Genomic DNA, 72,089 nt, shown 5'->3' on the forward strand with positions numbered 1-72,089 from the left:
ACTCAAAAGTAAGTCTGAAGGCTCCCCTGAGCTTTGTTCTTTTAATAATTTATGTAGTGTCTATAATCATTCAGGAGCCCTAATGCTGTTGAGTCTCACTAAACACTCAAAGGAGGGGAAGGTTGTTTAAAAAGAGCAGGTATTGACAAAGGGGGGGAGGTATTTAAACTTAGATGGAAACGCTGTGGTACATCTTTCTCGGCAAACAGTAAGGAGGTAGGTGCAGAGTCTTTCAGATCCCATTCTCTGCTGCCCAACTTAGAGACTGGTCTATATTCCTAAAATAAATGTCTAACTCCCATGGCACTGCCAGTCACAGTTTTAATACTGTGGTATTAAAATGCTTTGAGAAAAAGAGTCCATCTTCTATAATGTCTAAACATAAGCCATTCATAAAGCTGCTATCATTTGCTCTTGAGTTTAAAGTGACAAACAGCTACTAATAGTATACCCATCTTCCAAGGAAGAAACATGATCGCTTCACCATGACACTGATCCTCATTTAATGTTTGGCTGTTAGATTGAGATGTTCTTGACTTACACATAAACACACTGTTCTTGGAAAGGTCTTCCTCTGTCCCCAACAAATTTACCACATGATGGGAACTTTTATTTAGTTAGGGAGCAAAAAGGAACATACAAACAAATGAGTAACTTAAAGCAGCTATGTGACTAAAAATTGTTTCATAATCTTCAATTGGTGAAATAGTTGCCTAGCTGATGTTATGGCTGTGCAATACGATGTTCCACAGGATTCTGTGTAAACTTACTGACAGCTGTTACTGTTAAACCTAAAACTTGGAGTGTAATGATGAGCTTCCTCTGGTGTTTCCAACCTGTTGCTCTTGTAAGGCTGATGAGCTGCCAGATGACTTGGTTGGTTGTGGTGCATAAGGATGCCATATCTTCCTGGTCCTTAGCCCTTTGAAAACATGCTTCTGAGAATCAGTAACTCTGCCATGTGTTTTGGAAGGTCGTCATGCACAAGTGTAAAGGCATGTCTTAGACACTTGCTTGTATTTGTCATGTCCCTTACTCAATCAAAGGATGCTTAATAAGGATTTGACTCATGCCTGGTGTCTGTAATGAGTCAAAATGCTTGTCAGTTTCTCTGTGTTCCTAAGCAACTCTACAGTATTGTCTGATGCATATGCTTGAAGGAGGAAATGTGCAGCAAATAAGGAAATTGGTTTGTTTCAGGTATCCAGGTGTGTTAAGTAGCAATGATTTAGTAAGAAAAGGAACTCTGCTCTCTGTATAGATATGTGATTTTTTTTATGTTTGTTTTATTAGTTTCTCAGCCAGCCGGACAATGAAAATGCCTTTTTTCACAAATGACCTATTACTGACTCACTTGATCTCTTTCATAATTAACCACCTGGGAAATTTGATGGACTGTGCTCTGATTCAGGAGACACAAAGGGCTCTGGCAGTACACCTGAAAGTGTCTGGATGCCATTGGAATTAATAAATGACAAACCCAGACAGTTAACTGAGGAAATCAGTTAGAAGACCTGAGCTGGAAAAATAATGAGCATGACTACCTGTGGAAACATTAAAACATAGTTGTGGCAGGTACACCTGCCCTCATAGAGACCAAAACTTTTTGACTGAGAGAAAAAAAGCCAAAAAACTAGAAGCCGTGGTTTGGGGGTTGAGCCACCCAGCCTGCATGATGACTGTGGTGATACACACGCTTCTGCTGGTGACAACTGTCACGTACACACTTTGGTCGAAGGAGAAGGCCCTCAGCCAGTGAAACACCTCAGTCAGAAGAAACTTCTTGACCTTTGACTATATATGATGGCAGGTCAGACTTGACTAGGGTTTAAACAGGGCCCTGCAGGAGAGCAAACTGAGTCGGTCTTCCTCGGAGCAGCGGGTCTGCAGTCAGGCACTCTCCCCTTGGGTTGGGATGCTGCCCAAGGTAACTCCTCAAGGTTGAGAGCCCTCATCTTTTAGGTGACTGATGTGCTCATTTGGGGTCATCATTTCTAAAGCTTAAGAATTCTTAAGTCGGTTGTGCAATATTAATTTCCTCTCACATCATTGAACCTGTGATTTACTAATGTTGGAGTTCTAAACAATTTTGATTGAAGAATAAATTCCATGGTGTTTAACACCGGTTTAATTTGATTGTGTGAGTTTCGGTGACAATAGCCTGGGAGCAAAGTTCTCTTTGTGAGTACAGTGAGGATTAGTTATAACCACAGTAAGGTCAATATCTAACAGAAGAGAGTTTTAAATGCCATTTCACAGCCCTGAGTTACCCCTTAATCTACTGTAAACACTTCAGCAGAATGTGCTTCAGCCTTTGAATTGCCCATTGTAGTAGTAATTTAGTGATGGACAAAGAGAAACAGGGTTGCGGGGTTTTTTTTGTTTTTTGCTAGATTGAATTAAATATAGAGACCATTTCTGCTTGAAAGGGCACATCAGCACAAAACAGAACCAAGGACCAGATTTCTGACTCCTAAAAAATTGAATTCAGTGGAAGAAGCAAGTCTTGGCATCTTGTGGGATGCAAAATAGCAGAGTATCAGCAGCCTGTGATTTAAATGAAATGAAAATAGAAATGTAAAACTGTTAAAGATGGCAGTACTGAAATAAATGCAAGAATCAACACCTACAATGGCAACCCAAAACACTGTGGCTTGACTGTTTATTTGTGTAGATACAAAGCTGTACCATTTTTAAAAAAAAGTGTTGATTATTGAAATGACTAGAGTCACAGCTTTCTGAAGATGTGTCTCACTCTTGCCTTTTGTACTAGATAGTAAGATGTAGATGACACTTTTTTTTTTTTTTTTTTATAATGCCAATTTCATTTCAGTGGATGTTTCTCTCCTGTAAGCTCGTGGTCAGTATCATAGCAATGTTGGAAGTTGGGTTTCTCATGTGAATGTTACTTTGGCTCAAGCCCTTTAAGTAAGATAGCTGTATCTTCACTAAACCTCTTTGTAGTCCTAGCTTTTTTCTCCCTGTATCAACAACCAGCTCACAGCATTCATTCCCAAGTAGCAATAAGCCTGGTTGTCACAAGCTGAGGTTTATTCATTATGGAGAGAAAATGAAAAATACATAGGATAATTATATCTACTCTCACACTTGAGTACAAGCATGCAGGGTAGACTGTTGTTTAATTAGTCCTGACCCAGGCAGGTTAAGTCTTGTACTTAACTGACCGTATGGGCACCTGAGAGGGTTGTAGGGTGAAGCGCCTCCCTTTCTGCAGGCATTTCACAGTGCGGTTACCCATGGCCCGTGCCAAGCGATGGCATTTCCAGAGCCCCCCTCCTCCTTCCAAGTTCCTGTTGCAATGCTTCTAATGCTAAATGACTACCATTGCAGGGTGATGCTATTTTTAATCCATACACAGGTGACAACATTTCTAAATTATATTACCGTGACTGTGGAGCAAGTTCTTAATTGGTTTGCTTTTTCAGTTGTTGTGCATGTATTATATTTTTAAAATATGTATAGGGGCTTGTGTGCTTATCAGAGAATTTTATATATAAAATATACAGTGCCTTCATCTTTTTCATTTTTATTCCAGTTAACATTCCATATCTCAAAGGATTTAACCGAACACAAGCCTGATATTTGCAATGTCATATACTGTAGTTAGGAAGTAACCATCTCTGTATAAGACCAGCGTGAGTACCAGCATAAGATGACCTTCCCTAATCATAGACCAGGGCCGTGTTTGCTAAGTGAACCACCAAGGCTGTGTTGCTCATGAAAAATGTGTAAATCCAAGGAAAGAGTTAGAGTCACTGACTGTGTAATAGACAAATTTACTTACCTAACTGGACTCAAGACACCTTAGCTGCCCACTGCTTTACTTGCTAAGCTACTTTAAAGTGTAGCTGCACCTGAATTGTTTTCTTACGCTCCTCCATACCCTCAGCCAGCCAGCCTCACCATGATTTGGTTTGCTATTAGGGAAGAATCAACAGTTTTAAAATGCTTTGTTTGGGAGTTTTGTTTTGGTTTTGAGGTTGTCTTGATAGGGCTGAGTGCTGTTGATGGTAAGTCACTTTTAACCTGCTCTTCCTGGTTCATGTATTTTCAGGTTCTTCCTACAGCTCCTTCTGATGATACAATAATGAAATCAATTTAAATGGAGGCAACATGACCTAAAGGATAAACTGAAGCCACGGTTCAGTATGGGGCCCTGCTCAAAGCAGAACTTTTCCACTCTTTCAGCTTAATTTTCCCACTGCAGCCATAGGTATCTCAGTCCCTTTATCCAGTGTCTGAAAGGTGTCATTAAATGTTAGCCAGGCATATGTAGAGACGTGTATTTGGGCTTCTCTTTATTGGTTGATTTTATTTTCAGATTTCATTGACAGTGGTCTTTACACATAGTTAACGTATTTTGTTTTCTGAAACCATTTTGGTGGTGATGTTCATCAGCTTGCTGGTGTATTCTTTTGTGAGAAGGGTGTTAGAAGCACAAGGTGTTTGCTGAGCTACTGCACAGCAAACATGTAGTGGAGAAATGCTCCCAACAGCTCAGACCTTTCATCTTTGGAGACCTACAGTGCCCCTCTCTAATATTTTTGCCTGATTGGTGATTTTGCAATATAGCGAGACAGGATGAAGTCCCACTGTGAATCTTCACTTACAATCTTGGTGATTTTACAGCCCAGATCTGAGGAAAAGAAAAGCAATTTAATTCACTGTTCCTCATTCCTGTTTATCTACTCTTTACCATAATGTACATTCACATTTATATTGTTTAAAACCTATCCAACCTGCCTCATTTGCTGATGAGGATTTTCCTTGAGCAGAGCGCATTTTTACTGTAAATTTGATTGAAGTTTACTTTAGTAGGTCAGTGAGAAGTTGGGCACATGATGAGTATGTCCTGAGTTCCCAAGGGAGCCTGTGAAACAGTTAGTGCACAGGACCATTTCACTTTGATAATGCTTCTGGGAGACCAGGTCAGACTAGGTTTAAACAGGATTAGGCTAAAGTAGATTTTCCTTAGTTGTATTTTAAGTAGCATGGGATTTATGAGGGGAAAGTAGGTTTATGACCCTGGAAAAATCTTGATCCCTTTCATTCTGGTTACAGTCTTCAGAGTGAGACTGAGCTGGTTCCTTTGATGGCTACACTGGACTCATCTCATGGATAATATCCATACGGATTTGTGTATTTCTAGAAGATCACCTTGTGACTGACCTTGTAGGACCAAAGACTTGGATGTTTTGCTGCCAGTTCAGTCACCGCCACAGCTCGTGGAGAGTTCACCAAGTACCAGATTTAGCACAAGGAGGGTGCAGGGATAGTCAGAAGAGGTGAGACCACCACACACAGATTTGCAGGGGCTGCTGAGGAATTGCAGTTTCAGTCCCAGTGGTGAGACAAATTGGCTGGTAGCTTCCAGCATGTAGCAGTGCTGCAAAGTTTGGCATTTGCCATCGTGGCTTCAAGGTTTGCTAGCTGAGTCCAAGCCCTTAACCTGCAGGTTGCAGAAATGGGTTTACATTTGATTTAAGGTGATATTTTTGCTGATACTAGTAATTTAGTCTCTTACATGTAAGCACCTGGCAATAAATAAAGGACCAACAGTGGGAATAGTTCACTGGCTCCTCAGCAACATTTTCTAAGCCAGAGTTTGGAAATCATAGTATGTTAGGAAATGGCCTTGAGGTACAAGTTAATTTACTCAGCATTTCACGTAAGCAGAGTTTGTTGTGTTTAACGGTTTGTCATCTGTTGAAGGTGAATCACAGGTCAGCACAGAGTCATTTCTCAGTGTCAACCAGCCTTCAGTAGAGGCATTTAACAGTCATCTGCAAATAGCTGCTGGAGACCAAAGGTTACACCAGTGAATAATAACATTAGGACTTTTACAGTCCTCTTCCTCTTTGTTTCCCAGAGCCCTTCATGATGGTGGGTAAAGGTTGCTGTCCCCAATGCACAGAGGCGAGGACAAAGCGTGAAAGGGGGTCAGCAAGGACACAGCTCTGTGGTCTTGGCTCCAGCTGAGCCACATTACCAGCCTACTGCCACCAGCTGCTTGACTCTCCTACAGCCCTAGTTTTTCACATCCTCCACCCCACCATATGCAATTGCTTCCTGATTTGTTTTCGTGCAAGTGATCCAAGTTAAAAAGCCACACTTTAAAGAGCAAGACCACAGATCACAGAGAGGGTGAGTGAGTTACGCTGCCAGAAGCAGAAGTACAACATCTAGGGATGCTCCAAGTGCAGACCAAACCCATGCTGCAGTGAGAGGAGCACATCATCCGTGTCCTAAGCTGCCCCTGGCTGTGTAAAGCAGAAGTGGCAGTGACAGTGCCAGGTTCCAGACCCAGCTGTCCTTGCTTCTTCCAGGGTGCCTCTACCACATCCCTGCTTCCCCCAGGCTCTGGGGTGGCAAGAGCTTCTCCCCTCCTGCAGGGCAGGGAGGACCAGGGGAGGCGTAGCAGCCCTTCGGCTAGGGCCTGAGCAGGCACTACACAAGCCACACCTCCATTGTGTTGTGCTAGCTGGCAAAAACAAATGAAGACTAGAGGTAATGGTTCCTATTTTTACCTTACAGCAAACACTGCCCCAAAATATCCATGTACTTCAGTATGCTTCTATGGAGGCTAAAATCCACCCACCACCACACTTTGTCCTCGAGCAGGCTATTAAAAATCTTCAGTTGCTAGCACTTCAGCTCAGGAAGCAACGGCGTCACACCCACGCCAAACAATAAAAGCAGCAATAGGCAAGAATACCCGTACTCTGTTACACTTCTGCTCACCGACCTCAGAAACACCCTTACTCCGTAACTAACTCCTGCAGCAGCTTCGGCTGGCCTTTGCTTTCCTCTTTCATTCCATCCCCCTCTTTTCCTGGTAGCAGTTTTACAGTCTGAAGGAAACACGTCTGTGATTTTCTTAAAACAGTTCACATAATTTGAAAAGCTGCTGGGGGGGGCGGTATTTTTTAACTAACCATGGTAAAAGGTTATGGCAAGAACATATCTTTGCAGGGCTTATTAGTACAGGAGAAAGAAAGTTAATATATGCACAGCCTGCTTCTGCGTATAAGTAGTATGCCATTTTGGGCTACAAATAAAGGGCTATTTTTAAAAAAGCTGACACAAAAATGTCACTATTGACTACAAGTCCTAAGCAGTCAGGGTACCTTCCACTTTTTTTCTGCCAACTATGCCTTTTTTCAGGGCATGTTTTACTAGCATCAGTTAAGTTGCTGACTTCTGTTTATTTTTTTTAACCAAATACAATTTAGTTAGGTGGAGTACGGGCAAAGGGATTGTATAAAATCCATGTGTTTTCCCAAACCTGGTCATTGTGGTTTTCTTAAAGTCTGTTGTTCAAACACACCTCGTTGGTGCGCAGCTCTGTTCTAGATGAGAGCTGGATCTGAAAATCCCTGCCTTTCACTCTTCCACCCAAGTTGTCCAAGTGCTGTGTGTAGAGAAGTGAAGCCTTGTGTCTTTCAGAGATCAGGGTCATGCTTTTATCTTTTTAAAACCTTTTGTGTATCTAGGGTTACAGCCACGAGCATAGTGTATAGCTTTTTTGTTTCCTACTTCAAGGAAAGAGCCGTTCTCAGCCCACAAAGCTAGTAACAGAACACCGCTCAGGAGGCTGATTCAGCTTAAAATAAGCTGTAGCTAACCACAGTCTTCCCCATGCCTCAGCTCCCTGCTGACACGTCCGAAAGTGATTGCTGGGTAGGTCTTGGCACTTCACAAAATCTGCGGGAAAGGATGGCCAGGACAGCCCTGACACTGACATCCCCACGCAAGCAGGAGTCCCAGCTGCTATGCCTCCCCACGGCCCGGTTTGGGCTGCCCATGCCCCTCCAGCAGTCCCACGCTGGCTGGCAGGGCTGTGGTCCTAGCCGTACCCGCGGCGGTGGCACCCCCAGCCCGTCCTCTCCTGGCAATGCCTCCTCCAGCTGTGGGAAGCCTCTCCCTTCAGTGACTCAGCATCTGAATAATAGCCTTTTTTTTTTTCCTCCCCCCTCTGTCTTGACAAGGAATTTCAATATAAGAAAATTGCATTTAGAAGGAAACGAAAATAGAAGAAACTAACTGGCATCTTAAGGTTCCCCTTTCCCAAGGCTACAGACTAAGGACAGATCTACCCCATTTGTTTAGTTGAAGAAATCATCAGGCGTAGCAGTGAGTCCCAGATCAAGGTTTCAGGGCCAAGTAAATATTTTGGACAGGCTTGTTTGTTTTGTCTGCGCTGATAGTGCCAAGCTCCAGCACCATGAAATCGGGCTGCTTTGACCGTATCCTGCTGAGCACCAGAGCTCAGAGGGACTTCAAGTAGCCCAAAATGGTATCCAAAGGGCAGAGTTATTCACTGCCCCTCAGGGGCTGTCTATGACACACCACCACTGTGATGCTGGATGTGGAATTTCAGGGGTGCATGGGTCGGCTACGAGGCCCTGCCTTAACCAACTCAGCCCCTGCCAGGTGCACTGCGAAGGGAGCAAGAACCTACTGCCTTTGCTGGTCCACAGGGTGTTGGGGCACGTGGCTAAAAGATGGAGAAAATGCTTGAAGTCAGCCAGAAGGAGCTGAGCCTGCATGGTGGCGGGACAGCATCCCCTCCACCAGCGTTGCCCCAGCACAAGCAGTCTCATAACACCCACACTCACTGCAAGTGCCAAGGAAGATCGAATTTCCCCAGGGGATGCTGACCTCGCTTTTACCTGTGCTCAGAGGCAAGGCACAAACGCACCGCCAAAGCCCACGCAAAGCCTTGCAAGCTGCCACGTGGATCGCTCCAGCCAGGGAGTGTTGTGTCTCTGGTCCTTTTTTTGTTTTTCAAAATGATGTTCTTCCTTTAAAAGCAATGAAGATAGAATTTCCACAATATGCGAATGTCCTTCACAGGGCCTCTGCATGGTTTTTGCCCATATCTGACCTGACTTGTGAGATTTTACAACAAAGGTTTTCCTGGCTGCCCATGCAAACTCTGAGAGGAACACCACAAAAAAAAAAACAAAAAAGGAAAATGCAAAGGAAATTATTTCTTGTCAGGGAAGGGGGGGAGTAGGGGTTTTTTCCAGTCTGTTTTATAATGTTATGGAAGTTTGCAACCAGGAATTTTATGTCATGTTAAGTGATCTGACACGCAAGCAGCAATAAATAGGAGCATTTTTTCTATTTTTATGATGATACGATAAAGTGTTAAAATAGGAGTCTCAAAGTCCAGTGTACAAATATTTTAACCTCTGGTGTCATGTTCACCTTATTTTAGTATTGAAAAGGCCACTAAAGTTGATCACCCTCTGCGCAGTAAATGATCCAAGGGAAATGCAGAGGGGAGCATGGAAGCTATTTATGCCCGTGAGAGACACCACACAAATCATTCTCATACTTAAGTTTGTCTGATTATTAGTACGCATTTGTGTGGGCAGCAGAGGAATAGGCTTGTTAAATACTGCTTTGCAATCCGTTAGCTCAGCCCCCATATTTTGGTGTTAAACATGTAGAGATTTAGTGAACTTACTTAGTGAGTCACCATCTCAGCAAATGCAAAAGACAGTTCAGTGCATTTAGCACTGATATCACATATACAATTCACACTCCAGAACACTTCTCTAAATAACAGAACCACCTAAAGCAATTATTTAGGCGATATTAGTAACTAGGGTGCAGTGTTCCTTGCTGAACAGGCAAGAGTCCCCTTTATAAGCATCTTCTCATGCTGTTGAGGCTGGAAGGAGTTGGTAAAATTATGCCTGCAGAAAGGTTTAACTCTCACAATGTAGCACAAACACTACAGAGGGGAGCAATATGATGTAATGTTTCACTGCCTGTCAGAGCAGGTTGCTTACACCTTTGCAAGCAGTCAGCGCTGGCTTTCTTTTCTCCAGAGAGGGGCAGAGCTGGCAGGTGAATCCTCGAGGCCAAGGGAGATGCACATCATTAAATCCCCTCTCTTGGCAGAGAAGCAGCAGTGCCCAGCTGGTCTCTCCTGGGCTTTGCCAAAGACTGAAGCAGCAATTGGGCCATGATGATTTTCTTACCCTCTAGTGTAAAAGGATGAGTAAGTCTTATTAAAGGACTGTTGTGGTTATTACAAAGTCCTTGGTAACATTACAAATATTCTTGGTAATGTCTAGGACCTTGGTCTTGTAACCTTCTACAAAAGAAGGCCAACTGAAATCTTCACGGTCTTTTCTTCTATGAGAATATTTGGGTCGCATGGTAATCTTGGGTTTCAAAAACAAGTTACAAAAGCTTGTCCCTGCTATATACTAATATCATGCATTTCATCCGTACGTCCCACATTTGTCACCACACTATCTTATTGTTTACATAATTGTACTTGGAGGACAATTTAGAAAACAAAATATAATTGTTCTGAGTGCTCATGTGAATAACAGAAGTGAGTATGAATAATGATCCAAAGGGATATTTTGCACTTTGTGCATCTGTTTGCAGTCAAGCTATTTTAACTTTGAATTCAGTGGAGTCTGAGCTCCAGTATGTCTGTATTTTGATGCAGATTTTTAAACTTGTCCCAGAGCATAAAGTTTTTGTAGTGCTTACAGACTGCATATCAGCAGGAACTCACAAAACATCTCTGGAAGGAGTTGTGAAGGGTGACTCCACTGCCAACTAGGCTGCCTGTTTCTCTCGTGTCCTTATCAGGAGGGTAAAATAACCATGTTCTTATTGTACTTCTTTTCTGTTGGAAAGGATCTCTTTTAAGTATTAGGTTTTATGTAAGTAGGGGCCAGTGGAGAGGAAGAGAAATATCGTCCTCTTGCCTCTCTCCCCTCTTTCTATGCCCTGGCATGCAGTTACTGCTCTCTTCTTCATAGCAGCTCTCATCCCACACACCACATTTGTACAGGGAGAAAGAAACTGTGGACACTTGATATTGTTAATCAGCCTTGGACCACGATAAGGATGTTAGCTGTACATTTTTTTTTCTGAAGTCTGGCCAATGCTGAATCTGATGCCGTCCTTCAGCAGTGCCCAACTTAGCATGTCTATCAGCTTTGGCACGGGGACACCAGACATTTCAATGGTTAATCCCAAGCTGTTTGGCCCTTGCACAACATGTACAAAATGTTCTGCTGCTTCCAGGTCTACGAAATGGTCTCTTTTGTTTGGGGGATAGGTAGGACTGGCTGTTATTCCATGCCTTCTGTGAAACCAGCCCAATCTACTTCATGTGTAATTTGCTGTCCAGCCCTAAACTTTCTCTGTCGACCCAAATTGCAAAATAAATACATGAAAACATGCTTTTGATAAATCCAAGCCAAAATGATAAAAAGCACAAAACATTCCTACTTTTCCTTGAAACTGATTTTAAGCACAGTGATGCTAGTGGAAAAGGTAACACTATATTATTCACTATAGCTTGCAGTCTGGGAAGCAGGGATATGTTTAAGCAGCCAGTTTAAAACAAACAGAAGAAATTATTGTGCTACCCAACATATAATGAACAGGTATGACTCACAGTCACTGGATGTTACAGAGAGCAAAACTAAATGTTTCAGACAGTGATTAGGCAAACTAAGGAGCTAAACCAAATGTCCCTGCTGCAATGTTGGCTTTAAACCTCTTTGACTTGTTGGCTGAAAGTGGGGAAGGCTATGAAGGATGGCTCATGCTGTGTCCTGCTGTCCTCCTGCACACCCATGTTTATCAACCTTACCAGAAGTCAGTTGTGCTAGGTAAACCCAGCTCAGTCCCTTTTACATCCTTGCATAAGGAAGAGCACAGTTATCCCTGCAGGAGGATGGATGCAGTGAGCAGTGGCTGGTGTGCCATTGAGGACATACCTGCGCTCCATATGAAGAATGCAACACTGTCAACAGTTCTGGACTTCCTGAGCCCACTCCCCTTTGCTGTAGTTTTTTCCAAATTGACTATTTTAAATAAATGAGAAAGAGGTGGGGGTTTTTTGATCTGAAGATGGAAGGGCCAGGGTCATCAGTGTGACAGTCCTTTGTGGATTCACAGAAGAGGTATTTTGTAGGAGCGAGAGTTGTTCAAGCCACTTTGATGCCTAGTTAGCTCCACACTAGTCCCACACCAGTCCCACAAATGCCCAGGAGGATTTACAGGTAACATTTGCCAGGAGAGAATCAATTCTATTTGCAATGGGTGAAATTTTACTTACTTTCTTCTTTTTCTTTTTGTATTTTTTCTTTTTGTTCAATTGCATTTCGGTTAGCAGAGGCCACTAAACAACCATTAGCTTGCAGCAGCTTTCTGCTGCTGACAGCCTAAGCTGGATTTCGTGGATACCCTAGAAGTGACACTTCATGAACTAATTAGAGGAGCAGCTGTTTTTCAGCATTCCAGAAAAATGATTCCAGACTGACACAGGGATACAGAAAACCACTGCTCCTGTGATTTCTCAGCTGAGCACTTACCTCACTTGGTTGCTCAGAGATATGAACTATTTCACTTGAAGCCCATGCTGGATACATCTTGCCAATTGCAAAAATTCCTACCAAAGAACATGTTACCTAAATGATGGTTAAATTCCACTGGAACTGATGAAATATTGGAAACAACACTTTTGTCAAAAGACATTTTTCCATCAGAAAATGTTTCACATCAAATTTTACAAGCAGCTCTATGTTGAATGTCGCAAGCAGGGCAATCTCCTGGCTCTTTTTGCAGGGAAAAGCTGAGCTGCTAGCAAGAATTGTTTCACATCTTTGCTGTTTGTGTTTAGGGTAACCAGGGGTAGGTGGTCAAGTGTTTGGTGGGGAACTGATCTATTTCTGCAGTGCTGTCTGTCTCCCCAGAGGGTGCTCCCTCTGCAAATCCCCAGCATCATTTCAGGTGACCCCAAGCCCAGTCAGTGCCCAGGCGAGGAGCAGGAAGGGTGCGCTGGACCACACTGTCACAGTGGTTTACATGCTGCCTTCGTGGCCTCCATACCTGAAATCACCCATCAGTCTAATGAGGTGATGTAATAAAGAGGTAATGCCATTTACTTTCCTGTGGTTTTTTTTACTGTACTGATAGTGTGTCTCACTCTTTCTGCACAGTCATTTGTGCCTGCATACTTGCATCTCTCATTACAGTTTACCATCCTGGCTAGAAACAAAAGCCACCCCTGCCAGCATTAGCAACAGATGCTTTTACTCAAGCAGGAAACAAAATTGCTCCTAAAAGCATATAAAAAATAAATTCCTTTGTAATCCATTCTTCCTGTATGACTTTATCTTTCTTGTCTGGGGTTAAAAGGGAGCAAAAATGCTGGAATATTACTATAAAAATAGCCCTTCTTGGAGACCACAGTTGCACTGAATAAAAGGACTAGAAGAGCTGGCTGACCTTTCCTCCCATGAGGAAAACTAGCGTTTGTACTGGGTTTGGTTTTCTTCCTTAAGCTTCCCCTTTACAGAGGAAGAAAGCAGTCCATTCCACGCAGAGAGCAGACTGTTGTTACCTGGGCCGTGACGCTGAGGTCCTCTCACCAGCCTCGGAGAGGCAGATGCAGCAGGGGGGCTGCCAGCCTGTGGTGCTAGCAGCTGGGCAGGCGCCAGCCCACCAGCAACATCTATTCAAAGGAGATTTTCTAGCTGGTTGATTTCCATGCTCTTAGCAGCTTGCATCAAAGTTCACTCTTGGTTTTCCTCTTAGAAATCCACTACATTAACTTTTCTGGAAAGGACTAATTTGGGAGGGAGTTATCGCTATTGGCCTGGCGCTGCTGTGACCCTGTAAAGAAATTCCTTGAGCTCATAGGCCATCATTAAGCAGTCTTCCAAGGGAAGAAGTAATCTAGAATAAGATTCCATGAGGCTGCATTAAAGGTGAACTGCACTTATGACGTGTACAGGTGGGGAAGAGGAGGAGGTAGAAAGGTAGAAATGGGCTTTACCATTCCTTCTCCCATTCCACAGCTTTTACTGTGTGCTTCTTTTTCCATCATATTAAAATAGAATCTACTTTCTTCTCATCCAGCAGCATCTACCATTGTGGGAAAAGGTTAGCAAGCCAATTCCAGGCACTTTAAATTAAATCACATTTTTGCAGGAAAGACCTAGAAAATCTAAAAGGATGTCAGCTCCAAGCACAAGCACACCAGAGCCTACTGCTACATGTCCTGTAGGGGAGCACAACCACAAAGCCTGGCACACATCCTGCAGCCACACACGTATGATGGTGCTGGTGACTCGCACACTCGTGGGTTCAGCACGTTTCATGTTTTCACAGGCTGCAGCCTTCAGCACTGCAGCCTGTGTAGCGTCTGTTCTTTGGGTAATAACCATCAGGTAACTCCACAGATCCTAGAGGGTCCACATTACTGGTTTTGTTGTTGTTGTTGTTGTAGTGATTTTAATTTAAGTGTGATTTTCATGGCCTCAACACCAAGGAAGTGAGTGTTCCTTTGGGCAGGTTGTGTCCTCTTCTCCAGCACTGATCTCAACACTGCAAAGAAGTACTGCAACTGTCAGACAGTGCAGCACCTAAGTCTCTTGTACCTTTGTCTACCCTGGATTTCAGCTATTACTCCAACTATCTGTATGGGTCAGACTTTTTTCATGGAAGGTTTATAGGTCACTGGAGTCAAAAGCGTGAAATGGTAGTAAGTGTGTAGGGCGATGGCTGCATGGTGCTTGCAAGCAGCTGCTTCTCTAAGTGATGCACTGTACTTTGAAAGTGCAGAGGTACTCACAAAAGGTGATGGTGTGTGATACTGTGAGGGGGCATTATCAGAGGGCTGTGGCTCACCAGGGGGCTAGGAAGACCGTAGATGCCCTGGCAGCCCAGCCTTGAGGAAACATGCTCCAGAAGAAGAGGCAGAGAGACTGTGCAGGGACGGGGCTAGAGCAGCGCAGGCAGATACCACCTTCCACTCATAGCCTGGTCCCCGCTGCCCCTACCCCTGGGCTGCTTCCACTGGTCCGAAACACTTCTGTAAGACACAGCCTTGGAAATAAAGCAGCGGAAAGCAGGACAAAAATTCTTGTTTCTTCCATTTTTTCTCCTCCAACTCTTCTTTTCATTATTTCTTTTGTTCTTGCTTTCCTTTTTCTCTCTTATTTTCTTCCCTTTCCCTTTCCCTTTCCCTTTCCTTTTTTCTCTTTCCCTTTCCCTTTCCTTTTCCCTTTCCCTTTCCTTTTCCCTTTCCCTTTCCCTTTCTCTTTCCCCTGCAACAGCTCAAAGGGTTTTACAAAGCAGGGGTAGTATTACCAACCACTGTTCTTTTTAAAGAGAAAAAAACCTGAAGTGCAGGGGTTTATGAAGGTTGCTCATGCCATGTTCCACCTCACACTGCCTCACCTTGTCTTGGTCCCACATCAGCACCTACAGCCAGATGTGGCAGCTGCTACAGGATAGCAACAGCTCCCAAACCAGGCGGAAGTGCAGCCAAGAGCTGTCTGTGCACAGGAACCACTTCGAGATGGCATTTGTATCAGAGGAAGTGCAAGTACAGCAATTTGAGTTTCATTTTATTCTTGAAGGTTTGAGATGGTGTTGAGGTGAGGATGTCTGAGATGGCATTGAGGAGAGGATGCCCCAGTGATGGGGGCACCAGCCCAGGAGTGGCAGGAAACTGTGCTCAGCTCCCTGCTCTCCGACAGGCCTCCGGTGAGAGTTTGGGTGGCTCATGTAAGCTGGCTGGGCGATGGGGTGTCCAAGCAACCTCCCAAACTGTTAGCACGGAGTTCAGCAGAGCACCACGCTTGAGGGAGCAAGCCCCCGTAATAAGCCAAGATGGTGAGCGTTTAGCATGTGCGTAGTGTCACGCTGCTCTTACCTACTGTGCCTGGAACAACTCCAGCCCTAGTCACTCCAGCCTGCTCTGCACGTGTCCCAGCTTTCACTGAGACTTTCAGCCCCACAGGTGGGTACGTGATGAAGGCATGGCTTCATGGGGTACCTCATCCATCCCCCTCTCAGGGCCTGGAGAGGTCAGAGCTGAGGATTGCAACAGTTCATTTCTTTATAGGTTTAGGCCTAGAAATCTGGGAATCTCTCTTTCTGTAACACCATCTTCTGCATACAGTTCAAACTCTTTCTCTTTTCCCTCAGTTATCCCTCAGAGCTTGTGGATCTTCACATAACAATGCTGGAAATGCCCCCAACATATGCAGCCCCTCAGCTGGGGTAGGGAGGACTGCTCAGCACTGGCAGGTGGGTGCTGCAAGACAGCGATGTTCCCATTTGGCACATCTGTTTGCTGTTTCACAAGCCATAAAAATACAACAGTGGTGATTCCGCCTCAAAAATAAAAGCTCAGGAAACAATTTTTACAACATCAAGTTAATACAACGAGTATTAGCACTGCCCAGAGCTAGCTGGAACTGATATTCTGTAAGAATTATCAAAGGAGCTGGGTTTCTTACAGCTATGAACCTTGCACCACTGTGCTGGGAGGTTGAGATTTGTTTAAGTGGGGGCTGAGATTAAACTTTAGCTAATGTTTTAATACTTCCAGGTTCTAAGAAGCAAAATACCTTTTATGTTTTGAGATGGTACCTCTACAACAAAATATGAAAGGAAGAGGCACTGCTCATATTTCATCTGGATTTCATGGCATTTCTGGCCATATTTTTAGGTTAATTCCTAAAGGACAGTTTTAATCAGAATTAATGCAAGAATGCAGTCACAAACTCATTACTTTGGAAGAAAGACAGCTAATTACAGAGTACAAGCATAGGGCAAGCAACCTTCATTTTGCATTTTAACTATGCTCTTAACTCATGAACTATAAACCTATTAAGCTCAGTTATAAATGATTCAGTATCTGATCCCAAACCAAGAACAGTCATTGTATTCTTTTTAATAGCCATAGGAGAAGACTGATGAAAATTACACTGGTAACATGCTCATGATTATTCAATGGCGCTTTTTTAAGCCTGCAAATTCTGTGCTCACTTGCGCACACTGTGCCTGCATCAACTCATTGTAGTGAAACAGGTAATTGTAGCCTGAGATTCACTGACAACATACCCAAAGGCTCTCAAATTTTGAAACTGGCTCACAAACCCTCTATACCATAACAACTGTGCTCACATCTGGAGTTTATACTACTTTAAATAGGTAAGTCTCAACATACCACTCTAGCAAAATGTCACAAAAGCATTTCTTCCTGCTATTTTCCAAAAGAAAATGTTAAGTAGCAGAATTCCTATGCTCAAAGCCTAAATGGGCCCTTCTATCAAGAACAGTAGTCTATAAAGAAGTTTTCTTTCACTTGTCTTTTCTCTGTAGTTTGCATGGCTTCTGCTGCTAAGTTGGTTGATGAAAATACAGAACAGCTTTATATCTTGTGCACACAATTTTGCATAAGCTGGTAACAACTTGCACATAATTCTCAAAATTTCAGCATACAATTCCTCAGTGGTTCTCCTATGGTAGTTTGTTTTCAAGGAAATCCACTTCTTTTGAATTTCAGAGCTTCCTAGACTGGTGAAATTTCTATGCCTAAGCTTTGAAAAGTAAGAAAGTGAAGAAAACACATTAAAGGAAATGTGACTCTGTATGCTTGCTGCCAAGTACAAGAAGAAAGCATTTCAGGATAGCCTACTTAGACACAAAATAATAAAAAGGTTACTGAAGCACTGGCTTTGATTTATCAAGCCAACAAATCTGGTAATAAAGATACACAAAAAGCTGTAAGAGTTTTGAATCTGTAAGAAGATCCCCTAAAGTAACGTTATGCATACTAAGCAGAGTTTGCAAACCCCTATGATGCATGCGCCCAAGTTCCCCAGGGAACAGGTAAGTTCTGTGCACCTCCAACACTTTGCTGTGTATTATGGTCTTCACTGTAAATCTTCATCAGTCAGCTTGCCACCTTTCTCTCCTCCAAAGTCAAACACAGAAAGAGATGAGGGTTGGTGTAAACACAAGGCCTCTTTATTTTGTTTCAACAGTACATGACTTCCCATTTAGCACGATCAAAACCAAGCAGAACAGTGGAAATCACATATACCATTTTTCCTAATACACTGCTTTTCCTTGAAACTACACGAGTACAACAGGAAGAATAAATTCAACAACATTAACTGCAGTTAGGCATTTTTCACAAACGAAAGAACCAGAGCCTATGCACAACAGGCAACAAGCAGACAAAACCAAGGACCAGAATCAGAAAAGCTTACTCCAGTGAGATACAAACTCTTTTTTGGGGAAACAAGGTTCGTCTTGAAGCAAGGTTTGCAAACTTCCTCAGCTAAGGAGTATGTGCAACTGCTTTTTAAAAGCTTCATCAGCAAAAGTTGTTAAAGGAACACACAAGCCAGCTCTGAAGCCACAAGAACAGATAGGACACAGATCAAAGCCTTCAGTTGTCATAGATAGTGGTCCCTTCTACTGAAGGCTTATCTCCAGGGAGTTTTTGTACCTAAATGTGCCTAAGAGCACTTGGCTGAGCAAAGCCTGTGGGGACTTTCTATGTTTTTGCCAGCTGCTCACAGTTTACATCCTGGTCTTGGCTGGGTTTAATTGTTACCAGCTAACTCAAGTGTGTCCTGGTTTCGGCTGGGATAGAGATAATTTTCTTAGTAGCTGGTATTTTGGATTTAGTGTGAGAATAATGTTGATAACACACTGTCATTTTAGCTGTTGCTAAGTAGCACTTATCTTAAGTTCAGGATTTTTCAGTTTCCCAAGCTCTGCCAACAAGCAGGTGCACAAGAAGCTGGGAGGGAGCACAGCCAGGAGAGCTGATCCAAACTAGCCAAAGGGATATTCCATACCATAGAAAGTTATGCTCAGTAAATAAACTGGGAGGAGTTGGCTGGGAGGGGCGGATCACTGCTCTGGCATCTGTCAGCAGGTGGTGAGCAACTGCATTGTGTGTCACTTGTCTTTTCTTGTTTTTTTATTATTTTATTATATTACTTTTCATTACAATTATTATTACCATATTAGTAATACTGTTGTTAGTACTACATTTTAATTTACTTTAGTTATTAAATTGTTCTTATCTCAGCCCATGAGTTTTACATTTTTTCTGATTCTCCTCCTCATGCCATTGGTCAGGGCGCAGGGAGGTTGAGCGAGCAGCTTCGAGTTGCCTAGTTGCTGGCTGGGCTTAAACCTTGACAAGTCATTAAGCCAAATCACTGCATCTACGAGCTGTGCAAACATAATGACATCTACCTGATGGGACAAATATTTTGAATATAAGTGTTAGGCAGGCGGGTGTAAGATTGCCTTTTAGCCTTATCCTTCTCCCAACCCCACTCACTTAGCATAATTATTTTCAAACTAAAACCAAGTGTATGAGAAACCGCAAACTAAAACCAGAATTAAAGTGAATACACACTTCAGAGTCCTTACCAGGGGAAGGAGTGTGAGTCCAGGCATGACTATTGCATGCACTTCTACAGAAGTGACTGCCTCTGCAGAAGCCACAGGGGACCTCACTGGCTGGAGCACACTGCAAATCAAGGCATTTTCCAAGAAAGAATTTCCACTGACATTTCCTGGAAACTACACTCCAGAAACACTGCTCAGCCTTTCAAGAAAAACTAACAGTTCTATCAACTTTACACAACAGATTGTTGTTGATGTTGCTGATGTTCTTTTGGCTTCCCAAGAATTGTTTTTATTGCTGTTGTGTTTTTGTACAGAGAGCCTTGCAGATGTCATTTGCTGGCTCCTCTGTTGAGAGAAGCACAAGTTGTTGCACATACAATACAAGGGTCTAGAACAATCCCCCAACTTTAAGCCAAAGTTCCTAGTACCTACAAGTTCACTGTTAGGTATATGTCCGTGTAATTTAAAACGTGCTGTGCTCTCTGCAGTGTGCTTAACTTCAAAGCAATCTGATTTTTAAAACAGCTCATCTTCAGTTACTCTAGTGATGCCAGATGCTTGTCCTCCTGTGTCGGGCTCAGTCATCACCACGCCACCAGGCACACAACAGGGGATGATCTTTGGGACATGCAGGAGCAGAGATTCTTCCCTGGGACCAGACTAGTTAAGTCTCTGACCTGGCCAATGCCAAATGTTTCATAGGACATGTGGAGATAAAGCATAGCATGCCCTTGCACCAGGTTTCTTCTGGAGCTGTTACAGGTAATTTTGATTTAAATCCTGAAGTAGAGGTTAAGAGTTGAAAAGTGTTATATAATTATGCTATGATTAGCTACGATTATTTGGGCTTGTATTATTAAGCATGTAAGTAACTGATTTGGAAATCTGCTCAATTGTTGGGCCTCAATGACTTTCAGAAGGAATGAGGTCCATGATTTAAAGGAACACTGACAGAGAATGTATCTTCTTTTCTGAGTGTTTCCCACCTAAAACTTCACTGACACTTCATCTTGTTTTTATGAGTTCCTCTGATTTAGCTTCTTTTCTACTTTGCATTGTTTTGTATTCTGCTACCACCCTTTTCAAATTTCTTCTCGAATCCTTGTTTTTTCCCCACCTCTTTCTCAAATTTTAAAAATTCCTTGGCTTTTTTTTTTAAAAATCTTCTACTTGTACACTATCATTTTAGAGATGAGTTGACCACTGCTACACACAGGGCTGCAGATAAGGCAGCACCGTTTATTCATACAAACCCAGTATTTTAAAAGCTGTCCACCTTATTATCTGTTTCGGATTGTTCCTGGAAATGCTTAAAACAATATTTTTAAACATCTTTTCTGAGCAATATTGTTGATACCTTTTCCTTTTAAAACTGGGATATTCTTTGAACTTGGGCCTTTTATTTTTCAAGACTTTCATTTTCTTTTTAAATGTATAATCAAGAACAGTTGCAGTCTCTTTTGCTCAGTAGAACAGTAGATATTTAGCAGGAATTATCTTTTGCTAATCTGCATTGCATAATCACAATTAAAATTTAAAAAATCTATTTCTCTGTAAATATTGTTAAATTAAAATTTTACTACTCATGTTGGCTTTCATAAAACCATTATAACTTTTTCATTCATGAGTGTATAATCAGGCACAGACTTTTAAACAGGGTCATTTTAACGTTTCTTTTTCTAACAGGAAGTGCACTTACAATACTGAAAATGTTCAGTACAGTGAACAAATACACATTTTTTTCCCCCCCAAAGCTTTCTGATTGCACAAAAAACACAGAATAAATATAAACATTAGGCCAAGGCAACATCTTAAAGTGCAGAACTCCACTTGCCACACATGACTAATTCATATAATGCTGCGTAATGCATAGGCAATACTTACTAGCATTTTATTAATTTCCAAAACCTGAAGTGACATGAGATCAACATATAACAGTAATTCAAATACATTCCATTTATAAGTAAGTGCTCACCTGAACATAGAACACATTAAGCATATTGTCCCAACAAGCAAGCTTTCTACAAACTACCCTTTTTTTTCTTTGTCTGAATGGTGCACTAACATTGAACACAAAGACATATTAAGAAACAAAGATCTCATCCACAATCTCGCAAGAGAACTAATGGGGAGTGACATCTGGAAACAGTTGTGTGTACATTTTTCCAGAGGCTTTATCTTAACGTCAGTAGCACGGTGTCAATTTATACTGACTGAAAATTATCCCTTTCTTTCTTTCTTTTCTTCCACTTACTCATCTCCCCTTAGTGTTTGGTTGCTTAACTTTAACTTTTTTTTTTTTTAAATTTTTTTTTTTTTTTTTTAGAGGGGGGAAGAGGGAAGGACAATTGCTTTAATTTGTCTTCAGCTACTAAGTTCTGTGACAATGAGGGTGGAGGGGGAACAGTCCAAGTCCTAGCCTCCATTAGCATTTTGGTCTGAGACAGTAGTGCTGTTCTGAAGTGAATTGCTAATCATCCTCCCTTACTGAAACTTGGTTCAGTTTGCAGGGTGGTTTTGGTACACAAGGATTAAGTTTATTTTGGAGGAAACTACATTGGAGCCTAGCTGCATGCCAAATATACTCCAGCCTCTAAAAGAGACACTGAGAGTCTGAACCAATTATTCGGCCTGCTTCAAACTGCATATGCAGTGCGGACATCTGTCCAAGGAAAGAGACTACATGTAGTCTTAAGCTGCATATAGTGTAGATGTATAAGTCTCGGCAGTAACTCCTTTCATCTACTGACCCTCCCTTTCTGCACCAAGTTTCTTGGCAATCTACATACAGCCAGAGAGTCCCAAGAGCCAAAACTTCACAGTGGGATCCTCAGTGACTTTCCCAAAATTGCTTCAGAGAAGTTTGGCTACTACATCTTCTGTATCTCCTAAAACCTTAAAATTTTTGCACGCAAGCCATCTTCCACTGAACAAGCATTTGGGACTACCTCAGAGGACACCACTTTGGCTTTTTTTCTGACATTACAGTCTTTATCCATTCAATTCTATTTAAGATACTGTTGTTGAAGGTACCTCCCAGTTTTTTTGTTATATTAATTCCTCCACTGGCTTCCTCTCATATCAAATTCAGGCTTCTTTCCTTTACCCCTAAGCACCTCAGCATTTAGTGTAACACTATCCATTTTGGTCCTCGCTTCCCCTGGTCTTGGGCATTGCAGGGTGCTGCAGTCAGCCCATGGCACTACCAGCAGGCAGAGCTCCTCCTCCATCTGAGATTCTTAAAAACTGGATTCTCCATTTCTAAGTCTGGGTAGTGTCTGGGTACTAGACACTAGCAAAGCTATAATCAAAAGGCTGAGTTCCTACCTTGTGTCTGAATTTAACAAGAATCAAACTGGTTATGACACAGCCAATATTCAGATACAAAGCTCATTGGCAGCAGTTATTCTAAGGAGTCCCTTTGTAACTGGGCCAGCAGTATAGCATTGAACTTGCTGAAGTTTTTCTGTATTCCCAGTTTGCAAATAAGCAACCCCTTCTCCCCTGCAAACCTTTTAAGGAGAAATGCTGAATCCCATTCTTAACAACACTACAAAATAGTGGGAGAACAATGAAGTCTGAGACAGTTAAGACCACAACTGAAATAAAAGCGCTGATGTAATTCATAGCTCTGGAAGTGAAGTAGGGTACAAACATACATTGTACACAAGGCCGTGTAATCTTTCTCCGCCCCAGAAAACATTCCTGCAGGAGAGCCAAAGCTGAAAACCATGAAACTCCCTAAAAATAGTTTCAAACAGTAACTGGGGAGATTAAAACGTGTCTCACAGATCTTTGGTTTTGGAACATGAAATTTGGTCAATTAAATTCATGTCAAAATTCATGAGGAAAAACGCTCCCTGAATCAGGAAACCAAGTTAAAAAGCTGAAGATTGTATTTGCCAATCAAGTGTGCGACTGTGTAGGTGACTGGGACACATGAAAAACAAAACGGTTAAGAAAACACCCTGACGGAATGTGGAAACCTTAATCCTTAAATCTTGACTCCTAAAGCCTTAGGAACCATTGAACGTGATGGGTAGGAAGGCTGTGCCTCCGCCAGCACAGGGCACAGCACAGTCAAAGCCCTGTGACGAGGACACCTGAGCTGGCTCTCAATGCACAAGCGCGCAGCTGCACGCGGGTGCTGTCTGCAAGCCCATATACCCCCCAAGCCCCCCCACCGCTGTTCCGTGGGGCTGCTCAGCTTTGGCAAAAAAAAACCCCACACTGAAAAGACTGTACTGCTTTAAGTGCCCAAGCAAGCTTTTACACTTCCACTCGACGCTATCCTGGCTCACGTAGGCGTAAGCATAATGGTATGTAAACTCTGAAAATGCTTTTAAAATCAGAAAGTTATCAGCGACGTTGGGCCAAGTGCTCTCTCAGAAGTAGACATAAAGTGAGACTTGGGTGCAGTGACCCCCCTTGTTCTGTGAACAGAGGGAAGTCCTATGCCTTTATGTTGCCAGGCAGTGGAATGAGAGTGTGAAACAAAGCTTAGTCTAAGGAAATCAAAGGAGTTTGAAGCGGGCCTTAAAACCATATTTAATGCATGTTTATAGTAACTCAATACCATATGGTCTCTATTGACACTGAAATTAAAGCTTACAGCCTTTGTTTTGCAAAAACATAATAAAGAAACAAGAAGCAACCCCCTCCTCAGACTAATCTCGCAAAAAAAAAAAAAAAAAAAAGAGAAAAAGTCTCTGAAAAAAAGTAGGGAAATATGCTTTTTAAGAAAGGAAATCACAGAGATTTCCAAAACAAAAAGGGCACATTTTTTACTTTGAATTGTACAGCGCTGGAATTATGGTTGCTACGTTGAAAAACGCAAAAGAGCACGTTAAAGCTGAGCTGCTTTTTCCAGTGATGATTTCCACCTCAAGTAAAAGGTGGTAAAGGCCAGAAATAGCCTGTTTCTCTTGGATGTTTCTATAAACCTACTCACTTCCCTTACAGAAAGGAGAAGGGACATCGTATCGTCCTGTCTGAACAGTCAGGAGCAAATGAGCTTGGGAAAGGTTCTGCACGAGGCTGAACTAGATGAAGCACTCCTTCTAGTCCAGAAAAACCTCTTCATTTGTTTGTCATTGAGTAGCCTGCTCAGGTATCTTAGTGCCTGCTTCTAATTTAACACGTTTCATTCTGTCTAACTATGAATGACAAATCTGAACTCTTTGATAATAAGGACCCTTATTTATTTATAAATACATGCTTCTTATCTAATTTATCTTAAAAAAATAATGTTTTAAATGAAATAATAATTACTTTTAAAAAAATAAGCTCCTAAAGAAAACTGGAAAATGTTCTAAATGCCCCAAAAGGTCACTGACTTTTCCATATTTGGTGATAATATTATGGAAATTGCATTCTTCCATGATACGAATTATCTGCAAAATCAATTTACTAGCACTGGCTTTTTTTTTAATTCAGAGGCATTATAAACAATGAGAGTCTCACTTGTCTTTGTAATGCTTCCTACACTATTATTAAAAGGAATAGCAGGTGTCCTCTTTAATTAAGGTATTTACCAAATCCCCTATCAATGCACACATGCTATTTTTACAGATAAATTTGAATATCCATTTCCTCTAGAACTCTGACAATTTTGTTAAAGTAATTCTTGAACAGTCTAACAAAATTTCTAATGTTTGCAAGTTTTAAAACATTAAACAAAAAAATGAGGTGTCATTCCTGATGATCAGGCACTGTGTTTAAGAAATCTTTTCCAAATCAGATGCAGAATGTTCAGCAGAGTGTTTTGCGAAAGGGAAGTGGATTTATACTGAACTTGAAAAAGGAACCACTTGCTTTCCAGCCACATACACTTCAGAAATATTCCGATCATCACCTGAAATAACATGGTCAAAACAGAGATTTGCACATAAATCTATGCACTGATTTAATGAATGAAAATTATGCAATCCACAAAATCAGTTTTGGAATACATCATTTGCAGTGACCATTTCCTAGGACTGAGAAAGTTTCTTTGAAGAGAAATAGTCAGGGCTACCACAAATATCAATGGATGTTTAAACTACCCATGCTTTTTTGAAGAAATAAACATAGCATTCAGCTGCTGCAGTGGTGTCATGGTGTCATTTCTATATATTTAGTAGATTCAAAGCCTGAAAATATGATATATCTGTACAGAAAACACATTGTTGCACAGTATCTGAACTAACTCAGGTACCAGGCAGCAGTAAAGCTGGTTTGCCTCAGCCAGCTTCTCAAAAAGGCAAAAGCTTAATTAGAGAATGACACAAACGTGGCCAGAGCTAACACCCATTACTGCTACATAACAACATAATGGGCAACACAGCTCTAGGTCCAGACGATGTCCTATAAAGAATATCTATTCTCTTAGCAGGGTGGGATTGTTTGAGTGGGGTTTTGTTTGTTTTAAAGGCCTTTTTAGTTTGAGAGTGAAAAAATGACAATGGCAACTGGTCTGCAGAAGTCCTTCTGAGCTGAACTGTTTCTGAACTGGGGATTAGCACGTCAGTGTTACTTTACTGTGAAACATGATTTAGCTCATATTGTAGATAAAGATACATGTGGTAATAAATCTGACAAACTTGGTGCATCTGATCATGTTAAACTGACTATTTGACTACATCCCAAAGAACAAAAGCCAAACCACTTCATTCTTACTCAGTATTTATAAATAAAAATTAATAAATGTAAGTAAATGTATATTTGGTTAATGTAAATAAATATTAATAACGGTGACATATTAATGTTTATATACAATGTAAATATATTTAATTACTGTAAACAAATGTATATTTAATTATTTGTAAATAAATGTAATATTAACCTCCACATTAATTTAGGCAATTTTTTATGTATGAAACAACAAGAGAATTTTATGTGGGCTGAGACTCAGAACATACCTAGATACAGGAACTTCTGGACAGTGTCCTATAAAAAATGGGAGAAAACCAAATTCAGAAAACAGTATCTGATATCCCAGGTCATAGTTATTTGAAGCTTGAAAGAATTGCTAGAAATAGTTTTCACAAATATTCCTACTAACAGTAAAATCAAAACTTAATTTGCGTGTTTTCCTATAAATAACTTTCAGTAAGGAGGCTGTATACCATAGGAAGAAAACACTGCACAAGTTTGACAAATATATGCCCAAAACACCATACCTCCCCTCCCTCTTTTTTAGAGTTCTCAGATTCACTTATTGAAAAATAAGACAAAATTGTAAGCATTTTTAAAGTCCTAAGAACTGCTAACTTACCTAAAAAGGTTTAGACTTCTTAAACTGGAAAATATTTTTTTCCAGAATTATTTGAATTAGGAAAAAGATTTAAAACTTAAATAATTCAATCTAATCCAGATTATTGTGGCTGAAACAAATTAAGGAACAATTACCTCACCACTTATGACCACATTTCTAAGTAAATGGCGACATTCAGAATAGAGATGGTGATAGACAGTCTGGCCACGTAAGTAAATTCAAGTTGTTCATTACCTTTTTAATTATAAAAGGTTTGTGTATGAGAAGGTGTGCTCATTGCATAATGCAAACATTGCTTATATATTTGCATAAAACCCATGCTTTCAACTCAAATTAGCTGTCTAGAGTTCTTGCTTAAATTTACAATAGCAGTGCGGTCAAGGCAACCTAGTCTTTATCTGGGAACAGGTTGCCATTTTTGAGTTTGAACTCAAAGTGTTAACTAAAACTGAATTGCTTTTTCTTGGCTGCCATTTATCATTGCAAATAGCTAACTCTAATTGTCAGCTTGGGCTAATAAAACATACATTAATAAATGCTGCACGCATTTTTGTTCATGGGGATATAGGACTGTCACTGAGGAGAGCAAGATTCTAAAAAAAAACAACCACAGAACCTCTTGGGCTGAAACAAGACAGCAGTGGTGGAGTACACCTGACTCCTGCTACTGGAATAACCTCAAGAGACTTACTCTGGCTGTATCACAGACCTTCCCCACATCATTTCTGGTAATTTTTTTGATCATTAATCCTGTTCTGATTACCTCAAAATTATCAGCCGAGAACAAGTCAAAAGGGCTGTCTGAAGCCTTCGTGTTGATTAGCAGGGCATCAAATTCTTTGCCAACCTCAAAGTTTCCAATCACGTCATCTAGTCCTAGAGCTGAGGAAGAAAATAAGATCACAAACAGATCTTCAACACAAGCCTCTTTCCACCATCTGGAAGCACCTGGCAACTTACTTGAGATGTTCATAACAAAAACTACAAGAATTTAGATGATTACAAGGAAAAACATTAAAGCAAAGTCAACAGTGAGTACGTTAGCATCTGAGTTCTTAAGCCACTCCTCAGTAAAAACACATATATTTTGTGAATTTCTGAAGAGCATCTGTTAAGGGTAAAAGAAACCTGAAAAACAATTTGAACCCCTCTTTTTGTTTTTGTTCTTTGAATGTTCTCCATTGATTTTGTGTCATTGCAGAACTGATGTATAGGCCACTGTTTAAAGTGAAATAACAATCATTTACATTGCAAGAACATTAAAGCTTCAAAAGGGGCAATGAATGAAATGAAGTCAGAGAAACAGTAAAGCATATAATAATACTCACCTTGTTAAGGCAGTATTAGATTTAATCATTTAAACAGTTTAAGCAACTTTGACAGGTTGTATAGACTTATTACTATAGCAACATATAATAATATGATAATAAAAGAGGTGTGCAGAGAGGATACCTAAGGGTAATTAGCAGGAACAAAGAACAATATGGTGTGGAAAAAAATCATAGCTAGATCTGAAGGTCTCATAGCTTGTCTTGTGGTCTGTTATTTAGCTTTGTTATTTCAAAGCTTCATTACAACCTCTGGTTCTCAGGTCCACAAAGCACTGAAAATCTGTAATTTCATCTTCAGTGACCAGGTGCTTGCAAGTGCTTGGAATACCTGAAGAGAGGCCTTTGTGTCTCCTTGGAAGCGATTTAGGATAGTTTTAAGTTGTACAAACTGTCTGCATATTAAATCAACTTTTCTAATACTCTGGAGTTAAACTAAGTCATCAAAGGGGATAACATCTGCAAATAACCTGTTCACCTGTTTTCAGATTGCTCCTGTCCAACAAAGGAACTTCAGCCTTCAGTGAAGTTTGGAACTCCACAATACCTCAAAAACGTTGAAACTCCTCCAAATGGTGAAATATTTTGACTACCTACCAGTTTCAACGAAAATGATTTCATATTCCTTCAGATTTGTGAGCAGACTGCAATTTTTAGATTAAACACAAGAGGGTGACAAGTGTTTAGGAGTCTCAGCAAAGCAAATCACTGCAACAAAGAATCGTTCATTTAAATTTCTGCAAACTGTACCTGTCCAGGCTACTGGAAGGTTGTACGAGTAATTTCTACCCGTGAAAGTGATTCAGTAAGGGTAAAACAGCTCAAAATCAATATATAAAATAAACACATTACTAAGTACACCTAAAAACCCAGATAGAACAAGCACAAGAGTAGCTGGAAAGGGAAACCACATGAGTTCAGGATTTTTATAAGTTTTCCTTTCTGTATCTCACCTAATTTATTCTCACCTTTTATGAGAACAGTATATATTGTGGGGAAAAGATCTCTACTTTTTTGTCCCCTGCCCATTTTCTGTCTTCTCTATTTCCTCATTACACCCTCCAGAAATTCAAATACAGTCCTGAGAAAACCTGTTTGATGACATTTTCATTACATCTTTCAAACTTCTATTAATAGTTCCCAAAGGTGTTTTTTGACAACTACAAAAATATTACACTAAAAAAGACTTGGGGCCAGTTCTTTAGCAGGTAGTGAGCTCATTTCTGCTAACTGGAACAGTAATAAATTTTTACATATGTGTGGATTTGCTCTCTGCTAAGTTTGGTTGCTCTCATACAAGTTCTGTTAAAACCTTGTTAACTGTAGAAATCAGTACATGCATACTGATCACGACGAAACGTGCCAGTGAACCATAATAACTGTTATACTATATGACTATATTCTGCAGATGCAACTGCAATTTAAACAACCATGGTGCATATCCTGTTTAAACTTTGTGCTTTTTTCTGACTGAGCAGTGATTTGCATGATGTTTTGATTTGCTGGAAAGACAGTGACCTTACTGAGAGCTCAAAAAGCAGAAACAAAATTAGAAACTGATGACAAACAGGATGCATGATTTCACAGTAATTGCACAGCTTTTCCTCTTAAGTGTTGGCTGCTGAGAAAACAAAGACTTTCCAATTGGTCTGATAAACATACAAGCACTAATGATTAAGAAGTCTGAGGATCTTTGCAAAGGAAATGTACAACCCTGAAAAATCATTAAGACTCTACTATTAAACTCTCAACATCAATACAAACACTCTTCTGTAATGAGCCTAGTACAGGTACGAGAGACTGATGCATATCTCTACCCAGCAGATACCATTTTAGACTTCACTCTGGCACCAGAAAATCTGTGAATTCAGCCACCTTTTAAAGACAGGGAGACATAATATCAAAACGAGTTGTAGCGCTCTGTGTACATCCTAAAGAAATTTCTTCTTACCTTGGCTTCCTCCTAGAGTGGCTAGTTGAAAAGCTTCTTTAAGAGTTAGTCCTGTTTCATTCACCTTATTGATCTCAAGGCTATTAGATGCTATCATAGTTTTCCTGATGGCATCAAGCATAGAAGCTGAATATCCACCAGCAACATCTAGAAGGGATCAGACTCTTAGAAACAAGCTTTGGGAATAATTCTCTGGGTTAAATTTCTATGAGCTTTAATTAAATGTTACGAAGTGGCAGATGTGGTAAACACAAAAAGTTTTACTGCTGAGTACTGCCTCTGAATGTATAAATCCTAATAAAGGTGCTCTCCCATTCAAAGTCAGGTAAATAGAACACAACACAGAGTAACAGAAACCTTGTATAAGTTCTTGTTCAAGCCCAGTTTACTCTCATGACAGGAACAACATTTTCTCCATTGATTTTTGCTTTTCTTTTTAAACACTTTTGGACCAGCTCTAGATTACAGTACTATAGACTTCATTACTCTAGAAGTAGTGGGGGAAAAAAAGCAGGTCCATAAGTTGGAGACATGCTGACTTTTAAATACAAACAAGCAGACATGTTTTTGTATCTCCCAACGGTTTCCAAAAGAAACCATTTTTACAGCAACCTACTAACCTGTGCCAAGGCCAAGCTTCACGTCGTGTTTCAGGACCATTTGCACATTTAATATACCGCTGCACAACCTGGGTTGGAAGAAGAAATGTGTTCTGTGTGATACACGCAGAGAAAGTTCAGGAAGAGTAGGGCTGTACAGTCATTTAATGACAAAGGCTCTCAGAACGTGTGAAACAGATTGTGTTTATTAAACTGGGATGGAGCATTTGCACTCATATATCTGAAAGATAGGATTTAATCACTAAAAATAAAGGCAGTTTTTCTCAATTAAAAACTCCCACAGTTTTATAGTTATCTGCTGAAAATGAGCTCTCAGCATAGCTGTGAAAAAATCCAAATATGATGTAAAGTATATTCCCAGAGATGGGAGGTCATTTCATGAGCTCCAGTAAATCATCACAAACAAGATATTGATTATGTTAAAGGCAAAATGACTGTTAACATTTAGTACAGTATCCTGGCTGGATACTACACAGTATCTCATTATCGCTTAATAGAAAGAAGGCTATATAACCCATTCCCATTTCCCCCAAACATAAGCATACTTTGGGGCAAAGGGAGATGGCCTGAATCTGCCATTGATAGAACAGTCAAAAGAAATAAAGTTTAAAAATAAATATTTATTTATATATACATATATATACACACACATATATACGACTATACTGAACAATCACAAGTCAGTCCAGAGCATACCACGCAGAAGTGGAGCATGAATGGTCATGCTCAATCCAGTATGTCACTTCTGGTGTGTCCTGGTTTCGGCTGGGATGGAGTTAATTCTCTTCCTGGTAGCTGGTATAGTGTTAAGTTTTGGATTCAGCATGAGAAGAATGTTGATAACGCACTGATGTTTTCAGTTTTTGCTCAGTAGTGTTAGACTAAGTCAAGGATTTTTCAGCTTCTCATGCCCAGCCAGCAGGAAGGCTGGAAAGGCACAAGAAGGAGACACAGCCAGGGCAGCTGACCCAAACTGGCCAAAGGGGTATTACACACTATGTGATGTCATGCCCAGTATATAAACTGGGGGGAGTTGGGCACGGAGGCAGATCGCTGCTGGGAACTAAACTGGGCATCGGTTGGCAGATGGTGAGCAATTGCATTGTGCATCACTTGTTTCGTATATTCCAATTCTTTTATTATTAATATTCTTGTAATTTTATTATTATTATTATCATTATTATCTTCTCCTTTCTGTTCTATTAAACTGTTCTTATCTCAACCCATGAGTTTTACCGTTTTTTCCCAATTTTCTCCCCCATCCCACTGGGTGGGGGGAAGTGAGTGAGCGGCTGTGTGGTGCTTAGTTACCGGCTGGGGTTAAACCACGACATGGTGGAATGGGGTATTATATACATAGCCTTGTAATGGTAGGCTGAACTCAGGGTACTGCTAACAGCAGCTTTATTTAATTGTACAACATTCTTTTTTTTTCTTTTTTCTTTTTTTTTTCTTTTTTTTTCTTTCTTTTTCTTTTTTTTTAACTTACGAAAAGTTAGAACTGGGGCAATGTGAAATTGCAGCTCCACGAAGACTAAAAAGTTTCAGCTCTTCTTCAGAAAGGTGACAGGCATGAGCCATCACTGTCTAAAGAAAAAGAGAATCACCAATTTACTCAATATTGCATTTAATTTAATGCCTGTGATTTTTGCTGTACTGCTTTTAATAGCCAAAAGAACACCTGTTACCATCACGGGAAATTAAGGCACTTCTTGAATGAAGGTGTTGAAATCAACAGGTGAGAAACTCTCATTAACTTCAGTATGCCTGACATATCACTCCCTCAACTTTTATTCATTTATTAATGTAAGAAGATAACTGTGCTGACTCTTGCAGTGTCTGCTGTGACTCAAGAGCTTCAAGGAACAAAAGCAAGAATTCCCCAGTCGCCCTAGCACTGTAATAACCTTACAATTTATACTTTGTAGCTAACACAGAAATTAAGTACTGGGGCTAGGAGTACATCAGATACAATGGAAGGTGTATGTACTCTTAGCATGTTTCCCATTGTCTTTCTAAAGGTTTGCACCAGGAAGATAAATATATTTGGAATATTCTTTAATTAAAATAATATAATTTGTTGTGCAACTGATTAGTGACTTTTATTTCTTGGCCTACATAGATGACTTTAAAAATAAGTTCACAAGCAGTATACACAAAACATATAAGTATAGAATAGTATTATTTAATAGGGCGTAAACCAACTATTCCCAGACAAATCTAATTGGAATTACCTCATATGCCAAATGCCCACTCAAAGAGAAGAGCAAGAGCTCTGTTAGGTCTTGCAATCTGCTGATAAAAATGAGAATGGCACAGAGACTGTTTCCACTGAGCATCTCCTAATAGCACTGTACCCTTGCTGTCTCTACTCGTCAAGCTCAAATGTAAATGAAAATGGAATGAGAATAGCCACATCTTAAGTTAAGGACATATGTATGGTAGCTGCTGAACTGTATCTCTGCTGATCTGTACTTCTTTTTAAAAAGAAGGAAATATTTCAGCCACAGCTCTGAAAAACATACTTTTAAAACATTAAAAAAAAATAATTTGGTGTCTTAGTTTTGGTGGTTGGGGAGAGGGGAATGTCTGTGGTTTTGTTAAGCTTTGTTTAACAGAATGCTTCACCAAACAACCAGGACCCTGGCACCAGTAACCCTGGTTTTCAGTGACCATTTTCAGTGCTGTGCATACAACAGTCTGACAGAATTAAGACCTATGTTTTTGCAGCAATAATATTCTCTGTAGTACACTGACACAACAAATCAGCGTGCATAGGACTGTGCAAGAGAACAACAGTTAATACTGCATACATACTTAAGCAGTTCACATTGATTTCTCAGGTAAAAAGGATCGTAAGTAAGTAATTTACTGGGGCACATTTTTGTAGACAGGAATAGGAGTTCAGTGGCTAATTCCCAATGAGTTTCCAGCTGCCCTTTGTGCCTCTGAAAATTATTTCCTAAAATTTTAAATAAATTTGACTGACGTTTAAGCACTCTGACTGTAGTTAGGCTGTTCATAGTCACTCTTGCATGGGCTCTCCACTATCTAATATGGTGTGCCCTGGCATTCCAACCTGCACTTACTGTGGGCTGATATCATATCTGCTTGTACTTATCTTGCCAGCAAAAAGCTTTAATGACTTTCAAATCTTCAGGCCACCGTGCCTTTCAATACTTGGTAAAATCAGCTAATGAGAAGAGAATGCTTTTGGATAGCTGGAACAGTAAAGTATACCTGTCTGCATGTGAGATTCACACAGAGAACATGACAGGACAAGCTGCTTTTATGTAGGAAACTGCCAAAAAATGAAGTTGGTCCTACCATAAGACCATAGAACACATCTTCAGGCAAAACCAATGTGAAAAACATTGTAATATAAGGATAACTGGGTACTGCCCAAAAAAATACCAGCTCCTACAATACCAGCTTTACCTAGTCTCCTGATCCCACTGCCCCAATTCTCTTTGGAGTCCTTGGAAAATGGATCAGGGAGCAAAAGATACCTTTATTGTTCATCTTCCCTAAAATGCTTAGGAAAATTGTGGGCTTATCTAAAGTTCCAATACCTTGACCAACACCTGTGCAACAGAGAACATAAAACCAATTTACTTTTTGCCAGATGTCACTGACCTTGACAAAACTTTTGAGGTAACTACAGTTAACCATCATATTCTCTACCTGGATAAATCTAAACTATGTTATGGAAATTTTTATGCAGCTACCTTACTGGTAAGCAGCTTGTTTTTATCATACAATTCAGTGTAATTCTGGTAGGCCGGAAACATCTTCTCCACAACTTTGATTTCTTCTTCATTCTCACTTATGTGACTCTGCAATAAGAAAATATATAGCAATAAGTACTTTAAATAGCATTAAACCTGACACTACAACCTTCTGAGCAACCTACTGGTGCTAAACATGTAATGATAGAAACTAGTATTTGTAAAGCCTATAGTTAGATCTAGTCCTTGGGTTTCTCTTTTCATCAGAGAGGTCCCTGGGACCCAAAAATGTAGCTCTATTTGTTTCTTTAAAAGTGATTTGAGATGGTATGCCTGGATAGTCCATCCCAGTAATCTGGTGACATAATGCCCCACTTGGTATTTGGCAAATGTTAAAATAATAAATAAAATAATACATAGGACTGTGAGGTAAAAGAAAGAACCAGCCAACCACAGAGTGGACCCTGGGATCAGGGCAACATATAGGTAGCTGCTCCATGTATCTTCAGATGGGCTGATTAATTCCTGGCCTCAGATAAAAATCTGATCTTCCTGTACTCCCATTGGAGCATATATTTTCAAAATGCCCAGTCCGTAATGACAAAAATCCTGATGTAGGATAGCTTTAAAACAGTATATGCTTAGAACTGTGTAACCAAAAAAGAAACATTTCCAAGTTTCAACAGACGTGTGAGCTTTAAAATACGTCTTTTTTAAACACAGAAACTTCATCACACTGGAAATCCTACAGCTATGTTAACAATGTTAAATAAGATACAAAGATGAGTAATTTTTTATCTGCTGAAATCTGCTGTGTACAGAAACAGCAAAAGGCAGAGAGACAGATGTAACACCCTTGGACTAGGGAGACCAACCTTTAGCAATGCAAGGTTGCTCTAATCTACAATACTGGGTACTGGTCTCATAGTGACGATGCGCTGGGTCTTGCTGAATTATGCCATCCTTTCAGCTATGAGCCTTCTCATTTCCTGCGCAGGTCACAGTGTTCTTGTGGAGTATGATTAACAATTTCAGAGGAATTTAAAAGACAGGCTCCAAGGTAAGGATGTGGTTTGCTGAAATTATGAAAACCCCCTGGTTTGTATGCCATCTATCCAAACTATTTAAATTGTATACAGAGCTCTCAGAGCTTACCTGCACATGGAGATCATGTGCCTGTGCTAAATTGCCAAGTGCATGCAGCAGATCCTCTGTGCAGGAAGGGCCAAAGCGGGGGGTTATTATAGGCTGTACCCTCGGATACTGAAAAATATTAAAAAGATGTGCTTGGGATTCTACATCTATATATCAGTAAATATAATTAAGACAAGCATTCACATAGCAATTACATTTTATCTCCATTGCTTATTGCTTGCTGCACCCTTGCCAACTCAAATTAAGCTGTATAGTAATTTCCTTATATTTATTAGAAATTTCACTACAGAAATAGAGAATCAAAGTTTTTTCTGAAAACAGTTTTAATGAACCTTAGTGAAGAAGTTGCTTTCATTACAACTCCTTCATCAAGTCACTGAGCTCTTACCAGACTTCAGGAGAAGCACTGGATGCTTTTTCATATTTGCTCACAGTCCAGTATGCATTACCAGAAATAAGCCAGATAAATCACCAGACGTTTTTCTGAGTCCCACTTCTGTGACTATCAGACATAATGATGCAAAACTGCAGTGTTCTGTAAAACCAAAGCCTTTTTCTTGTTTGATCTTCTGCACTCATGATATCAACAAACTGTCCCTATACTCCCTGGGTAGGAAGATAGATTCCTACATAGGAAGAAGTGGTAGCACCAGATATGCTACATAGTAGGAAACAGTGGAGGAGACACCAAGACTAGAGCTACAGAAGTTTACTTTACACCTTGCACTTCTGAATTAAATTAAATTAAAATTTTCAGTAAAAGTAGACACTGGCATTGCAACTCTGCCTTCAGACACATGCAATAGTTATGCATGTGGCACCACTAGAAGACAGTATATGGTAACTTGGTTTGCAGTTTCTTACATCATCTCACAGATACAAGGTGATCAGGACTTCTGCAGATTAGCCAATTTACTCTACTAATACATAGTCTTAGTCTAGAAAAGAGGAGGCTGAGAGGAGACCTTATCGGTCTCTACAACTACCTGAAGGGGGGTTGTAGTGAGGGGGGTGTTGGTCTCTTCTGTCAGGTGGCTGGAGATAGGATGAGAGGAAATGGCCTCAAGTTGCAGCAGGGTAGGTTTAGGTTAGATATTAGGAAAAATTTTTTTACTGAGAGGGTTGTCAGACATTGGAATGGGCTGCCCAGGGAAGTGGCTGAGTCACCATCCATGGAGATACTCAAAAAGCGAGTGGACAGGGTACTTCAGGACATGGTTTAGTGGGCATGGTTAATGGTTGGACTCGATGATCTTGAAGGTCTTTTTCAACCTAAATGATTCTATGATTCTATGATTCTATATGATTTAGACATTAAACTCTAGGCATCTGTTCTTTAGTATTTTGAGATACAAATGTCAACAAATTAAGCCATTGAAAACAACAGGCTGATAAGAAAAGTATCCCTGCTCGTAATATTGGAGGGTAAACCTCTATCTTTACCTCATGACTGTAAGCCTGAATGTCTTCAGAAACACGCTGGAAGACATGTGCTGATTCAGAATACTAATTTGGTAATGGATTAGTAACTACCGTAAAAACACTGATATCTGCTGCTGAGAACTTCTTTCACCAGCCAGTTTGTATACCACAGAGTGACTGACTGACTTCCACCTTTCTTTAACAGAAAATTGTACTTCCTAGGAAGCTGAATATTTTAAAGTCAATAGAGAACATGCACAGAACATTACTGTGCTGTGCTCTGACACACAAAACTGAATTTACACAGCTACAGGTCCATTTCTCAACAACATGGCTAGCAGAATGTTCTTCAGACTGATGATATCTGTCTACTACACAGAAAGATGTATATTTATTGATTTGTCACTAAGCCAGCAGTGTTTGTCAGTGGGATTAAGTATTTCATGTATTACACAGCATCTTCTGAATACAGAAATGAATAAAAAGGAGAACTCTACGTACTTTCTTTTCCAGTAGTTCTTTAACAAACCTGAAAAGGGTAAAAAAAAATCTGTTGTAAATCTGTCATCTGTGTTATGAATTATGAAAAAGATACAAAATATTTACTTAGATACCTTATTAAGCATTTCAGACATAGATCAATTTTTTACAGAAAGTTGGGCCAGATTCTCAGATGAAATAAAAAGAAGCAACACAATCAAGTCAGGATAGTTACACCAAATTATGCTAGTTGTGAATTTGACCCTGAATATACAGAATTTTTTTCATTTGCAATAATTAACATTAGACACGTGGTAATTACTCTGAGTTCGCACTGAAAACCAAATGCACGTTACATTAAATTCATTGAAAACATAATTATAAGCTAAAGCTGCAACATTAGAGAAAAAAAACACTTAAATTTGTAATTTTGGTCACAACAAACATTGAAACAAATTTGTCAAATGTCTTCAGATGGAAAAGAAAATAATGCTGGAGGCTAGAATCACAACACTGAAGCTCGTGCTAGATCACCAGCTGGAAGTAAGAGACCTAAGCTCAACTTCTGCAATGACCAAAGGAGTTTGAGCACACCATTGTCTAACTTTGAGAGCCAAAACACAATGTGAATTAGGTATCATCTGTCTGTCTCTCCTCTTACTGATTCACCTGATATAATAATAAAATATTCACTGGAGCAGAAACTGTAACACAAGTATAATTCTCAGGTGATAATCCAAAACTTCTATATGGCTGTTTTCATTCTTTTTCACATTCTTTGAACTGCATCGGCATTGTTTCAAAACCAAAATACCTTTCTCAAAATACCCTATACTTTCTTGGCTTATGTACGTCTCTATGAGGAAAGAAGCTCGGGTTCAAAGCACTGTCTTCTGTAGCTGAAGAACAGATATGAAGTCTTTCCAGGTGACTACAACAATTGGTAGCATACAACATATTCTAGATTTCAGTTCCCTAACTTTTTATTCAACCCTTTTTGCAAGAGAAGAGTAGATTCAAATTCTTTGATTTAGATTTAATATACGAAGCACTTGGAATTGTATATTATTTCCATGCATACAATATAAATATTTCCAGAAGCTCACTGTAAAGAACTGAAATCAGTGTAAACCATTTTCTGATGGTGTGAGAGATCATACTTCTGTTCTTTAAAAAAAAAGTTTCCCTCTTAATGGAAGAGCTTTTTCATCCTTCTGCAATTGTTTTGCTGTGATTCAGGCCTGATAAGGTAAGTACTCCTGATCCATGCTGACAAGCACGCAGCTCTCTTCTCTAGATAGCTCTGGAGTACTTGTGGCACACTCTCATCCAAAGCTGAGAAACATTTGTTATTGACACAATCTCATGAGAAGGTAGTTGGAGGTATAAGATAGGTATTTAAAAGAAAGCTATTTAGATCATTCTGAAGCTTTAAAAAAATATGAGAACTGGAAGTTCTCTCACTTTCAGGCCCATTCAGGAGGACTCATACTGTATTATGGAAACTAGGCATTTATGTGAAGGAGAACAAATGTTAGTAGAGTGCAAATGACTAATACTACATGTTTTCAAAATGTCTTTAAATATAAACACCATTAGAAATCCGTGACCATTTCTAACTTATACTGACATTCTTCTAGCATGATTTGCAAAAATAAGGTAGCAACTTCACACAAGTGCCATAAGAAGTTTATATTACTGTTAGGTATTTTCTCTTTCAGCATCATATTTGAAACATCTATAGAAGTAAATAAATAGTCCCATGTGAAAAGCTGTATGTTTGCTTAAGCATTTTCTGAGCATGGATGCGAAAGACAAGGGAAATATAAGACAGCAGGCTGCCATACTCCAGTCTTGGGTCCCTTCTGCCATTTACATTGCCTTGATTTGTTCTCCTTCATTCCCTCAGCTGCAAGTTAGAGTAATTTCACAGTGCTATGCTGGGGGAGAGAAGAACAACAGTATGTTTAACATGCGGTATATGACTCCTACAACTTGAATAAGGTTTGATCCTAAATGGGGGAAGAAAATAGTTCAGAAGATAATGGGGGCAAAGGAACTGATTACCACCCCACTATCCCATGTCAGGTCACATCACCTCCACACACAGAGCTGTGAAAGGAAAAGAGGAGGCAGAAAAGGGACAACAACATACACATATTCTCTCCAAACCGTAGCGCTGTAGCTTCTCCCTTTCTTTGGAAGAGCTAGAGAGAAACCACTTGGGCTGTGCAGCAACTGGTCATGCAGAAATTGCCAGAACTGTAGGAAACAATACTGTTGGAAGAAAAAACTGTTCCTAATAAATTTGCACCTGTAAGTTCTTAGTCAGCTTCACATTCACTTTTCAGAAGTATGAAAAAGTCTTATTTCTAAAGGTTGTGCCATCAATTTAATCACCTTACCTTTCTGTCTCTCGGACAGAGTCAGCAGTAATTTCTTTGTATTGTGGCACACTGTCATTCACATCCATGCAAACTTTTCCAACAAATGCTCGTTGACCAAATTTATCTGTTGAGATGCATAAGAATATAAAACTCAGAATCACTGGTTCTCAAAAACTGCTATCAAAGCCTGTACTGCAATCAAAATAGCAAATTCCACCCCAGCCAGCTTCCTTTAAGATTAACAGAATTTATGGTCTTTTCTTATCTTTAAGTTGGGACAATCCATGTGACTTTTAAGGCTAAAAAGGAAAGAGAAAAAACCCCACACATCTAAATAGGAGTCCTCCTCTTCCTCATTAGTACCCAACTTTATAAATGTTATAATTGAGGACTAGATTACTGTAGTTTAACCACAACCAGAATCCATAATGGTAGTACATGAAGAAGATGGCTGTGAAGTAGAGGATGAGAAACACAAGCATCAAAGTACAGTAGCTGTAGTAGATGATTACCCTGAGCTGAGAAAAGGCACAAAGATCTCAGTAAAACATCTCTCCTTAAGAGAAAGCAATGAAGAGTTCCTAACATGCCTCCCATGTGCAGCTGGATGGAGAAAATTACCAGAGCTACTTCTAGCCTCTTTCTTGAGATTTATGCATGCTAGGACTCAGAACTCATGTGTAAGACTTAAAAGGAATGCATATAATACTAAATTCTAAGCTTTTAAATGTGTTTGTAAATTAGATCTTTTTTGTCCACTTTTACTGTCTGAGTTGTTGAATACAATGGCTTCAGATTTTTAGGTTTTCCTACAAAATCAGAAAGACTAGGGAATTTTTGGTGGAAACTGAGATTCTCATTAAATTGCTCTGTTTTGGGAGCTGGTTGAGCCTTGAGAAGTCCTGCAAGAATCACACTACTTTCACACAGCAGGCATTTGCAATGGTGAACAGAAGGGAGGGACAAGATCCTGGTGCCAGCTCCCACTGTTCTGGTTTCAGAGGGTGTGTGGAGATTTCTCAACTGAAACTTCAGCATATCAGGAAATTAATGCACTGACTGCATGTCTTGTCATTCAGCCCCTTTCATCCTCAAACAGCAAAAGGCTAGAAAGAGTAGAGAACTGCAGCAGAAGAACAACTCCAGCAGACCTAATTCAAGCTCAGCCAGCAGCTAATTTGGGAATGAAGAGATTAGCAGAAACAACAGTAGGAAAGAGGCGGTTAAGTGAACAAGGGTAACTAGGGTGGATTTTGGGGACACAATCTGACAGATACAATGAATAAAAACCTAATTAGTAGAAAGACAGATCCCTAAAACTCTTAAGCTTTGTTTCCTTCAAATAACACAGTCTGCACAACATCCTTCAAAATTCACTGTTAGTCTTACCTAAAATTTCAGCAAGAAGAAGAGAAGTATCTGTGTAAATCGTTGCAAAGTAGCAAGCTGTAGTCGTGCCATTCTTTAGAGTTCGTCTCTATAAAAAGAAATCAGTTACAACTTGTCTGGAAAAAAAAATAGTCAAGCTGCCAAAACACAGAATAGGCAGTCTGATTTCAAACTGCGAGAACGTTCAGTTATTGTGAAATTGTGCAGTGAAGTGGCAAGGTAAATTTTAGATTTTTAATTTCATAATAGCTTTTTTAAGCCTGAGGTTTAATAAAACCAAAAATTCTTCTTCCAAATTCATACAGGATTTTAACAATGGCTAAACACATAGAAATCAGTCTGTATTTCCTTCACTTAAACTGGAAATAAATTCTGACTTATATTTAGAAATATAAACAACCAGTCATTTATGTTACTTCCTAGTTTTGAAAGGCTCTCCTATTTTCACACTGAAGCACTGTACCTAATGTTAGCAAAGCAAGGCTTTTGGGAAAAAGTAGTGGTTTTCATTTGGCCACCTGATGTGGCTGAAAAAATAGCCAAGCTTTCATGTATAAAACCCCTTTGTTATCCCTGAGTACAAAGTAACAAACTTCAAGGTAAAAGTAAACTGAGAACAACTGCTCAGTGTATAATTTAATTACTCATTTAATTATGCCATTTGAAAGGAGAACGTGGTTGATACCTGTTCATATTACTTTTGGAGGATATAACAGTAAACGAAGAGACATTTAACGTTACATTAAGTCATAATGACATTTATACCTTCACTTGATCTTGGGCCTAAATGCATATTATATTGACTACCCATCCAACATACAGGTTTAAATTACATTTTTGGATTCTGGCTACAATCGAATTTGAAAATTTTATTTTATTTTTTTAATGAGATAGAAGGTGGGACATCCAACACAACTTTTGAGAATGGCTAGAGCTAATTATTTGACAAACATGAAGCCAAGCTCTGTCTTTTCCATACAATATTCATATTAAAGCAAAGAATTAAAAATATGTCTTTAAGGGTTCCTAAAATGAATCTCAAAAAACCCAATGTCATTACTGAGACAAATTACCTTTGCCTTTCTTAGCTTTTAAAACCCAGAATTCTCTACTTCTGGATTCCTAATATGATTGTTAAATGAAATCTAAAAACATTCTGTTTCCAAAACACCAGCAGGAAGAATTGGCTATCCTAAAATTTGAGGTCCAGAGGAGGTTCCAGCTAAAATCTGGCAAATTTCACCTGATTTGTTGCTTTTACCAAGTATAGAAAGTGTTCATTGGAAACAGAATTTTGATTTGAAAAAATTCACTATGTTTTCATTACAACTCCAAAGTACAAAGATACATATGAAAAACTGTGTCTGCTCTCTGCAGTTTTAGTTGTATTTCTAACAGTTGAAGGTTATTATCATCCCCATCAAACATTGCAGAGCAATTGGTATTCTGCAGCATTTGGGGATGAAGACATTTTCCTGACCTTGTCCTATTTGGTACACACAGGGAGAGCCTAACCATTGTGTTCAAGCTCCTACAACTAACTTCCATCTCCCACTGGCAGTTCTTTTCCGGGTGATGTTATTAAACACCTTGCACAGTAAGCACTTCAACTGTGCTGATGTCATCCAATCTGAACTGATAGAGACAGTAACAGTATGTTGAGGCACACAGCTGGAAGGTGAGATCACCTCTATAGGCGAGTAGATGAAGGCATGTGCTTGTCGCTAGAGTTTATGACCAAGCTGCTCCTACATGTTTTTATTATGGTAGATGGCAGAAAGTAAGTTTTTTAAAAATTTGTGAGCAAGGACAGTATAACTATTTATTTCAGATTCACTATGTTATTATTTTGATAAGACATGTTGTCACAGTATCAGACAAATGCAAGGCAACTTATGCTGGTCAAATCATTTAATCTGTTGAAGATATTTCAGTCCACACATTGAAGGATACATTTCAGTTCTAGGACAGAATTAGCGCTCTGCAATGTGACTTAGCTGCTTATTGTTCATCACATGGAATTTGACCTTAAAGCCTTTATATTGCTCAGAACCACTCTAGCTCAAACACAGTCTCTCTCTTTGTGCCACAATACCATTGACAGACTTCATCTAAAGCACCTGCAGTGAAAGATATTCCTGCTACAAGGACCTCAGCTGTAGAAACGTCTTCCTTTACTCCAAAATACCCCAGATCTGTTGTCTGTAAGAAGCATCTTCTCTTTCAGGTAGTCTTTGCAGAACACAATTTCTTAATAGAGGCTTCTTGTGCAGAAAAGGAAATATCCGCTGAATATTTTTTTTCTACCATGTTTGTTTTTTTCTGCATTGAGGTTGTCAGCACCTGCTGGCTATACCAGCTTTGAGAGTACTCTTAAACGTTGTTCATTGCACTCAGATATCAGAAAAGATGATAAACAAGTTCATTGTTAACCATGCGATTAAATTAACTGTCTTATCAGCAACAACAGAACAAGACTGGAACTAGTAGAGGACAATCCTGGCTGGCAATTAGAACAATGGCTATACTGTTGGTTTTATCTGGTTTTCATGACATTAAGACATGCTCTACTATTTCTGCTGACCTTCTGAAAACATACATATATTTCACATATATGAATGTCGTCAAATAGATAAATGACATTTGCAGTACTTACAACAACTCTGGTGTAGACTTCTTCTGCAAAATCACTGTCTTTATATTTGGCTTCTGTTGGGAATGTGTAAGTAGTTAACCACTGAAGAAGAGGCAGATCTACTCTTGTACCAGTAAATGAATACTGAGGGGCATGAATGTGTGTATCAACCATTCCTGGCATGAAGAATTCACTAGGGAAAGAAAAGAAAATTGTAATAGTCCAAAATGTCACAAAATTTTCCACAGTAAGTATTTCAGCATCAGCCTATCACCTCCTACAGCACCTCCACCCATACTCCTTTTATGGTATGAATAATAACTTTTACACAGACTTACATATAGCTAACTGAGAGAAAAATAATGTAAGAGCATGATTAATCCAATTATCTTTAATATTTACCCAGACTAAATACCAACAAATAAAGCCAAACTGACTTCACAATAACTAAAATTACTTCACCGTAGAATCCACCAGAAAAAGAGAAAATTTGGGCACAGTCCTACTTCCTAGCATGGATATATTTTGATGCCTCTAGCTTTCAGACCATTACAATTACAAAACTGTAACTTGCGATATCCCAGTTTTCTCTGCATTATATACGTGTGTGTATATATATTCAATCAATGAATATCAAGGTTTAATGGAAGAACAGCCACTGTGTCTACAAATGCAGACACAGACACTGGTGAAAAAAATCTCTGCTCAATATCTTGACAGGGAAGGCATATTTACAATGGAACTGTAATATTGTTTGTTGTCATGTAGTGTGCATGTAATAACAGGGATGAATATATCAACATTACCAGGAAGTTGCTATGACTATTTTGTGCTGGAACTCCATACAGTATAAAACTTCTCTCACTCCTCTTCCCTTCTCCCGGACTACTGAATGAACAGTGATTTTGTCTCTTTGTAGTTACCGTTCTTCTTGTTTTCCTGCATGCTAGAAATGCTGAAAGACCTTTCTCAGTCTGCACCTTCCATTTTCCTCAGGCTATTTCAAGTGAAGAAAACGTCTGATGACTCATATATTCTGTATGATTAGCCCTCCAATGAAGCACACAGATTTTTTAACAACTGAACACTAAAATGATGCTGCAGGTCTAGATTCTAAGCTACAAGTCACTTACAGTTGTGCTACTGCATGCAAAGCACAGTAGGTACAATCCAAAACTATTTCACTTTACCAGAAAGGTGGGTGATTTCACCGGCTGAAGAAAAAAGAAACACTCTAGCTGCAATATAGTTAGAAATCCAAGGCTCTGTGTTTAGAAGGTTTAAAACTTCTAATTTTATTAGTTTTTATTAGGGAGTGTGTCAAAGCCCAAGCAATTAGTTTTGTATCTGCAGTGTTAGTGTTACCTACATTTACCAAGCCTAGACTTTTGAGCTAGCTAGGCCCAGCTTGCTGCTAACAAAATGGATATAAAATGTAATCTCAAGAAAGAAAGTAATTTACTTCTGTAAGCACAGAAGAGGTCATGTATGAAAGCTAAACATGCCATTTTGTTCTGCACAGTGTAAATCAGCCAGCACAATTCAGCCATGGCTGCAGTCCCAAACCAAGGAGTGCAAAAAGCACACGGACTGTCCACTCTCCAAGTCCCATCCAGGATGCAGGCGGCTCTTGTGTTAAGACCTCTCACAGAGCTGAAAAGTTTTGGGCATGAGATTGGATTTAATGTGCTCCCTGCCAAAAAGTGTTCACAAAGACCCACATGACTTCACGCAGAGAATAAATTTCATTTGCTGAAATTAAACAAAACACATACTAGTTACTCAGTTCTCTTATGTCAGATGTTCTGAACCCCCACTTCTTAGCCAGTTGCTCTTGCTGATCCGATTGTTCCAAAAACACAATCTAAAAGAAAGAAAACATAGTTAGATACTTGTGGTGGTTTAAGCCCAGCCGGTAACAAAACACCACAAAGCCATTCACTCAATCCTCCCCCCTCAGTGGGATGGGGAGATAAAATATAAAGAAAAGCTCATGAGTCGACACAAGGACAGGGAGGGATCACTCACCACTTATGGTCATGGGCAAAAAAACAGGCTCAACTTGGGGAAAAAACAAAATCAATTTAATTTACAACCAATCAAATAAAAACAAGGATATTGAGAAGTAAAACCAAACCTTAGAACACCTTCCCACCACCCCTCCCTCCTTCCTGGCTCAAGTCCACTCCCGGTTCTCTCTATCTCCTCCCCCCAGCAGCGCAGAGGGACAGGGAATGGGGGTTGGGGTCAGTTCATCACGTTATCTCTGCTACTTCATCCTCCACATGGGCAGGACTCCTCACTCTTCCCCTGCTCCATCATAGGGTGCCTCCCACAGGAGACAGTTCTCCACAAACTATTCCAACATTGACTCCTTCCCATGGGCTGCAGTTCTTCACGAACTTCTCCAATGTGGGTCCCTTCCGTGGGCTGCAGTCCTTCAGGCACAGACTGCTCCAGCACGGGCTTTCCCATGGAGTTCATGGCCTCCCCCCGCTCCATCGTGGGCTCCTTTCTCCCCGGGCTGCAGGTGGGCCTCCGCTCCCCCGCTCCCCTCCGTGGGCTGGGGGACACAGCCTGCCGTCTCACCAGGGCTGCAGGGGCATCCCCTCCTCCCCCGCTCCTCCTCCCCTCCTGCCGCACTGACCTCGGTGTCTGCAGAGGGGTTCCTCTCACATCCCGATCCCCCCACTCACGGCAGGTTCCCCTTCTTAAACCTTTTCTCCCAGAGGTGCTACCACTGTCAATGACGGGCTTGGCCTGGGCCAGCGGCGGGTCCGACTTGGAGCCGGGGAAATTTCCAGCAGCTTCTCACAGGAGCCACCCCTGCAGCCCCTCCCCTCCTACCAAAACCCACCACACAAACCCAAAACACTGGGAAAATCAGGCTAGCTGCTGCCACGAGGGCAGAGGCAGGTTGTATGGAGCAGTAGCTCTTGCTGGGGAAAGTGGTTTCCACTCCTCTGTTCACAGGAGGAGCAGGTGAACGCACCTCTGCAGGGCTTGGTCTCCGTTCACCCCATTTCTCAGCTCTACTCCCTCTACCTTTTGTTCTTCAGAGGCAGAACCAGCCCGTCTCTCACTCCTTTTCCTTCATACAGCCAAAGACAATTTTCCTTGCCTGGGGTCGCAGCTTGGAATACAGTTCTTTTCAGCCGCAGCCTTAATAGACACAGCAGTATCACCCTGAGAAACACCTTTGTAAGAGGGTTTTTGCAAGTGCAAGTTTAAAAGGCTTTTGGTGCTATTTTTTAACATTTATGACTCTCCTGTTCAAGGAAGCAGGAAGTATTACAGTGTTGTAAGCAAACTGAATTGCACGAAGCGTTCTCATGTCAGTTTATTCTCCAAACTAGATTACCTGCAAGACCGATTTGTGTTCTGTTTTGTTTTGTTTGCTAGCTTCTCATGTCAAAGAGAGTAGAAATACAATAAAAAAACTGCCACGTGTCTTGAAGAATCCACTCTACCTCATTGGGATTCTTCTCAAACTACAAGACCTCTCACAAGAAATTACCTATGGCAGCGCCTAAGAGGCACTTTCGCACGTCCGTTTTGTTTTGGACACTCCTTACGGCCTAAGTTGATCGCAAAGTCCAGGTAAGATCATTCAGTTGGCATCAGCTAGTCCACTATTTTTTCAAACTTCCTTCACAGCAACCTAAAGCATTCCTACGCAAAGAAGGCAAGGTAAAGGCTGGTGCCGTGCCCAGAGCAGACCAACATTAAATTCATGCTGTTCTTTCCCACTCTCTCTTTCTCTCCTCGCACCATTGGTCTGGAGAGCTTGTAGGAAAGATCAGCGGCTATTCGTTTGTATAGCATCAGCACAGCGGGAAGCACAAAGGTCTTTTAATGGTAAGCTATGAAGTGACAAATTTCGCAACCCAGCTTTGAGAATGACCCTGTCAATGCCCTTAGTGCCCAGTTCATTCATCACTTGACAACCTGATGAAGAAAGGTACCTTCAGATGGAAACTCAGGGGACACCCATGGTGTTATCCTTGGCGGAGTACATCATTCCGGCCCCAGGAAGTCTTACCCCAATATTCTCGCTAGCGATCCGCTGAGCACGTCTTCATGATGTGCTCGGACCGAGGCTGTTGGAGCAGAAGACGGTCTTGGAAGCGCGGTCCCCCGGGCTAACAAAATTCCTTTTTCTCTGCCTTTCGTTTTCCTGAGGCTGCGTTCGCTCTTTCTGTAGACCGTCTCTGCTGAATGAGGCAGTCGGCTGCTTTCTTCTGGCAGTTCTGCTACCTCCCCTGGCATCTAGTTTCTATTCCTACACCCTACTAACGTGCAGCACACAGGCCAAGGACCGAGGAGACAGCCCGAGAGGGTCGTCCTGGAGCACTGCGTACAACGCGAGAGGTGGAACGAAGCCGTAACTGCCACCTCAAAATGAGTGTTTGAAGTTCGTAGTGTTTGGAAACTCGGTCTATTCTACTTCAGAACGTCCGACCCCTGCGTCCTAGGGCGCCAGGCACAGAGCAACAGGTTCCAAGCCGCTGGCAGCTTGCGGCAGAGCCAGCGTACAAACCCAACCTGTGCGCGAAACTTCCTCGAGCGGTCACAGCCTACGGGTTGGTTGCAGAAGCGGGTGGCCAGTCACTCGCCGAGTAACGCCAGACACCTTGTCGGGTCTCTCGCCGCTTCCCGGGAAGCAACCGGGACCCCAAAGCCCACCGCGCTTCGCTCCGGGCTTCGGCGCCTCTCAGGACCCGTCCCTGCGGGGGGCTCAGGCGGTGGGGGAGGCTGACGCCTTGGGGCGGGGGAGCGCGGAGGGGGGGTGCACCCCGCGCACCTCCCGGCTGCCCGCGGGCGCCTCCCGCCCAGAGTCGTTGCAGGAAGGGGTATACTTTAAACCTGTATCCCACATCATCTTCACATGAAGGCAGAAAAATTCATATCTTAAAACAGATTTTACACACTTACTATAAAGGTGATAGGTTTGCATTGAAATACTTCTTCGTCCTGACTATCAAGTATGATTCTGAGATACCTACTTACAATCCAGTGAATAACCACACCTACTTTGTAACTTGTAAGAAAACAATTAATTGATTCTCAAGTAATACATGGGCAGAACTGCACAGACGTCAGTGTCCACTGGCATTCCTGTTACGTACCACCATGCTAGCAGTATGGTCGTTTGTTGTGGAGGTGTGTGATAGCCTTACGGGAATTCAATTACAGTATTCAAAACCAGGGGCATCAAATTAATTGCTTTGCCTAGAACTGACTGGCACTGAGCTAAGTATTTTCTAATTTTCTGCTCATGTCATTAATGTTGGGGGTTTTTTATTTTTTAAGTGCCTAGGAAGAGAAAAGAAATTGAGGGAAAAAACATGCATAATATTTTCATTTTCCAAAACAGACTAAAAGCATGCCTAAGATCTTTGTTTATTTCAAAAAAACTACAATCTGGAGGCTAACTCAGCCCCATTTGACTCCTAGTGGACATCGACTTTACTTCTGCTGAGTTTCTGTTGCCAAGTTAGAATTTTAGCACACTTTCTGTTTATTTTTAAATTCCATGGTATTTTAATCTACAACATGACTCTTGGCAGCTGAATTCTCAACTCTTTAATTCTCTGGTCTGGCAATAATAGGCATGACAACTTTCCAAGAAACAAAAACTAAGAACTACGATGTCCACAACAGGCTCCAGGTGGGATCTGGGTTTCCGCAGCACTTGACAGAGTAGAGGTCCCTGCTGCCTCCTCAGGCCAAAGACTGTCTATCCTGGGCATTCAGGAATTGTTGCCCAACCACAGCTTCTGCCAGAAACCAACTCATGGTCTTCTAACTCCTTTGGTATAAGAGCTCGTTACTCTAAGTTCAAGGGAGTAATCTTACTGCTATTAGCATCCTTCTGCCCCTATGAAGATTCCCACACTGAGGGCCTGTACCACCCTCATGTCAGCAGTTTCCAAGGCAGCAATTAAAAAAACATGTAAAGGCAAGATCAAATAGTTGTAAAACGGCAATAGGAAGGAACTTAGGAGGAAGATTGAGAGGACCAAAAGAACACTGATTAGCAGTTATTTGCAGGCCTGTTTTTTTATGTGTATGACATTACCTTTTGCATTTTCTATTTTTTCTATAGAGAAAAATAAGCAAAGGCTGCTAAACTATAGACAAGAAGTTTTTGGCTGCCTAGTCTTTTAAATGCACATATGGCTTATATGATTTACATTGTCTAAAGTGCAGATGTTTTAAGTTTTTGTCAGAGAAAAAGTATTAAAATCATACCATATAAATAAATACCACACTAGCAAAAATTGCAAGAATATTGTAGTCCATCAATACTTCACATGAAGCAGCATCTCTCTTCTTCTAAAGAAGAACATAGCCAGCTTAATTAGCTATACATCTGCAGAGGGCTTACAATACAGACCTACTGAAATTTCTGATGAGCAATAAAGAAAATGTCACTCAGATGCTGAAGTCAAAATGGATGCAGAATGAGTAATGTTAGAGCTGCTTGGGAAAAAAAAAAAAGGGGAAAAAAAAAAGAAAGAAAAAAAAAGGAAAGAGAGAGAAAAACATGAAACACCAGATGGCAAATTCTGGAAACAGGCGTTGCCATGGAAAAGAAGTGGCTATTATATACTCTTAGGGTGCAGATAAATAAAACACTTAAATCATGGAAGAATGAAAAAAATGTTTCAAGGGAGCTGGACATAAGAATTTAACCTTAAACCTGAGACCTGGTCCATTACTGCTGAACATGGCAATGGATGAATCAGCAAGACAGCTATACTCTTTTTGAACAAACTTCCCAAGAGAACTCCTTGGTCACCCAAATGTTCCCCATTGCTTTAGGATGCATTGCTCTGGCCACCTCTAACACTGCATGCCTTAAGGTCTTTGAGGTCTCAGGTTTGGACATTTGCTTGAGTATTTACTTGTACATTCAAGGTAACCAACCTGGTGCACGAGTCCTTTAAATTAGTTCTGGACGTTAATAGTGTAAAAGCAAGAAAAAATTATATGGCAGAGTCACTACAGAGTCTAGAGAAGTGCACAGGCAAGACTAAGACCTTTGGCTTGTAAAGAAGGAAGTCAAGGAAAATAACCAGCACTTTGGGAAAGGTGTGTCACAAAAAGCAGGATCAACGGTTGCTAACACCAGTGCCCAAACACTTCAATCAGTTCCGATGTTTCACCCATGGGATGGGGCTGAAGGATCCTAAGATGAAGAGCTAAGACCACCCTACCCTGGTGCCTAGCTCAAGCCTTTTTTATTCCAAGAGATGTCCAAAGCTCCTTCACCAATGCACAGCTGGCCCACTAAACTATGCACCAACCCTCATGCAGTAAACCCTGACTGCCTCCAAGCACCACAGTGCAAATAGCTTTGCTACCAAAAGAATGGAAAGTGAACGATACTGGCAGAAGGAACGCAGGTGGTTTTGATCCAACCATGCCTGTGTTGCTTTGTTTGTGGCTATGACATTCACAGATGAGCATGAGTTAGGGGTCCATCCTTCTTTCCCCTCCCACATGCTTCTCTTCCTTCCCTGTTCCCACAATGATTAGTTGACTTTTGCAATTAGAGACATGATGCCAATTGCTTGCCTAGTTCCCAAAACTGGAATGTAAAGCTAGATGAGAGGCAGGAGCACTTACCAGCCCCAGCTCCTGAACAAACAGCCCAACCCGCTGAGAAAGGCTAAGCAACGAATTCCAGATGGATGTTGGTGCCTTGGTACCTTCCTCCTTGTACAGCTAACACACCTCACTTGCTACTCTAGCTGGCTTAAATCAAACACTTGTGTTTGACAGTACTTCACAACGTTAACTCTTTTTGCACAACTCTTGCTCTTTTCATGGCTTCAACAGGAGCATTAGGCTTAATACTTGTTCTATTTCCTTAATATTCTACTCAGCTAAAGTAATTACACCAACATTTCAATAACTCACGCTTTACATCTCTTTTTATTTTCTTTATCCTGAGGCATGCTACTCTTTCTGTTCGCCATTCCTAAAAAGTGGCACCACACTGCTCTGCAAACAGCTCAGTTAAACACAATCCTTATTTTGCTAACTGAATGATAACTTAACTATCTGACAGCAGCGTTTTGCTTGCTAAAGCTCCCTTTTCATCTACAGGCAAAGCAGAGAGAGCTGACATTTAATCTGTGGCTTTTACCAGCCAAGTATGCCCACATGCAGCAGGGGTCTGGGCAGTGTTTTTGTGGTGCTGGTTGTATGCTCCCGTCCCTTGGAGGACACGCAGCGACTCACACTGGAAAGCAAGAGCTGGCTGTTAAAAAAGCTATCTGTCCACCCTGTCAGGGGCTGTGCAAGGTTTTTCCATTATGGAGTCGGCAACATGAGGCAAAGAATGGTACCTTTTTAGTCAAACCTACTTCTTTGGGAGTAATACTGAAACAGTTTTGGTGTAAATTTGGACAATATAGGTAAGCCATTTTCCAACCACCATGTCCTTCCTGAAAAGCCAACTCCTCCATGGTTCCACTGGAAGTTCTGCATGAGTTTAAATTGTGACTAATAGGCTAAAAGGTACCAAAACTGATTGTATCAGACCCTGGAATAGTAAAATGCCAAGAATTTGAATTAAAGAGAGAAGAAACCAAAAGTCCTTGTTACTGTACTCTGGTGGAAGTTTTATTTTTGGACAACAGTGTTTACTGGAAAATTTTTTTTTTTAAACAACTGCATGGGAATGTGCCAATTTATGCAAGGAAAACGATATCCAGTGAATCCTTGTTCACTAGGAGAAGGGAGGAAAGTGACTGAGAGCACAAATCCCTAGGTATAGCTTACTGAGGTACCTGATTTTCAAGAAGACCACTTAAGGTCTTGATCTCCTAAGGATGCTGAGTAGGGACTCTTTTCCAGAAATTGCTATTAGAGAGGGCAGGATGGGGTACGAGTTTCTGCCCCCTCCTCCTGAGTTATACAAACCAAACCCTTCTTTCATTCAGTTCTATTGTTTTTAGTTGACACCTGCCAATACAGTGTTATGTAAGTTTTTATTCCCCTCCCATACGTCAAAATACAGCTTCTCATAGACTTTGCTATGCCTTGCACCAGACTCTTCAAGAGCTGTAAGAGGGCTGTCCTGACGCAGGCCCTCATGGACCTGTATGAACAGAGAAAATAAACACTGTGAGGTCTCAAAGTGTGCTCTGCACAAATTTCGAATGCTGCTGAAGCATGACACGCTGAAGCCTGTTATTTAGCTGCAAGAAAGAAAAGGACCTTTTTTACTATATATTGAGCACCTATGCATGTTATTGAGTCTCTAAGAAATTACCAGTCTACTTACACACCGTGCACTGTGAAACTGAGTCTCACCTATGATACTGTTAAGGGAATGGTAGGGCTTCCCTGCCAGAATCGATCTTGCATTCTCCGCAAGGGCAGGGCTTGTTTTGAACTTGGCTTGTACCACTGACGTGGCCAACGTCATCACCTTCCTAACTCTTTATGGGTATACGCATTGGTTTTGCTTGTGACAAGAAAAAAAAAAAGCCTCGCTCAGGAGGCTGTGCGGAAGTACGGGGGGTACACCGCAATTACTCACCATCATTATTTTGATACTTAGAGAATGAAAAACCTGCTTGTGAAACTGAAAGAAAACAGAGAGAGTCTGAAGGAACGCCCGGTCCAGGCTACCGTTTTGGAAACATTCGGCACGCTTCAAAAAGAGACTGAGGCTACTTGCAGACTCCTGCCAAGCAGGTAACGCGCCAGCCCCGCTACCTGCGGCTCCTGCGAGCCGAAATCCCTTCCCCGCGGCTCTCCTCTCTGCCCGACAGGCACCGAGTACGTCGAGCGCGACCATTTCCCAGTTTCCCCCTCCGGACCGGCGGAGGCGGCCCGGCCCCTCACCACCCCCGGACCGGCTCTCGGGACCGAAAAGGCTCGTTTTCACCCCGAGCCAGGGGGACGCTGGCGGAGAGCGGGACACCGGGAGACCCCCGCCCCGGCGGAGCGGCGCGGGACGGCGCCTGGGCATCTCCCCCCCGGCCGCCCGCAGCAGCCGCCCCGCAACACGCCCCTTCCCCCGCACGCCCCCGGGCCCCCGGCCCCCGCCCGGGCTCACCGTCCCGCTGTCGTCCACTCCCAGCAGATGTTCGTGGAGGATCTCCATGGGCTCGGAGCGGCTGGAGTGCACGAAGGTCCCCCTGAAGACGTGGGCGAGCGGCGGCGGCTGCGGGGAGCCCATGGCGGCGGCGGACGGGACGGCGGCCGCTGGCGGCGATCGCTGGGCCGTGGCGGAGGCGGCCGGGAGCTGCCACCCAGCGGGCTGCCGCCCCTCGGTGTCTCCCGGTGCCGGCGGAGCTTTTTAGGGCTGTCGCCAAATCCCCACCCCCCGGTGACTTTCCCCTCGGGGTGTGGTTTCGGCGGGGGGAGGGCGGCAGGCCGGGGGGCGGGAGGCGCCCGCGGGCGGCCGGGAGGTGCGCGGGGTGCACCCCCCCTCCGCGCTCCCCCGCCCCAAGGCGTCAGCCTCCCCCACCGCCTGAGCCCCCCGCAGGGACGGGTCCTGGGAGGCGCCGAAGCCCGGAGCGAAGCGCGGTGGGCTTTGGGGTCCCGGTTGCTTCCCGGGAAGCGGCGAGAGACCCGACAAGGTGTCTGGCGTTACTCGGCGAGTGACTGGCCACCCGCTTCTGCAACCAACCCGTAGGCTGTGACCGCTCGAGGAAGTTTCGCGCACAGGTTGGGTTTGTACGCTGGCTCTGCCGCAAGCTGCCAGCGGCTTGGAACCTGTTGCTCTGTGCCTGGTGCCCTAGGACGCAGGGGTCGGACGTTCTGAAGTAGAATAGACCGAGTTTCCAGACACTACGAACTTCAAACACTCATTTTGAGGTGGCAGTTACGGCTTCGTTCCACCTCTCGCGTTGTACGCAGTGCTCCAGGACGACCCTCTCGGGCTGTCTCCTCGGTCCTTGGCCTGTGTGCTGCACGTTAGTAGGGTGTAGGAATAGAAACTAGATGCCAGGGGAGGTAGCAGAACTGCCAGAAGAAAGCAGCCGACTGCCTCATTCAGCAGAGACGGTCTACAGAAAGAGCGAACGCAGCCTCAGGAAAACGAAAGGCAGAGAAAAAGGAATTTTGTTAGCCCGGGGGACCGCGCTTCCAAGACCGTCTTCTGCTCCAACAGCCTCGGTCCGAGCACATCATGAAGACGTGCTCAGCGGATCGCTAGCGAGAATATTGGGGTAAGACTTCCTGGGGCCGGAATGATGTACTCCGCCAAGGATAACACCATGGGTGTCCCCTGAGTTTCCATCTGAAGGTACCTTTCTTCATCAGGTTGTCAAGTGATGAATGAACTGGGCACTAAGGGCATTGACAGGGTCATTCTCAAAGCTGGGTTGCGAAATTTGTCACTTCATAGCTTACCATTAAAAGACCTTTGTGCTTCCCGCTGTGCTGATGCTATACAAACGAATAGCCGCTGATCTTTCCTACAAGCTCTCCAGACCAATGGTGCGAGGAGAGAAAGAGAGAGTGGGAAAGAACAGCATGAATTTAACGTTGGTCTGCTCTGGGCACGGCACCAGCCTTTACCTTGCCTTCTTTGCGTAGGAATGCTTTAGGTTGCTGTGAAGGAAGTTTGAAAAAATAGTGGACTAGCTGATGCCAACTGAATGATCTTACCTGGACTTTGCGATCAACTTAGGCCGTAAGGAGTGTCCAAAACAAAACGGACGTGCGAAAGTGCCTCTTAGGCGCTGCCATAGGTAATTTCTTGTGAGAGGTCTTGTAGTTTGAGAAGAATCCCAATGAGGTAGAGTGGATTCTTCAAGACACGTGGCAGTTTTTTTATTGTATTTCTACTCTCTTTGACATGAGAAGCTAGCAAACAAAACAAAACGGAACACAAATCGGTCTTGCAGGTAATCTAGTTTGGAGAATAAACTGACATGAGAACGCTTCGTGCAATTCAGTTTGCTTACAACACTGTAATACTTCCTGCTTCCTTGAACAGGAGAGTCATAAATGTTAAAAAATAGCACCAAAAGCCTTTTAAACTTGCACTTGCAAAAACCCTCTTACAAAGGTGTTTCTCAGGGTGATACTGCTGTGTCTATTAAGGCTGCGGCTGAAAAGAACTGTATTCCAAGCTGCGACCCCAGGCAAGGAAAATTGTCTTTGGCTGTATGAAGGAAAAGGAGTGAGAGACGGGCTGGTTCTGCCTCTGAAGAACAAAAGGTAGAGGGAGTAGAGCTGAGAAATGGGGTGAACGGAGACCAAGCCCTGCAGAGGTGCGTTCACCTGCTCCTCCTGTGAACAGAGGAGTGGAAACCACTTTCCCCAGCAAGAGCTACTGCTCCATACAACCCGCCTCTGCCCTCGTGGCAGCAGCTAGCCTGATTTTCCCAGTGTTTTGGGTTTGTGTGGTGGGTTTTGGTAGGAGGGGAGGGGCTGCAGGGGTGGCTCCTGTGAGAAGCTGCTGGAAATTTCCCCGGCTCCAAGTCGGACCCGCCGCTGGCCCAGGCCAAGCCCGTCATTGACAGTGGTAGCACCTCTGGGAGAACAGATTTAAGAAGGGGAACCTGCCGTGAGTGGGGGGATCGGGATGTGAGAGGAACCCCTCTGCAGACACCGAGGTCAGTGCGGCAGGAGGGGAGGAGGAGCGGGGGAGGAGGGGATGCCCCTGCAGCCCTGGTGAGACGGCAGGCTGTGTCCCCCAGCCCACGGAGGGGAGCGGGGGAGCGGAGGCCCACCTGCAGCCCGGGGAGAAAGGAGCCCACGATGGAGCGGGGGGAGGCCATGAACTCCATGGGAAAGCCCGTGCTGGAGCAGTCTGTGCCTGAAGGACTGCAGCCCACGGAAGGGACCCACATTGGAGAAGTTCGTGAAGAACTGCAGCCCATGGGAAGGAGTCAATGTTGGAATAGTTTGTGGAGAACTGTCTCCTGTGGGAGGCACCCTATGATGGAGCAGGGGAAGAGTGAGGAGTCCTGCCCGTGTGGAGGATGAAGTAGCAGAGATAACGTGATGAACTGACCCCAACCCCCATTCCCTGTCCCTCTGCGCTGCTGGGGGGAGGAGATAGAGAGAACCGGGAGTGGACTTGAGCCAGGAAGGAGGGAGGGGTGGTGGGAAGGTGTTCTAAGGTTTGGTTTTACTTCTCAATATCCTTGTTTTTATTTGATTGGTTGTAAATTAAATTGATTTTGTTTTTTCCCCAAGTTGAGCCTGTTTTTTTGCCCATGACCATAAGTGGTGAGTGATCCCTCCCTGTCTTTGTCTTGACCCATGAGCTTTTCTTTGTATTTTCTGCTCTCTATCCCACCTGGGGGAAGGACTAAGCAAGCAGCCTCGTGGTGTTTTGTTACTGGCTGGGCTTAAACCATGACACCAATGTAGCTGGGTCCCACTGTATGCTGTCTTCTCCAGCATGCTGCCCTCGGTACCTGTGTGCTTCACTTAAATCAGACTACACACAGATTCTGGCTTCAAATCCTGAGCTCCTGTGCTGGCTGCTACACAGACACACATATACTACTGTCCAAAGTAATATTCAGCAGAGCTCACTGTTCCTGAGAAACCTTTTTGTTGTATTTGATGGGGATGTGGGCTGCTCCTGAGAATCTGAGACTGCTTCAGCCCTGGTTTTCCATTAAAAATCTCAGGGATTTCCTCCAGGTGCCTTACAAAAAGGGTGATACTTAGTCCAGTGATTTTAGTGAGAGTTAATCCAGCCAGTATTTACGCATGAGAAGAAAATCAAAACCACAGTTTCTTCCTTCTGACAGTTTCTTTCTTTAGCACTTTAAGGGAGAAATCTCAATAGCAAACACTGTTAATGATAAATTTATTGCCATCAGTGGGTTCCAAACACTCTGAAGTTGTATGATTTCACTGTTAAAAGAACTAGAGGTCTCTTCTGCTTTTTCCAACTGTCATGTGGGAGAGCATGGGAGCTCCTGAAGAGGGCTGGTGGAAGAATGGTTAACACCCTTCCCCCCTCCCAGACTTTTTTTTGGTTATCAGTTTGCACCAGTTACACATGCATGCTCTAGATACTGTCGTGGCTCAAGACGAGACCTTGGCCAGCTATGAAAAATGGAGTCCTTCTTCCAAGATATTGTAAGAGGATTGCACTGATGTACGTTTAATTTTGCTGGGATATGCTGGTCTAGGCACTTTACCTCCTTGGATAGAAATGTAATGCTCTGTTGTGACTGTTACATACTAATTAACTTAAAGAGTGAATGAACTAACTTTCTCCTTTTTGCCAAATGGTTGAGGGTCTGGAGATAGAGATTTAGCTTCTTAAAAATTACGTAATGTTTTGTTTGAATAGCATTTTAAAATAAATCATAGCTTTAGAAACTCCTTGAAATCATCATACCTGTATTAACGCATTTACATTAAAGTACATAATCACTGTACTTTGATCTACTGCTGTTAAAAAAAAAAAAAGTCTGTCTCATGTTCAGTAGCTTTTCAGACTCTCTTTGTCTTGTAAATCATTGTCTCCCAGTCAATTACAGAAATTAATCTTTAGGCTGAGTCCTGAAGCCAAACAACCTCAGGACTAGAAGAATATCAGTCAGTGTACTTCTAGGAGCACAGGGACAGATTTTAGCAGGATTAGAGTGTCTTCATTCTCATTAATGCTGTCACTTTCTGATCTTTTTTCACTTGGTACACTATACAAGAAAGTATTCAATGCCTTGTTTCAAAGTTTCCGAGCACCTAAGCTGATCCTGCAACATCTGAGAAATACAACAAAAAGGAACTTGTTTCTCCACCTTGCTTTCAAAAAATAGTTGATGGGGTACATGCCACCAAACAGAAGCTCTTATTGTCAGGAGTCTGCTGAGGTAAGTCCCTGTGGAGCCTGAGCATCAGAGTACAGTAATTATTTTTCTGATATAGAAATGAATGTTCTTATTGCATTTTATGGTCAAAATGTACCTTGTATATAATTTGTAACATAGCAACTACGTCAATGGAGAGAAAAAATATTTATCCACTATTGAGTGATTTTTGTCTGTGAAAGAAGGGCCTGAGTATGCAGCAAATACTTGTGATTATTCAGAAAAGAAAGTGAAGTATGATAATATCTACTCTTAAGTATGAAATTAAGTTGAGAGCTAGGGTTAATGCAGCACAGGCTACTTCAAGAACCTCATTTTCCCTGAGGCACTTATATCATCAACATCTGTTTACAACACTTCATTTTTCCAACTCCATCTAAATCTGAAAATTACCCCATCCAAAAAGACTAAGAAGCAGTGACCATACATACAAGCTCCATTTAATTTACCATCACGGGCATTCACTCTGCAGGTCCCAGACAGAGCGTTCAGCCTTTGATTCCCAAGTCTACAAAGGCCTGGGGAGGGAAGGCTCAGACACCTCCAAGGGAAAGTGGAGTTACCTTCTGATGCTTTCCACCTCAAAAAGGGACCAGTACTGGCATGGTACTGTCATAAAATATCCCATCATTAAAATGTAAAGATAATACGTTCTTGTTCACTGATATGTAATTAACTGAAGTGCAGATTGGCTGATGTTAGTTTTAACACTGATAAAGATTTTCTGTTTTCCTGCCAAGGCTTGTCCCTAACAGAAATTGTAGTAACTAAGCCAGAGAAGTTCTTAAGAAGATCTAGGTAATACTACACAAGTATCAGAAAAACTCATCTCTTAGTACAAGTGCAAGCATGAATGGGTGAAACATGCCAAAAGATTTTGTTGGCAAACTTGTTTTCAGTTTCCACAAGACACACAGGATGAATCAATATGCTTGCTAGACTTCAACTCTGATCATGCTTGGAGAGAATAGAACAGGACTTGGGTGTCTGCTGTTGTTAACAGAGGTTTATGGGGAACAATTGGACCAGGACTTGGTGTAGTTGCCTGAGCCCTTTCACTGAGAAAGTTTTTTCTGTGAAATTACATTACATGGTGAATGCAACACATGTAATAGAATGGGATCAGCTGATTTCTAGTCATGGCATCATCATAAATCACTCTACTTAACCATTTTAAAAAACTGGCTTGCTAGTCTCATTTTCATGCTCAAAATCCGTAGAACCAAATAATATACTTCAAAATATTATCAGTGACTAGACATTTATCTAACTTTGCATTACTAGCAGAAGATAAAACCATTAAGACATGTAGACAAAAGTAGTCACAAGGAATTGAAGTTACTTTTGATTTTCTCTGTAATGCTGTCCACACATGAACACTTTTCCTGCTTTAAAGAGGAGCAAGTGACTGCTTTTTCCTTCTCTAGCCTTGCCTGGCAGTGGTGACTGATAATCCTGATGAGCTCATTTGTCCAATGTGCTTCCACTTATGCTGGAATTAATTTTCTTCTCCAGTGATTTGTGAACTCTGAACCATGATGAGTAACCTGACTTACAAACATAATTAATAATGCATGCATCCAAACCTACTCCTGTAAAAAAAGCTTAATAATTGCAATGTGTTAACCAGCAGTTGCATTTCTAAACTGTACAAAGGACTTCTTTATGTATGCTAGTGTTCAGTCAGGTAGTAAAATCATCATGAAAGGTTTTGTGATCAGGTTGGCAGAATTCTATTAGAAATATAAAACTCATATCAAAGTACTATTATTTCATCACTTTATTCCAGAAGATATTAAAACATATATATATACTGTGAGAATTAAAAAAATTTCAAACGCTTGCTGAATTCCAGTAGTAGTAGTGATGTGTGTAAACTGAATTAACTAACTTTTTTATTCACAGATACATAGTTTTATGTATTACAAGCTCTGGAATTGAAAAGGAATTTATTTCTATGACCTGTTGACAGAAAGTTTCCTCTTTCCATCCGAACCAGGGTTTCTAAGCCAACTAAAAATGGCAGTCTCTTATTTGAGGTATACCACATTTCCAACTTCGCAATAGTTCCTCTTAGAGAAAAAGAGGGAGAGGGAAGGAGGGAAGGAGGAAGGGAAGGAAGAAAGGAAGGAACTCATTGATGATAACTATTATGTAGATGTGCATGTCAGTATTATTTATCCAGGTTCAATCTGAGAAGTTGATAAAAGCCCCCTTACCCCCCCCCAAAAGGCAAATACATACAATGAGTGGGAAAAAGTGGAACTTTGTCACGTAAATGTTGATCAAAATATTCATTGTTTCCCAAACACTTCACAACCTCACCCCTTTCCTAACAGGCTTTTATGGAATGCTGCCTACTGCCTAAGAAGTCCTATAGTACTAGTCAGTGTCCTCTGTGGGGACCACATGGACATGTCAGAAAATATGATTTCCTGAGGCTGCAAAAGAACAGATGTTGATGGGCCTTAATCTTTCCTGTATCGGTTTCCTTAGTCCTAGTTTTTGTCTATGTTTTGCTTGTGTTTTCAAGAGGGTTTTCAGTAGTGCAAATCTTTCTCATAAAATTACTGTTTTATCTTGCTTGCTGATTCTCAAGCACTTTATAACTTCAAAGTACTACATGTGTGTGCCATATTGGCATCCAATAAATGTGTTTATGTTAGCAATTTACTGTGCTGGACATGCAAATTTCCTCAACAGGATTTTGGGGGTGGGGGGCAGATTTTTCTCGTGTCTACATTTAGAGTCATGCATTGTCCACTTGAGTGCACCACTTGTGTGCTTGGCATGGTTTCCCTCTTGGTTGGAGGGAACCCATGATGACATTGCATGCAGGAAGCCACATAGAGGTCCCCACCTGCAATGTGTCTGCAAGGTTCTTCAGTAGTTTGCTCTTTACACATGCACAGGTTTCTGTTAGTAAAGACTAGGCAGTCTGGTTAAACCACAACAGATGTTTCTACAGAAATCTGGTTTCACTTATAAGCTATAGACATATTAATCTGGGAGTCACTTATTAGGTGTGGGCACATGGTGTGTACAAAAGACCAGCAACTAGCATGAGCTCTCTTGCTGGTAAACACAATGTGGGTATGTAATCCTAGAACCACAACAGATGGCATCAATCACACCAGTAAGTAAGGTGAGATCCTTAAGCCATTAAGGACAGCGTCCCACACAACGTCTTTGTCACTAAATTAGAGAGATACGTGTTTGATGGATGGACTATTGGATGGATAAGGAACTGGCTGGATGACTGTATCCAAAGAGTTACAGTCAATGCCTCAATGTCCAAATAGAGTGTAACAAGTGGTGTCCCTCAGGGGTCTGTATTGGGACCGGTACTCTTCAATATCTTTATTAATGACGTAAACAGCGGAATTGAGTGCATCCTCAGCAAGTTTGCGGATGGCACCAAGTTGAGTGGTGCAGTGGATATGCTTGAGGGAAGGGATGCTAGCCAGAGGGACAGGTTTGAGGAGTGACCCAATATGACCCTCATGAAGTTCAACAAACCCAAGTGCAAGGTCCTGCACCTGGGTCATGGCAATCACCAGTGTCAGTAGAGGCTGGGTGATGAATGGATTGAGAGCAGCCCTGCAGAGAAGGATTTGGAGATACTGGTAGATGAAAAATTAGACAGGAATCAGCAATGTGCACTTGCAGCCCTGAAAGCCAATTATATGCTGGGGTCCATAAAAATAATTGTGTCCAGCAGGTTGAGAGAAGTGATTCTCCCCCTCTACTCTGCTCGCATGAGACCCCACTTGCATTACTGCATCCGGTTCTGGAGTCCCCAGCACAAGAAAGTCATTGACCTGCTTGAGCGGGTCCAGAGGAGGGCCATGAAAATGATCAGAGGGCTGGAACACCTCTCCCATGAAGAAAGGCTGAGAGGGCTGGCGTTGTTCAGCCTGGAGAAGAGAAGGTTCCAAGGGAGACTTTACTGTGGCCTTTCAATATATATTCTTTCTTATACATACCTTATATAATTATTTCTTCAAGAAAGACAGAGAAAGACTTTTACCAGGGTCTTTAGTGACAGGACAAGGGGTAACAGTTAAACTGAAAGAGGGTGGATTGAGACTGGACATAAGAAAGAAATTATTTACTGGAAGGGTGATAAGACACTGGGACAGGTTGACCAGAGAAGTTGTGGATGTCCCATCCCTGGAAGTGTTCAAGGTCAGGTTGGACAGGGCTTTGAGCAACCTGATCTAGTGGAAGATGTCCCTGACCATGGCAGCGGGGTTGGACTAGATGAGCTTTAAAGGTCAAAAAAACCCAAACCATTCTGTGTTTCTAAGTATCTGCCTGCTTCTGAAGATACCAGTCTTTTTTTTTTCCAAAGGTAAGAACAGTGTTCACGATTTTATAGTGTGCTATTTCTCTTGAATCTGAAGTTGACATCTGGGAAACACAGTCACACACCCCATGCTGTTATTGACACCTCCAGAAGGGAATCCTGACAGAATTCAGAAAAGCATCATAGGGCTTCTCCCCAAACCAATGCCAAGGCAAACTTGTTCTGCTGGAAATGCACCTGCAAAAGCTGTGCAGAAACTGTACTGACTGGAGCATTATGAACACATACACAGACAGCATACTGCCACAAAGCAGAAAACCCTGACATGGAGACATGTAGAGGCCATGTATTAATGGTAAGAGGCATTGGATCAGTTCTCCTTTTTAGGCAAGTGTTGTCCAACAACATTGTTTCCTCATGCTTGTCATTCCTTATTTCTTCATCTTAATTTATTGACTAGCATCATAACTAACAGCTCTTTTTCCATTCTGTTTTTTTTTATGTGACTCCTATTTATGCTGCAGTTTTTCTGCTGCTTCTGAATACTATCAGATTCAGGTTTGTTTTCAGATGTGTTTGTTGTCTCGTAGCATTCAAGGATTGCTATGGTTTGTACAATATTTTCTTCAGACTTCCTTAAAACTTTAAGTAGAATTCCCTGGGGTTTTTTAATGTGCTTTTCAATTTTTCACATTAGTGATAGTTAGATATTTCCTTTTTCTTTCAGATTTTAAGCTTAAACACTGTACTTGAGGTTGTTAAACTGGGTTGTGTTCCATGGCTGTTCCCTTCAACCATACACACAGCTAAATTTATATGAAGAAGGCACAACTGTGATCCTGTAGTCTGATCATCTATGTAATATGCACCATTGGCAATGCCTGAGGTTATGCATATTTGAGTATATCTCTAGGAAGTTATTGATACATAATTTGCCAGTAATGGAGAATTCATTATGGCCTTTAATAAGATATGCCAAATTATTTTTATTGATAATGATCTTTCCTGGAAAAAAAGGAAGAAAGGCACCTTATTTATAATTTGAATTTGTTTACCTTGGATTTCCAGACACAATATTTTTATATTGAGTTGAAAAACCCCTTGTGAAAGCTGCACTTTCATTGAGCTCAAGCAGAACCCTTCACTCTCCCTTTGACAAGCTAAATAGGTTGTGCTTTTTGTCTTCCAATGTATAGCTTGTTTTCCCAGCCTTAAATGTTCCTTATGGCTCTTTTCTGGATCCTGTCTAATTTTATTGTCTTTCATGGACATTGAGAACTGGACGTGATATCCAGAAGCAATCACACTAATGCCAAATGCAGAGGTTATGTAATATCCCTATTTATACATCTGAAACAAGCATATCTGCCATTTTGCTTGTGCTGCTGCACTAAGTCATATTTGCTTGATTATTGATCACAGTCAATCCTACAGCACAGTTAGCTGCCTAATAAATAAACCCTACATTCCTTATTCCTAAGCATATACCTTATATTCTTTTTTGTTGAAATATGTACTATTTGTTTGAGACAAGGCAGTTAAACTGTCCAGATCCGGGAACTGGATTCTCTATTATTTACTACTCTGCCTACCTCCATGTCTTTTGCAAATTTTGCCAATGGCAATTTTGTATTTTCTTCCAAATGGCTGGTAAACATAGTGAAGAGCCAAGCAATGGTGTCTGCACAGTTCTAGTAGACACACCATAATGTACTTCCACATTTATAATACGCCTAGAGATCTGTCTGCTTTCTCATATGAGTTGGTGGGGTGGTCAACAGCAGACTGTGTATGGTATCCTGTCTTGTGTTTTATCTGATAAAATAGATTTGCTAAACATTCAGTGTGAATTTTTTTCTGAATTTTCAATATTTTGAAAACAGAATTGCTTGCTTTTTTTTTTTTTTATTTTATCACTTCACTCTAACAGAAAATTCTTGTTTCCAAAAAGGAAAAAAGCAATCAAAACCACTGGGGTAATTGCTTTGTGTGCTTTTTTTTTCAACACTTCTTTCAATGCTTGTGGAAAAGAACAGTGGGATCTCCACTCCAAAGCATCTGTGTGCATCAGCTGGCACACATTAGTAAATGTCAGGTCTGAAATGCTTTCAGAATCAGTTAAAAAAGATACGAAGCAACCTGTCAAGCTGTCACAGATGAGGCAGATTGAATGACAACCCATCAAGGATCTGGCTACTGGGGTTTGTTTAAGAGCCAATGGGATTAAGACTTCTTCACGCACTCACTCCCTCACTTCCCCCAGCATTAGGCTCCCAAACTGTCAACCTCTGTCCCCAGCAGGGTGGTCACTGCCAATCCAGTACGGTTGGGCAGAAAGTCATGTAGGCTCCTGCTGTGCTGCTGCTGGCAGTTACCTCCTTAGGTGTCACTGGCTAAGGATGCTGGGCATCGCCTGGCACTCACCTCCACTCAGCTCTCTGATCTCCAGGATCTTCCCCCACTTCCAGGATGTTTCCTTCAGTCAGGATCTTCACCTGCTCTTTTCCAGGCTCCAGCTTTCCCAGCCTGAATAGTCTGTGTGCAGAAGCAGGACGTGTAATCAGCCTCTTAAGTGGTCTCATGTCCCTTCATCGATTGGAGCATTCAGGACGTGCCACCTGTGTTTAGACCAGGTGTTATCAACATGTACAACTGTCCCTCGTGCCAGTTGCAACTAGCAAGTAGCAGGCTTCTGCCTGGGAGTGTAAAGTTGAGGTTTGGACACCTACTTAAATACACACATGCATCTAATTTTCTGCTGCCGGCTAGCATTCACAGCTAAGCTATTTTTTCATCCATGGCACAAGCAAGATTGTTTTTGTGATTCAGAAGTACTGTCATGACTCATAGGCCCTTTTGATATGCAAGTACAATGCTTTAAATAGTATACTGTGACAGAAAGACAGAGCAGACAAAGTGGCTTGTCTCCTTTGAGAATCTTGGTCCCTGGTAAGTCACACTCATTCACTTTAAGTGTTAAACTGCTGTATTTTTGTAGTTTTTTGGATTAGCTACAACAAAGAGAAAAAAATCTAAGCCTTTTTAAAAGGCAGTTAGTTTATGCAAATCAAATGGGCTCCTGTTTCTCAGTTCTCCACACAGTCAAGAGCTGCAGAAAACAGCCAAGGCACCTACAACTGATTCTCAGTGGATCCTTCATCGTCTGGGGGAAGAGCAGTTTTATTGTACTGCCTTGTCAGTGCAAGAGAAATGAATGACTGCAATAACAGGCAAGTACCAGCCAAAAGTACTGTTTCTGCTCCAGCTGTGTCATTTGAAAATGAGGACTTCTACTCTTTGACTCTACAGCCACAGTAGTTTTGATGTGTCCCTGCCCTGCAGCTCCCAAGGCAGACACCAGCAGAAAGACCTGCTGGGCTGAGGGAGAAGAAAAGAAACTCCCGTACATTCCCAGGAGAAGTTCTGTAACTCCCACAGTATCAGCACTAATTTCTAGTTTTGTTCTCAAAAAGGATGTTAGAGAAAATACTTCACTCTACTTTTTGCTTTTTAACTGTTTTTTTCCAGAGATTTAGGTAAAACATCAGCTGCTAAAAGGCGAGAGAGTGAGACTAAGATCTCATAACTGTTCTTGCAGCAACTATATGCCTCCCAAGAAGCCTCCCAAGGGCACATACATGACATCACAGGTCATGTATGTGTATCATTTTTCAGTGGAGACTCTGGGTAGATGGATTCCAGGATAAAGTCAGAGAGATTTCAAAACTATAATGTAACTGGACTCTGGTATTGCAGCAATGGTTCACGAGAAGGAGGACCGTCTTCACCATATGGAAGTGGATTGCTAATATCCAGGGAGAATCCCAACTAGCTACTGATAACTAGTTAGTGGTCTGGGATCAAGAGATGTGTGGTAAATTCTGGTTTTCTAGGCAACACATAGTATGTTTCAGAGGCATTTACACAGCATAGCCAGTGTGCCAGGGGACACTGAGAGACTAAAGAAGTTAGCTGTGTTTGGACTATTCTAGAGCCATGTGCTACCAAACCCTAGAGTGCTTTAAACAGGAATTACTGTGCTCCAGTAATGCCAGATCTGGTGTGTCACACCAGAGGAATCATGCAGAAATGTAAAATATCTAAGCAAGTTTCTGACTGGAGAGTTTCATGAACCTCTCACCTACCCCTGTTGATCACTCCATATAAGTGGTGATCCTCCCCAGACTCTGACCTCAAAGTATGCTCTATTGTTGCAGAAGTTAGCTCCTATGTACATTTGGGAATCTTGAAGCATGCTGGAGCTGGCTGATCTGAAATAATGGGTAGTGATTTTGAAATGATTACTGTTATACCTCCTGATTTTACCTTAGCTATGTAACCGCAAAATTGATTTTTTAAAATGTATTCACTTTTAACGAAGGCTGACCTGCATGGGGAGCCTAATTTGCATCATTCACTGTACAGCTGAACAGTGAAGTTGGAACCGAAAAAGCCAGGCTACATTGCCACAGGCAAACTACAAAAGAAGTGGTCAGTTGAGGATGTTTTTAATCACAAAACAAATCTCGGTGTTACATTTGTCTGTACTTTTGGCAGTAAAATATAGTAGAAATACAAGATTTTATGTGTATTAAACCTTTCTTTTATTACTAATAGGGACCCATTTATTTCTCCAGTAAGAAGATTCATAAGGAATGTTTATACTGTGAAACAACCTTGTACAGTGAAGAAGTTAACCAGAACAGCCACCTTGTACTTCGCTTTCTAGGCAACTTAATTGAACTAGTTTTGAGATTGAGCAGATCGATACCTTTTCTAATAACCTGTAATGGTTAAAGATTAAGCAACTGATTAGTTGAAGATTATGTTAACACTAACAGCAACCTCAGTTCACATGCCTTAAACAAAAATAGCAACACCCACCAGTATTCGTTAACTCCTCACCAACGAATACTTTCATTCACTTCCCACATGCAGCCACCCACTCTTTTCATAACTCATTCCTTTAAATCATGCTCAGATGCAGCAGATTAAATACAGTCTTGAGGTTTTTTAAGAGTGATAACGCATTATATACTTTCACAGCGAAAGTGTGTCTGCTAACAAAATATGCAATTTCACAGGGGGTGTAGCCAAGCTTGCACATGCAAGTCCAATTAGTGCTTTTGGGCCTGGTTTTTTCCCTTTTTTCTGATTTAAACTTCTGAGATTATAGTTTTCACTTAGCAACAATTCCTTTTCTTGTCCTGCCCAATCTCCACTGAGTGCTTGCTTTCGCCTCCAAAAAAGAGAGAGTTTTAATAGCTTTCTGCTTAACAGACTGCCAACTGAAGTATAAAAAGTTACAGAGAGGTGGTTTCAGTGTGGAGGATGTGAAACAGCTTACTATACTAGCCCTGTGACTCCTGTCACTAAAGTATTTTGTTAAAGGACTTACGAAGTTTCTATGTAAAAACTTGAAAGTTTAGTTTTACCTCAGCAAGTGAGTGCAAGGACTGTGTAGGGAGACAAAACTGAGGTCACCTTGCCCCTTATGATGGAGTGGCCTCCGCAATTAGTTGTTCTTTCAGCTAGTTCTTTCGGCTAATAAGTTGTTCTTTCATAATCACTGTTCCCTTGGATTCAAAAGCTACAGCAGTTTCTTCCATGTCAAAATCTGGCTTCAGATCACATGCCTGTTCCCTAAGCCATTTCCAGGCCTTAATTACAACACTCTGGTTGTATGAAATTTAGATTAAGAATCTGGGTTTTCAGTAACTTGAGGGCAAGAAGGGAAGGGAGAAGAGAAAAAGCTATTCACATCTTTCACATCCAAGCTAAATGCTTCATTTTCCACTAGAAATTCCATCTCACTGCTGTAGATGCTGTCCTAGTTTCAGCTGAGATGGAGTTAATTTGCTTCTAGTAGCTTGTATGGCGTTCTGGTTTGGGTTCAGTATGAGAAGAATGTTGATAAAACATGGATGTTTTCAGTTGTTGCTCAGTAGTGTTTAGACTAAGAGAAGGATTTTTCAGTTTCTCATGCCCAGCCAGCAAGAAGGCTGGAGGGGCACAAGAAGTTGGTATGGGACACAGCCAGGACAGCTGACCCAAACTGGCCAAAGGGGTATTCCATACCATGTGATGTCATGGCCAGTATATAAACTGGGGGGAGTTGGGCGGGGAGGGATAGCTGCTTGGGAACAAACTGGGCATTGGTCAGCAGGTGGTGAGCAACTGCATTGTGCATCACTTTTATATTCCAATCCTTATATTATTATTATTGTCATTTTATTGTTGTTATTACTATCATTATTAGCTTCTTCCTTTCTCTTCTACTAAGCTGTTCTTATCTTAACCCACAAGTTTTACTTTTTTTCCAATTCTGTCCCCCATCCCACTGGGTGGGGGGGAAGTGAGTGAGCAGCTGTGTGGTGCTTAGTTGCTGGCTGAGGTTAAACCATGACAGATGCATAGGTAGATATTTGAGCAACTGACTGATTTTATATTTGAAAGACCGTGTTTGAAAGATTAGGGACTGCTTTCTGCATTAGGAAATCTCCCTAGAATTACTGAGTATGTCATGTGTGTTTCCATACTATTCTTCTACTTCACACTAACATAATTTTTGGTGTGTTTTTTATTTAGCTAGCTATTTGAGGGGTATGATTAGATTTTAATTTCAGTTCTTAATAATGGGGAATGTTAGTCCTTCTCTTATATCAGTTCATAAAAAGAGATAATTTTCATAGCTATACTGAATTTTCCTTCCAACGACCCTCAGTGTTGCATATATACTAGACTGACACTCACAAGCCACCTTGCCTCATAGATCGGTGCTTAATGGAGCTGTGCTGATTCCCACTAGTTGAAAATGAGGCCTTGTATTTCCAATCAATCATCCTGAAGACTCACCAAACACTAAAGGATGCACATACATTCAAGAATCTAAAATATCATTTTAGTTCTTTCCTTTTGGATCTTTGTCTTCCTTAACAAACCAATGTGTTTTATTGAATCATGATGTTGCAGCTTTTACTCAGTATAAAGAAATAATGGGAAAGCACTTCGCCTTTTACTGTCTGTAACTATATGGAAATGAGAGTGGCTAGTGCTGCTACTAGGATGGTACATATTGACTATTCCACAGAATGATCATTCATTGTATCCAGGGAAACTCAGTAGAAAGTAGCAAAAGAGACATTCTGCATAATATGAACCCTAAGCATTCATACATTATGCAAGTATTTCATCAGCCTACATAACACTGCCTGCATACAAAAGGATAAAAAGCAGCAAAAAGTAAAGGAACCTTTCTGTTGAATAAAAAAGAGTCAGGTGATCTTCTATCTAGTCTTGGGAGTTACAAGAAGTTAGCATTGCTTCATACTTTCCAACCATCTAACCTCCAATAAGAGTAAGCATTTCACAGCAGAAGTAAACATTATATAGCTCAATTTGTGTTTACTTCAGTAGAACTCCTCATTTATTTCTGCACAATGTAAATTCCTCAGATTAAGAGTTTTACTGAGAATCTTTCTCCTGTAGCAACAAATACAATCAAGGAGGGACGCTATAAGGCAATAAAAGCATTTGGTACTGGCATGAAATCATCTCAGTGCAGTGTTCGCTGGTGCTTAGGCAGTCGCCATTTCAATGGAGCCATGACTAGTTAATCCCAATGGCTTAGTCTTCTCTTCTTCCCATTTTTAATAGTATTGATTGCTTCAATCAAAGAACACGACTTCAAGAGAGACAGCTCCAGAACCTGCTCTTTTCATTAGTGACAGCTGTACTGAGGATTGCAGGCAGAGGAGCTCCAGGACTCTTGGTGCAAAGAAGGCACAAAATAGGGGTGAACATTGATATTTCACCAAAAGAAGGGCTTGCCTCCTTGCATCAGAGCCCATATGAACCAACCTCTTCTACACCACTGTTTTTGAGCTGTTCACCTGCTGAATTACTTCGAAAAGCTGAGCTGATTCTGCTGTGTGTTTGCAGGGCTGGCTTAGGCATATGTTGGTAACTGTTTAAGCCAGTAGGACTCAATACATGAAAGTTATGACCCTTTCAATCACTGCTCCCACCAAGGCACATTTCGATTATTGCACTGTGTTTGAAGTAGCACAGTTCATGTCATTATTAAAGAACAGACAGAGGGATTAACTCATAAAGTTAGGAACCTTGTCATACTGCACAGTCAATGAAAAATCACAGTTAAGTGCTCAAAGACAGATACTTCCCATTGTCTGTTACATCCTAGAGTAGCTTTGTACTTATTTTAAGCTGGAAACAGCAAGCTTCTTCCTAATATATCTACAGTTAATGTCATCCCAGGCTAAATTCTATAATAATTTAAAGAATTATTATATTTATGGTAATATAGCAGCAGGAAGGACCTCCTCAGCCACTGAGATCAGCCATCTGATAACACCTCATCAAGTCCCATAACTCAATGCAATATCAATTTGCATCTTAAAGCTAGCTGGGATTTCTGTCCTGACTCTTGTGAGGTGGCAGCTGCTCCAGACCCTCATTTCTCTAATGGAAAGGATTTTTCTTCTGATTTCTAGCCTAAATGTATTTATGGGTATCTCATAGGTCAGATGAGAAAAGTCTCTTAGTTTATGGATGAAGTAAAATACAGATACAAATATATTCTTTCCATGCACCAGCAGGTTTGAAAGCAAATTGATTCCTATTAAGGATCAGTTATGATTTAGGGTTTTTTTCTGTTTGTGCAACACTAAAACTGTAGTTAGGTGTCCCAGCTATTATTACTGCTTGCTTTCTACGGGCTTCCAAATTTAAACATTTCTATCAAAACTCACACATTTTTTATGTCCTTTAATTTTTCGAAGGGAAGAGTAACAGAGATCTGAATGCTTCCAAAACATGGTATCAGGATACAGAGACTCTGTAATTCTAGGCTTTTAATAGCATGTATTACTCCCTGAAGGAAGCATGGTGTAGGAAGGGTTTTTTGGCCTCATCCTCCATGATTATGGATGCCATATACTGTCAGCACTTGAGAGGCTACAGTAAAGGGCAGACTAGGGGAGCTTTCATTGCTACTGGTCCTGTGGTGAAGAAATAGATTCATGAACTGTAAAATAACCATGGCAGCTCAGTACTGCCTATGTGCATGGTGTATTTATTCATCTTAGCTTTTGTTCGTAGGCAATATGTGTTTTCCTAAAGCTTTATTAAATAAATGACTTCTATGTGCTGGAAGAAAACATATTTCACTATTTTTTTCTAAGTTTGTTGTTTACTAAAGCACTAAGAGGCTAGATGAAAGCAAATAAGGCTTGTAAGGATGAAAAGGGGAGCGTACTTTCAGATCATGCATTCAGAGACTGCACTGAGTCTGTTTTATGCTGCTGCCCTCAGAGGCACAGTGCTGTGGCTGCAGATGTGCAATGGGCT

The 72,089-nt window shown here is 41.4% G+C and overlaps 1 protein-coding gene across 3 annotated transcripts; it reads right to left on the reverse strand.

Moving 5' to 3' along the window:
* Nucleotides 1-17,822: 17,822 nt before the first annotated feature.
* Nucleotides 17,823-53,927, reverse strand: GDA (guanine deaminase). Of its 3 annotated transcripts, XM_075021157.1 has the most exons (14): nucleotides 53,677-53,924; nucleotides 45,371-45,459; nucleotides 43,617-43,788; nucleotides 40,961-41,048; nucleotides 39,590-39,695; nucleotides 37,206-37,233; nucleotides 35,283-35,390; nucleotides 34,128-34,235; nucleotides 31,889-31,986; nucleotides 30,400-30,467; nucleotides 29,780-29,926; nucleotides 27,264-27,382; nucleotides 26,145-26,172; nucleotides 17,823-25,099 (listed from the first exon to the last, which is right to left on the reverse strand). In XM_075021157.1, exons 1-14 carry the CDS (start codon nucleotides 53,797-53,799, stop codon nucleotides 25,029-25,031), a joined length of 1,353 nt encoding a protein of 450 aa, XP_074877258.1. In that variant the 5' UTR covers nucleotides 53,800-53,924; the 3' UTR covers nucleotides 17,823-25,028. The 3 variants fall into 3 exon arrangements, with proteins under 3 accessions (XP_074877258.1, XP_074877259.1, XP_074877260.1); XM_075021158.1 differs by lacking the exon at nucleotides 35,283-35,390 and having other exon boundaries at nucleotides 53,677-53,927; XM_075021159.1 differs by lacking the exon at nucleotides 29,780-29,926.
* Between the last annotated feature and the right edge of the window lie 18,162 nt (nucleotides 53,928-72,089).

This window comes from Buteo buteo, chromosome Z (assembly GCF_964188355.1).
Source record: "Buteo buteo chromosome Z, bButBut1.hap1.1, whole genome shotgun sequence".
Classification (NCBI taxonomy): domain Eukaryota; kingdom Metazoa; phylum Chordata; class Aves; order Accipitriformes; family Accipitridae; genus Buteo; species Buteo buteo.

Excerpts from the sequence above, each read along its gene's own strand:
- GDA (XM_075021157.1), bottom strand. The coding sequence starts at position 53,799 with ATGGGCTCCCCGCAGCCGCCGCCGCTCGCCCACGTCTTCAGGGGGACC. Across the intron at positions 45,460-53,676 it reads GAGTGGACGACAGCGGGACG|ATTGTGTTTTTGGAACAATC; the intron begins GTGAGCCCGGGC and ends TCTTTCTTTTAG. Across the intron at positions 43,789-45,370 it reads ATAAGAGAACTGAGTAACTA|TGAATTCTTCATGCCAGGAA; the intron begins GTATGTGTTTTG and ends TTCTTTCCCTAG.